Below are 72,089 nucleotides of genomic sequence, written 5' to 3'. Positions count from 1 at the left end.
TGAAAGCCATTGGAAACAATTTCTGGATGGACAGGAAAAACAAGAATAATCGTAAAAGTAAAAGGGGTTTGGTAAATTTTATGGGAAACTAAGAATCTGGTGTGTCTGAAAAAGTAAGTGTACAATTTCTGTGTCTTAGCCTTTATGAGTTGTGGCAGCAAGATGTAGACATCTAATGGAAGAATAATCCCAACCCTGAAGTCGCTCACAGAACAGTTGTAAAGTGTTTGTTGCCAATTAGTATGAGCGATAGGAAAACACTGAAATCGATCAGGGGACAGACTGGAGTGTAACACGTTTTTATGACCATAATTAAAAGAAAAGTAAGGTGGGTAGATCACATAGTCAGGCGAATGGATTGTAGATGCACCAAGGAAGTTCCTCAGTGGATTTTTAAATATAGGTAGAGGCCGAGAAGGAGATCTAATAGCAGGAGATTCTGTGACATTAGTAAACACTCAGAAGCAACCTGGAATGACGTGTAGGTGAAGGTCTGGATAATTCTCGAGAAGGACTTTATCCAGCTGCAAACGTCATAAAACTGATAATGATGATGATGGATATCTAATAATCCTTCGGAGAATCACACTGAATTTACACAAAAAACAGTTCCATGGGGATTTTAAAAATATTTGTATAGCCATCATCATTATTCCTTAAGGACAAGAAACAGTTTGCTGCATGCTCACTTGTCACATTTAGTCGAAATACAGAGCCTGAAAAAAAAAAAAGCGAAGCATCTGTAAGAAAAGGAGGAAATGAAATGAACTTCACCGATTGGGAGGCTGCATGATGTTATTGCAGTGATTACAGAATCGAGTCAAATTTACAAAGAACTTGGCAGTACGATTACACGTATCAGTATGGTGTCGCAGTCCCACTGACCAGGGCCGGCCGGAGTGGCCGTGCGGTTCTAGGCGCTACAGTCTGTAGCCGAGCGACCGTTACGGTCGCAGGTTCCAATCCTGCCTCGGGAATGGATGTGTGTGATGTCCTTATGTTAGTTAGGTTTAATTAGTTCTAAGTTCTAGGCGACTGATGACCTCAGAAGTTAAGTCGCACAGTGCTCAGAGCCATTTGAACCATTTGAACGACTGACCAGGAAGCAAACCCTCATTCGGTTGGGAAGGGTGTCACAGAGCACTTGTATCCTCCCCTGAGGCAAAATGACCTACAACTGTTGTAAGCGCTCCTTGAGGTCCTGGATATTACAGCTGGTTTGAAGTTCAGTCCCAGCTGGTACCACAGATGTTGCAATGGGGACAGTTCTGGAGAACTCGCTGGCAACAGGACTACTTCAACACGAAGCAGACAGTTCATACATACACGTGTCATTTGTGAACGAGCGTTGTCGTGTCATAAATGGCACCACGATGATACTGTCGATTAAGAGGTAGTATGTAAGGGTGCAGGATGTCTGTGACGTACCATTATGCCGTCAGAGATCCCTGAATCACTACCTGCATGACCTGAATTCGTACTCAATGGCTTCCCACATCATGACGCCATATGTAACATTGCTGTGCCTCTCCAAAACATTGGAAGAATGGGATTTCTCTCCAGGTTACCAATGATGGTCATGCTGGGTATTCAGGAACCGAACTACGATACAACTTGGAACACAGTGCGACACCATTCATCACAGTCCAAACTTCCCGATCACGGCACCATTCCAAACGCAGCCGACGCATAGGATGGCAATTCCCTAGTCTGGGTCTTCCTAGTCTTCGACCAATGGTGCGGAATGACACAAAATGTTACAGAGAACCCATTACTTGTTCTTAGGTGACAGGGACGGATGCGAATTGTTTATGGTGTGCTTGGTGTACAATGCGGCGATCCTTTCGAGGCGTTATGACACAGGGGCGACCAGAACCTTGACGACGAATATACCTGCCCTCAAGTTCCCATGTAGTCCAACATCGGGCCACTGTCACATCTGCATGCCCCACAAACTCGGATATTACACGATTCGGTCAGTCGGTCTAATGGAGACTTACGATGAGGCCCCTTTCAAACTCTGTCAGGTGCTGATAACGCTGTCTCACACGGGCACACGGCATCTCCACGTCCTTGATAGTGATCACGAGACATCTGATGTTGTTCACGCCTCTTATGCCCGTATACTCTACAACGTATGGTAAAAAAAAACAAGCAACATGAACAACACTAATGTACTCTGGTGGTTGTTTCAAATGTCATATAAAATTGCAATTTCATTCATTTACATACCCACCGCTGCTGCGTATGTATACAAAGTTACATCGACATCCGATCATTCTTTCTGTGTTCACTTATTTGTCTCGCAGTGTGCACTGATAGGTAAAAGTTCTCTTTAAAATAATTAAAAAATTTTATAGTGAAAGTTCTCTTTAAAAAATAGAAGTATGACTGAAGTACTGTTTCTGGGTGCAAGCTCTGAGCTGTAATAATAAATGAGATGTAATGAAACTTGTACTGTCGTAATGTGAAAGCAAAACTGCACTGTAATAATAATTAATTGTCACAATGAAAACGGAAGCATTTCATACTACAAAAACTATCAATCTGACTGCAAGAATTTTGAACAGTATGAACTGCCTGAATAATGAAGTTTGACATCAAACCTAGAGTAACTGGTTTTGCGAAATTTATCACAAAAACTGTCTCTGAATAAGATAAGTTGACCCTGATTCAATAAATAAAAAAAATTCAAAATATTTGGCCTTACCTCTATTCTTCACAAATCCCGATAATGCGTTGCAATACTGCTCTGTCTTGCGCGCCAGTATACTAAAGCTGCAAATTACTTTATCTACACAGAGTCACTCGTGAGGTGTGCAATGAGTTCTCTGTTAGTTGCAAATCGAACTGTTTTTCGAACACACCTGGTTCCATGGTCCATTAAAAATTGTAAGAGAAAGGTTGGTAAAAAATGAAATATGCGCATAAATGACAACACTAAGTGTTTTGTATACCGTAAAAAAGTGCTCAAGGTAAATTTTAACTTTAACGAACTTGTTAACATCCAAACAATACACGTTCCTATCTCTCAAATCTAGAAAGTCTCAGTACAATAACGAAGTTAGTCCGATGACGCAGCAATAGTGGAAAAGTAACCATTATAATATTTACCTTTGACATTCCATTAGATTTCGTCTTTCACAAAGAAGTTTCCGCTACAGTCTTGATACAATCGTGTTGACTGAACAAACTGATAAATTGAGACTTTAAAATTGAAATATAATATTGCCGTTCCTTCCTCACTCTAACACGGCGGAAAGTGTCTGTCCTCACTCTAACACAGCTATACATAGACTGCTCCATTGCGCCCTCGCGCACATCAGAGATACTAACTTAACTTCTCCGATACAGTTTTACAACATCGCTGCTCCCTCACAATCGATTCAGATACCAGAATGATACATGACACCTATCATACGTATTTACCTCTCGCATTCAGTGGAAACAATTTTTGCTGTTTTATGTTTGTGTACAGTCCTATTACTATCGAATAAGTTGAGTTTAATGTTTAATGAAGGCTTCTTCCACACGATTACCAGTTTATTCATTAATTTGTTGCCAAAAATCCTCTCCTGATGTTTCCTTTCTGGACTGAATCGTCTACTGGTTCTATATGTCTCGCTGAAGCATGTCTGCTATCTGAGAAAGAAGCAGCTGTGAAAGTGAATAATTATCTAAATACACGTAAATACAACAGAACGTTGTAGCAGCGACTCTGATTATCAGAAAACATATCCTAAAATCACAATAAAACTTAGCGTAACTACAGAAGCAAACCATACGTACACCAAGCAAGGGATGAAGACAAATGTTGGTTAGCAGTTAAGAGTTCTAACTAATGTGGTCTACGGAGCTGCAGACTAGCTTTGTGCTTACTACCACGAACTAACAAGAAGAGGGGTTATCCATTGTGACATTGTATAAGTCCTAACCAGAGGCAAGAAGGAGACTTACACTGAAATGACAAAAGTAACTGGATACCTTCTAAAATTGTATCTGACTTTCTTTTGCCCGGCGTTGTGCAGTAACCCGACGCGGCATGGACTCAACAAGTCGCTGCAAGTCCACTGCTGAAATATTGAGCCCTGCTGCATCTACAGCCGTCCATAATTGCGGAAGTGTCACCGCAGCACGAGTTTGTGCCCGAACCGACCTCTCGATTATTTCCCATAAGTGTTCGATGGGTTTCATTTCGGACGATCTGGGTGACCAAATCGTTCGCACAAATTGACCAGAATGTTCTTCTAACAAATCGCGAACATAACGATTTCCAGCCAGTTGTCGGTTCAAATGGACCCGAGAGCCCATGTAAGCACAGCCCACACCATTATGGAGCCACCAACAGCTTGCACAATGCTCTGTACATATCTTGAGCCCAAGGCTTCGTCGGATCTGCACCACCCTTGAATCGTACTATCACCTGTTGACAACTGTGATCGACACTCATCTGACCACGCAACGGTTTTTCAGTGGTTTAAGGTCCAGCTGATATCGTCACGAGCCCATGAGAGGCGCTGCAGGCGATGTCGTCCTGTTAGCAAACGCACTCGCGTCGGTCGTTTGCTTCCATAGCCGTTTAACACCAAATTTCGCCGAACAGCCCTAACGGATAAGTTCGGCGTGCGTCCCACGTTGATTTCTACTGTTACGTTACGCAGTATTGCTTGTCTGTTAGTACTGTCACGTCCACGCAAACGCCGCTGCTGTCGGTCGCTAAGTGAAGGCCGTCGGCCACTGCGTTGTGCGTAGTGAGAGGTTGTGTTGTTGTTGTGGTCTTCAGTCCTGAGACTGGTTTGATGCAGCTCTCCATGCTACTCTATCCTGTGCAAGCTTCTTCATCTCCCAGTACCTACTGCAACCTACATCCTTCTGAATCTGCTTAGTGTATTCATCTCTTGGTCTCCCTCTACGATTTTTACCCTCCACGCTGCCATCCAATGCTAAATTTGTGATCCCTTGATGCCTCAAAACATGTCCTACCAACCGATCCCTTCTTCTAGTCAAGTTGTGCCACAAACTTCTCTTCTTCCCAATCCTATTCAATACCTCCTCATTAGTTACGAGATCTACCCACCTTATCTTCAGCATTCTTCTGTAGCACCACATTTCGAAAGCTTCTATTCTCTTCTTGTCCAAATTGGTTATCGTCCATGTTTCACTTCCATACATGGCTACACTCCATACAAATACCTTCAGAAACGACTTCCTGACACTTAAATCTATACTCGATGTTAACAAATTTCTCTTCTTCAGAAACGATTTCCTTGCCATTCAAAAAATGGCTCTGAGCACTATGGGACTCAACTTCTGAGGTCATTAGTCCCCTAGAACTTAGAACTAGTTAAACCTAACTAACCTAAGGACATCACAAACATCCATGCCCGAGGCAGGATTCGAACCTGCGACCGTAGCGGTCTTGCGGTTCCAGACTGCAGCGCCTTTAACCGCACGGCCACTTCGGCCGGCTCCTTGCCATTGCCAGTCTACATTTTATATCCTCTCTACTTCGACCATCATCAATTATTTTACTCCCTAAATAGCAAAACTCCTTTACTACTTTAAGTGTCTCATTTCCTAATATAATCCCCTCAGCATCACCCGATTTAATTTGACTACATTCCATTATCCTCGTTTTGCTTTTGTTGATGTTCATCTTATACCCTCCTTTCAAGACACTGTCCATCCCGTTCAACCGCTCTTCCAAGTCCTTTGCTGTCTCTGACAGAATTACAATGTCATCGGCGAACCTCAAAGATTTTACTTCTTCTCCATGAATTTTAATACCTACTCCGAATTTTTCTTTTGTTTCCTTTACTGCTTGCTCAATATACAGATTGAATAACATCGGGGAGAGGCTACAACCCTGTCTCACTCCTTTCCCAACCACTGCTTCCCTTTCATGCCCCTCGACTCTTATAACTGCCATCTTGTTCCTCCTGCCACCGAACTTCACTAATTCCCACTATATCTAACTTTAAACTATCCATTTCCCTTTTTAAATTTTCTAACCTACCTGCCCAATTAAGGGATCTGACATTCCACGCTCCGATCCGTAGAATGCCAGTTTTCTTTCTCCAAATTTGGTATTCTCGGCACATTCATGACACTGCGATTTCGGAATATTGAACTCACCAACAATTTTCGAAATAAATTTGCCCGATGCGTCTAGCTCTAAATACCATTCCGCGTTCAAAGTCTAACTCCTGCCGTGCGGCCAAATCAAGTCGACGCCTTATCATGTAAATTACCTGACTACAAACCACAGCTCCGACAACGGACTGCCCTTTTATACCCTGTGTACGCGATTCTACCGCCATCTGTTTGTGTGCATATCGCTATTCAATGACGTTTGTCACCTCACTGTGTAGGGTCGTGGAGACACTTGCTGCGGATTTTGATAAACTAGATTGACTGTAGCGTTCTCATCCAAAACAATGTATTTTGAAATATGTGCCCTCATAGTGTCATGTTATTCTGTATGTCTTAAACTTAACCGATAACAAAAGTTGATACGAAATCTCAAAGTCTGCTCCAGACGAAAGAAAAGGCTTGATATAAATTAAAAGATGCACGAGGCTGCCTACGGGTTGGGAGCAAATGGCTCCCTTGATGTCAGCGAAGGAGAGTTGTGTAAACGGAATCCAGCAAAGAAGAGACGTAGAGGAGATGTCAAGTGATGTAGACCTATGCCTAGAATGAGAGAACAGAAGAAGACTGCGATCATTATTAGCGATAGCACATATTTTATCTTAGTCTGTGCTGCGAAAAGTAGTGGTTGTAAAACCTAATGGCATCTTACCGGGTAGTGTAAAGGAAGAAAGTCTTAGCAAGTATGATTTCGTGCTTTACTAGTGTCCTGCATTGTTCACTGACATTGAGTGCATCTGTGTACTTTTAGGTCGCACTTTATCAACTTTCACGGGCATGAAGTACAATAAGTCAAGACGGTCGTCATTACGTGATAGTGAGATGCTCGGTGGCCACAAAGCAGTTACAGAGATAAGTACTAGTGGCACAGTTCTACTTACAGAACAGATTCTCGAGAGGTAGTTAGCAGCGTACGTGTAATCCAAACTGAAGTGTTTGAGTTCTTTGTATAGGCAGTCACACCTCACTTTGCTTGCAAATCTTGTAATTGGTCTGGCTAGTAATTTTGGGTCCTTTTTAGTGCAATATTTAAAAATTCTAAAGCAATGGTTCAGCAGTAATAGACTATTGGCAGTTTTTCCTCTCGCACACGCTTTCATAGCGTACCTTTACAAAAAGCGTATTAGGGGAAGTTCTGCATGTACCGCAAGTCAAGAAAGCATCAACATGTAAGAAACCTGTGCAATTTCAAAATCGCGCCAGTGTTGTCAAAGAAAGTTACAATCTTGTATCTTAGAAATAAGGCGTTGTTTGATATAGTATGCACTTTGCTTTTCAAGTAGCTCAGTGACTGACATATCTTCTTATTAAAATTCAGTACATTAAGTGCTGCCACGTAATTTCAATATGTGCAATATGAAGTTCAATTCTTCTACATCTGCGTCCATACCCCGCAAGACATCGTACGGAGCATTATGGACGCCACTAGTCACTTCCTTTCCTGTTACACTCTTTAACAGAGCAAGGGAAAAACGGCTGTTTATAAGCCTCGATACGAGCCCTAATTTTTCTCAGCTTCTCAGTTCTTCAGAAAATGTATGTTGGTAGCAATAGAATAATTCTACACTCAAAATTTCCGCAACATCACCTTGCGAAAAGAACGTCATCTTCTTTCCATTAAAGCCCATTTGAGTTCACGAAGCATCTCCATAATACTTGAGTGCTGATCGAACCTACCGGTAACAAATCTAACAGCATGCTTCGAATTGCTTCGGTGTTTTCCGACCTCGTAGGGATCCCAAAAACGCTCGGGCAGTACTCAAGAATGGATCACATTAGCGTTCTATACGCCGTCTCCTTTATAGATGAGTTACACTTTCCCCAAAATTGTCCCAATAAAACAAAATCGATCATCCACCTTTCCTACTACCAACCTGAAACGTGCATTCCGTTTCATATTTCTCTGCAGCGTTACGTCTAGATATTTAATCAATGTGACTGTGTCAGGCATACGTTATTAATGCTGCATTCAAATATTACAGGACTTTTTTTCCCTACTCATACACAGTAACTTACATATTTTTCTACATTTAGATCAAGTTGTCGTTCACCATACGAACTACAAGTTCTGTTTAAGTGATCTTGTATCCTTTTACAGTCACTCAACGACGAATCCGTCCCATACACCACAGCGTCAACAGTAAACAGTTGTAAATTGCTGTTCACATTGTCTGTCAGGCCGTTTACGTACGGTGTGTCTAGTTTCTAAATGCCGTAGAAAGAGAACCACTGCACAGTATGAGGTCGACTTTGAACGGAACATTATTCACACAAGGGGAAACATCATCGAAGAACCCCCCCTACACACAAAAAAGGAAATTTGGCCAATAGATGGCGCTGCAACCATCATAATATACACACCAACAGATGTGCTTGTGGTGCACTGTTGTTTCTGAGTTTGTGTCCGAGACACCTACTACGACTGTCTCCATGAAGTATCGTGCTCTTGTTAAAGCTCTTTTACAATCTACATCTCTACATCTACGTCTACATCCATACTCCGCAAGCCACCTGACGGTGTGTGGCGGAGGGTACCTTGAGTACCTCTATCAGTTCTCCCTTCTATTCCAGTCTCGTATCGTTCGTGGAAAGAAGAATTCTCGGTATGCCTCTGATTTTATCGCCATGTTCTCTTCGCGAGATATACGTAGGAGGGAGCAATATACTGCTTGACTCCTCGGTGAAGGTATGTTCTCGAAACTTCAACAAAAGCCCGTACCGAGCTACTGAGCGTCTCTCCTGCAGAGTCTTCCACTGGAGTTTATCTATCATCTCCGTAACGCTTTCGCGATTATTAAATGATCCTGTAACGAAGCGCGCTGCTCCCCGTTGCAACTTCTCTATCTCTTCTATCAACCCTATCTGGTACGGATCCCACATTGCTGAGTAGTATTCAAGCATTACTGTCCGCTAGTAGCCTTGCAGAAGTTCCGGACACTAAAGAATATGAGAAAAAGGCATTAGTCCGATGTCTGCTAAGCGACTGGAGAAAATGATTGCAAAATTCGAAAAGACAGATTCTTTTGAAATGATGTGTGACAGAGGGAGGAAAACAGTTTATCCGACGTCCATCGAAGATAGGGGTTGTGATTTGGCGGAAGAGACGAAACAGCCAGGTCATCGGTCTCATCGGATTAGGGAAGGGTGGGATTGGAAGTCGGCCTTGCCCTGTCAAACGAACCATTCCGGCATTTGCCTGAAGCGATTTAGGGAAAATCACGGAAAACCTAAATCAGCATGGCAGAACGCGGGTTTGAGCCGTCGTCCTCCCGAATGCGAGTCCAGTGTGCTAACCACTGCGCCACCTCACTCGGTTCGGTGAAGATGTGGCCACAGCATTGCAGGAGGGGTCGGGCGGTGGTGTGTAGCCACACAGTGCGCGAGGAATTGGCCGAACTTTGGACATTCCTGCGAGCATGTTGTATACAATCGTACGAAACATCCTGCACTGCTTTCCACACAGAATCACCCATGTTCATGAGTTGCTTCCTGCTAGGACGACAAACGTCCGCTCTGGAATTTCTTGCTAAAATAGAAGTGAAAAACAGATGCCCACGGAAAGCTCTGTGGACAGGTGAAGCCCATTCCCATCTCCAAGGACATTTCAATACCCCTGTTTGCAGAATGTGAACAACGGGAAATGCGCACTTGCATAAACACATGCCCCTTCGTTCTACAAAGTCGGATGTGTGGTGCACTTTCATGATGTTGTTTACCACAGGGCCGTATTTTTTCGAGGATATGAGTCCTGAGAGTCCTATTACCTGTACCGTCACCGGTAAAGGCTATGAGAGTCATTTCTGCACCAACGTCATTCCAAGACTTCAACTGCGATGATGTGTGGGTAGGATCATTTTTATACAAGATGGGACACCCAGCACATTGCACAGCCACTGAAGCGGCTGCTGCAGAGGCATTTCGAAAACGCTAGAATTATCCGCCGTCATTTTCGTACACCCTGGCCGTCCAGGTCACCTGATCTTCATCCGTGTGATTTCTGGTCGTGGGATTATGTGAAAGATGTTGTATTCAGAGCTCCAATTACGAACGGAACTGATCTGAAGGCGAGCATTGCTCAATGCATTCTGAACGTGTCGCCCGAGACACTCCATCAGTTGTGGAACATACTGATTCTCGATGTCGACTTGTAGCAGAAAACGGTGGACACCATACTGAACACGTCTTGCGTCAGTCTCAAAACAATTAGAAACCGAAGTCATTTTGCGTTTTATGCAGTTTTTGGCCCCAGGACAATTAAACACCGATTGCATTTTGCTTTTTAATTTGTTTTTGGTTTCAGGACACTTAAAAACCGATTTTTACAATCCGGTGTGGTACTACCTTCCCGTGGTGGCTCGCTTACCCAACTAACAGTGCCACAGCTGTTGACTGCTGAACTTGCGCAGTCATACACATTGAACAGTACGGACGACGTAATTTCCGACCCAAAGCATTGCCGCCGTATTGCGATTCATCCCTCATTTGTAGTCGTCCCCGTTTACGTTTTGACGCTTAAAGGTCATCTATTGATAAAATTTTCGTTGAACTTTTTTGCTGCATAACGACCATCCTGAGGCAATGATATGCTGTTCAGTTTTGTCGTACTTCTGTGCAGTGGTTCTTTCTCCATGACGTTTTGAAACTAGAACTTTAATTACGGGCGCCCTGCATGTAAAGAATGACAGCTGTCATATAGCTGTTTTCTGGGGCACTCCTGACTATACCGCTCTTCTGGGTTCTATTTCATAAAACTCTTCCAGCCAGTCACTCGTCTGGGACTCTAGTCTGTATGTTTGGAACTTCGTCAACAGTCTGCAGTATGGCACCGTGTCAAACGCTTCTCATGTTTCTTGAATATCTTACACTGGGCATTTACGTTAAAGAGGGTAGTAATAATTATATTTGCTGTAATGCATATGTGTTGTGTTGGTCTGATATTTTCTGTAATGTCAGTTCGCTTTCCGGCGTTTGATGTATTCTGTATATGAATAAAGCTGATAAGGGTGCTATATTTTGCAGACAGAGTGACTGTGTTAAAAGCTGTATCCGTATTGTTAGTCAGAATTAGTAAAAGCAGTAATTTTGCAGGACGTATATTTGTCAATGTGTTTGGCATAGAAAGCCAATGATGCTCGAAACAGCATGTTTATTTAGGAGATAGTTGGCAGCTCCATTTAGGAGATAGTTGGCAGCTCCAAGTTAAGTGGGTTTGAAAACGAGAGTAGCTCCACAGGAAGGCTCACTTGCTGTGGTGGACGAGCAGAGCGATTTGGGATTCACACAACCGCTGTTTTCTGAACCAATTTTGATTTCTAGAGATTTTCAGTCTCCAGAAGTGTCATAATAATCGAGCATAAAAAATGATCAAAAATTCTGTAACAGACCATATGCTAGTGGCCCGTTGTAACGTCTAAACTTCCATAAATTCATGTATTTTAACTGAAACTGTGCGCAAGAGATTAAATTAATTATATAATGACGGACTTAATGAAATATGAGTCATGGATCAAACACATAGCAACATGTAATCATCTGATTGGTTGGTTGTTTTGGGGAAGGAGACCAGACAGCGAGGTCATCGGTCTCATCGGATTAGGGAAGGACAGGGAAGGAAGTCGGCCGTGCCCTTTGAAAGGAACCATCCCGGTATTTGCCTGGATCGATTTTAGGGAAATCACAGAAAACCTAAATCAGGATGACCGGATGCGGTATTGAACCGTCGTCCTCCCGAACGCGAGTCCAGTGTCTAACCACTGCGCCACCTCGCTCGGTGTAATCATCTGACTACGAAGTGAAATACGAGGGGCATTCAGTAAGCAGTGCAACATATTTCTTTCTCGACCAATTTCGTTTGAAAAAAGGTGGAATTTTTTGTGAGACATGGAATATTCCTGCTTCAGCTCCTATAGTTTCACGAAGTTCCGAAATGTGGCGGCGCTGTACATAGCCTTCCAAATGGCGTCTGTAGTGGTGGTGCCTTCCAAGCAGAGAGTTGTCATTGAGTTTCTTTTGGCGAAAAACCAGAGCATCGCAGATATTCATAGGCGCCTGCAGTATGTATACGGAGACCTGGCAGTGAACAAAAGCACGGTGAGTCGTTGGGCGAGGTATCTGTCATCATCGGAACAATGTAGCGCAAACCTGTCCGATCTCCCGCGTGCCGGCCGGCCTCACACCGCAGTGACTCCTGCAATATGGAACTCTATACGAGGTGATCGATGGGTCACAAACACCTCGTTGAAGAACTGACGTCTCCGTTGGTAGTGCTAACACACTCGTCCACCAGTTGCAGTATTCAAGGGAGCATTCCCGCTGAGTTCTTCGCTCCCTAACAGAAGACCGTAAAAAGTAAGGAAGCACCATCTGCGCGGAGGTGCTTGCGCGTTACTAAGCCGACCGTGAACATTTTTTGTCGAACATCACCACACCCGGTGGAACGTGCGTTCATCACTTCGAACCGGAAAAGAAAACGGCAATCCATGGAGTGGTGCCACACCACCTCTCCTCCGAAGAAGAAAGTCGCACCCTCTGCTGGTAAAGTCATGGCGACGGTCTTCCAAGACTCTGAATGGGTTATTCTGCGTCATGCCCTCCCTCATGTTTCAACGATCAGCTCTGAAGAGTATTGTGCTACCCTCACTAAACTGAAGAAATGTAAACATACTTCTGCATAACAAAGTAAGGCCTCACACAAGCCTGCGCACCCATTAGGAGCTCACAAAACTTATCCTGCCTCATCCACCCTACAGCCCAGAGATCACACCTTCCGACATCCATCTCTTTGTTTCAGTGAAGGCTGAACAACAGGGGAAGCAGTAGATGGATGCAGAATGAGATTTTCACTCTGCAGGGAGTGTGCGCTGATATGAAACTTCCTGGCACATTAGAGCTTTGTGCCGGGCCGAGACTCGAACTCGGGACCTTTACCTTTCACGGGCAAATGCTCTACCGACTGAGCTATCCAAGCACAACTGGCAGAATTGAAGCTGTGAGGAGGGGTCAAGAGTCGTGCTTGGGTAGCTCACTCGGTAGAGCATTTGCCCACGAAAGGCAAAGGTCTTGAGTTCGAGTCTCGGCCCGGCACACAGTTATAATCTGCCAGAAAGTTTCACTAGGTATATGATTGTGAGGTAATGGATTCTCCAAGACGTCGGCTGCGACGACGACCAGTAGACTGGTACCATGGGGGCATACAGGTGCTCCTAGTAAGGGCGCGTAAGGGATTTTGTAGACAAACGTTTGTGGAATAATATGATGTACTGCACTCCTGAGTAATACTAACCTACTTTCAGAAAAAAATTGTAGTATTACTTATTGAACACCCTTCGTGGCATTCCAGGTCAAACTGATTTATTACGATAATTCTGTTATTTATGCACGTGGACGTAAATCTGATCATAAAGTACAACTGAATTCCAGTAATGCCAACGACATAAAGTGAACAATGGTTTAACATGAGTGGTACGAATGTCTTGGCTCTTACTGGAAGGTAACGGGAAACATGTGAGGTCGTCGTCTGATAAATCTACTCTGTAAATGCAAACTGTCAGTGCCTTCTCAGTGATTGCGTGATGACACTGATATGGTGGTTAACTAAAACATTCACACACACTACGTCATAGGTTGAATCGTGAATGAACCCTCAGACTTTCCAAGAATTTGTAAGATTCGCGCAAAGTTACTCGTTCCTGTCATCACGCCTACAAATAGTCTCTGAGTCTAGTCATCCGTTTGCCAAAACTCGCATCATCTCACCAAATTCTGTCACTCGTAGAGCAGAAGGCTGCATGTGCCATGAGCTGCTGCTGATTGCTGTGACAGGGAAGAGATTCTCACTCGCTGATTGGCGAGAAAGAACTTCCTTGCTCGCCATGGGAGAAGTGAATCATGCTCAATCTCCAGACCAAGTCAAGTCTCTCAGCTTGCACGGAATTCTGTGCACCATTGATATGGCTTTTACAATATTCCAGCCAATGGTATGCTAGTAAATAAACTACAGTTACCGTGTTTTGGAATGTTAATATACAGGAGGACACAGCTCTTAACAATTGTGTCTGTCATCCCCTCTCTGCAATCGATTTTTCTTGGCAGCCAGTGCGCTGGGTTCAACGATGGAATATTCTAGGAGCTCCTTGCTGAACGAATGCTGTTAACCAATAAAAAGTCGTGTTACAGATTTGCCCAAATGGCCTGGCTTACCCAGCGGAGACGCAGGTTTTCCCGCTTCTCACAGTACTGCGAGGTTACTGCCATCCCACTTCACTCGCTTCTGGGAAGAACTTCCTTCCAGAAAAGAAAGTTCTTTCGCCAACAGTTATGGTGGAGTACAAGAGATTGCTATTTCTGTGAGTAAGCTCAAACTAAGGTGTCCCTTCTATGTGTCATCTAATTTTCTCAAGGAGGCGTCTGGACTAACATAGCGTGAGGTGTACTCCATGAATAGCTACGGCGTCAGCAAGAGGATGGATGCAAGGTCTCAGACAGTGGCACAGCGCGGTTGGGTTAGTACTTGGTTTCACAGAGTCGGCCCACGTCCCGGCTTCTAAAGCTGATAGGATGGTCATCCCTGCAGACGTTACGGGGCCTTGGGCTCGCCATTCACAAACAGAATTGCCGTGTGGGAAACACCAACTCGAAGACAGTGGGGAGGTGATTGATTATCCCACTGTTTCAATATCCACTGTGTGATGGATATCCCCACAAAGTTTTATAAATACTGGGCTGGGACTTCAGCGTGTAGCTATTCCCATTTCCACCAGCTTACGAGGTGTGTGAGAAAAGTAACGAGACTGGTTTTTATCTACTAAAGTTTTCATTTCTTTTTTTTTTCAAATAACAACGTTTTCCCCTTCAAAGTTGTTCCCTTGGGCATCTATACACCGGCGGAGTCGTTGTTCTGTTTTGGTAGGAACGCTTAAAGGCCTCAACTGGAAGGTTCTTTGATTGGTTGGTCGCATAATTTTGAACGTTCTCTATTGTCCCAAAACGACGTCCTTTAAGAGTTTTCCAATTTCTCAAGAACAGAAAAAGTCTCGGGGGCTCAGATCAGGAAAATGGGCGGGGGGTGGGAGGGGGGGGGGGGGGGAAGGAAGGGTTGTGGAACAGGAAAAGTTGCCCTCTGAGGTAAAAAATTCTGTTACAGAAGCAGCTGAGTGGCACGGGTCCTTTTCATGATGCAGCATCCACTTGTCTACAATGTCCAGTCTCATTCTATTTGCCATTTTCCTGTATCTTTCAGGGACATTTGTGTAAAAGATTGGTTGACAGTTTATGCTGGAGGATCAAAATCTTTATGCACGATACCCCTACTGTCAGAAAAGGAAATCAGCCGTATTTTGATCTTCGAGCTCTCTTCGGTCGAGGAGATGCCTAAGTTTGCCACTCCTCATTTTACTGCTATGCCTCAGGATCGTACTCAAAAATGCGGGATTTATCACTTGTGACCATTCGTGGTCATTCGTAATCATCTCAGGAAGATCAACACACACGTTTCTTCCATTGCTCATCTGCTCAACCGTGAGGTTTTTCGGTACTTTTTTGGCACAAACCTTTCCCATGAGCAAATCTTCAGTCAAAATTTGATACACAGTGAAAGTATTTAATTTTAACAGGTTATCCATCATCCTCATTGTTAAACGCCGAACAACCACGCACACGTTCGACATTTTCGTCGGTTTTTGAGGTTGAAAGCCTCCTTGAGTGAGGTTCATCTCCAACATGTTATCGGCCTTCCAAAAAGATTGTGCCAGCGAAAAACTTGTGTTATTGATAAAGAATGTTCCCCATAGACCTGTTTTAACTTTCCAAAGGTCATATTCGTGGATTCACCAGCTTTAATACGAAAATTGATGGTATAACGTTGCTCTAAATTCCACTGTTCCATTTTCGTAACACGAAACAAATACACAGTTTCACTGACGACGCTCTAAAAAATCACATGATGGCTGTACGTAGCTGAAAGTCGGACTAAGCATCTGGAAGGGATGAACACAACACTGTACTCAAGCAGAACAACATCGTGTTGCGATCGCTTACTTTTTCCACACACCTCGTACGTTCGTAAACGCCTATTGCGTACCGAGGCCAGTGAAACATTGTGCTTGATGTATGCGTTTCAGGTTGGCAGCATAACAGTTTAACAAGTGAAAAATGAGAAGTGCGAGGCGCCAGGCGTGTGGCACGAAGCAATCCCAGTGCAGTAATCGCTTCCGGTCGTGACGTCAAAGTTACTTCGTTGCCGGCTTTGTTTCATGTGTACATAAAAAACGTGTGTTGCGGTTGGTTTCTACCGTACGCTTGAGTTGTCCTATGCTTTAGAAACTTCTGACACCTAAAAAATGCCACGGCAATAGAGTTTGTTCGCTTAGTGGCAATCCGTTCCGTCGAGGTGTGCCGTTAAACAGCCGAACACTGGAGTTATCACGGAGAACTCGTGACTTTCACGAGCAGGAGGAAGAATACGTAAGTATTAACGTACAGCCGTCGGTTCTTGTCAATAAAGCAGTGGAACTCACATCAAAAACTCTTAAAGGAAGAACTGCAGAAGTTGAGAGATGTAGACGGAGTTGTAATGATTCCGAGGCATCTGGATCTGATAATGTATTTTTATTGACTCCTGGAAAGAAGAAAAAGCAGCCTCACCCCGTCATCGACTTAGATTCTTTCCAGACTGATGCTATTCGGAGGCGTATTTATGCATATTACAGCAGGGAAAAGTATCCTACCATGGCAAAGTTGCTAGTGTCGTTAGAAGAAAGTGAACTTTTCAGGGGTGGGAAAACTTCACTGAAAATTGTGCTAAAAAAGTATGGGTTTCCGCTACAAAGCGCTAGACTGGCGGAAAGTTCTGTTAGAAAGGGCACATATTGTAACGGCTCGAAGCATATTCTTGCTCAAAATTGTGGGCAAGGACATTCGCTTCAAAATATGGCTAGATGAAACGTGGGTTAATGCCGGGGAAGCTGTCAGTAAATGATGGACGGATGACACTCCAAACAGTAGTGGTCATCAACCGAGGGGGAAGAGGAGAAAGATTAATTGTCGTCCATGCAGGTTCCTCCAGTGATTTTGTTCCTGATGCATCTCTAGTTTTTCAGTCGAAAGAGACAGGTGATTATCATGAAGACATGGACCACAAACGATTTGTTGAGTGGTTCAGGAATCTTTTAAACAAACGATTTGTTGAGTGGTTCAGGAACCCTTAAAACAGTTTCCTGTCCCTACAACAATTTTAATGGACAATGCTCCATATCAGTATACTGAACAAAGCCCCAACAATAAACGACCGCTAAGAAGTTGTGGTGTAGTGGTTACAGGCATGACATTTTGGCGCGGAGATGTGCATGAGGACGTTTTTGCTATATTCGTTTATTAAAGAAAGCCTATGACGCCTACATATGTAGTAGCTCGCAAAGGAGCTGCATCATACTGTAATGACACTGCCGCCACGTCACTGTCATTTCAACCCAATCGAGTTAGTATAGAGTGAAGACGTACGTAAGGAATAATAGTCCTTTACGGTAACAGAGGTGGAAAGGCTGTTGTTTGAAGCTCTTGCGACTGTGGATTCAGGCACATGGAGGAGAAAAGTCGAGCATGTTGTTGAAAAACTTATTCGAGCAGCACAGACAGTGGAAGGTATCATTAGTGACCATGAACAGCTAATGATTTGTCTTGCTGATGACAACGCTGATGTTTTCTGCGCTGGTTCCGACAACAGTGACGATGGAGGGCTGGGTGGAATTGCGCCATTGTCGCCGTAAACTGGTGAGTGAAAAGCTACGAATAATCAGTTGCTTATTGCTTCTCTGTAACAATAAAACCTAGAGCGGTCCCGTATTTATTTGCACCGTTATCGAAAGCGTTTGCTTTGTTGTAAATACATCTATAGTCTGCCCCCGGTAGCTGAGTGGTAGATCTACGCTAGGATACTTGCAGCACGCTTTAAACGCTTAATACGCCAAGTGACTTCACTCGACCAAACCCAGCTAGGAGGAGATAGCAATATACAAACGGCACTCAGCGTGTTGTGTCTAGACAAGACAGCCTAGACACAATGAGAGGAAGCCGAAAGGCACGCGCTTAAACTCACGCAGGCTGGCGTGAGGTCTGAAACAGGATACGTAATGAATGCTATAAAGAAAAGTACGTAGCTTCTGGAATACTTAACTTTAATCCACATTTGTAGAACATCGCTCTTGATGATACATTAATAGACTCTCAATATCAACTGAATACGGCGCCTTGCTAGGTCGTAGCAAATGTAGCTGAAGGCTATGCTAATTATCGTCTCGGCAAATGAGAGCGTATTTGTAACTGAACCATTGCTATGAACGTCGGCTGTACAACTGGGGCGAGTGCTAGTACGTCTCTCTAGACCTGCCGTGTGGTGGCGCTCGGTCTGCTATCACTGACAGTGGCGACACGCGGGTCCGGCGTATACTAATGGACCGCGGCCGATTTAAAGGCTACCGCCTAGCAAGTGTGGTGTCTGGCGGTGACACCACACAGCGACTACCGCGATGTTATCGCACTTGCATCAACATGTCGTCTCCGGGGTGTATTGGTATCGATAGACTTCGATCGCGCATTTGACAGGCTGAGTCATGCTTATCTCACTGACGTGATGACGAAAATGAAGTTTCCGGAAAGTTTTGTCACCGTCGTCATGAGACTACTCCACGGAGCCGCATCCAAAGTGCTCATCAATGGACGCTTGGTGGGGCCCATCACAATCTTACGATCGATCAGACAAGGGTGCCCGCTGTCAACGATATTGTATGCCATCGCTGTTGAGCCGCTGCTCTGCGGGCTCCGGAATCGACTCCAAGGAATGACGATAAGGCACAACAAGTTTATATGCCGAACATACGCAGATGACCTAGTGTTTTTAGCACGGTCAGGCGACGAGGCAAGAGCGGCCTTGCATTGGATTAATTTGTATTGTGTGGCTACGGAAAGTCGCCTGAACATGGCAAAGTCGGGAGCGATGAGCATCGGGAGAGGACTCCCGACAGGAAGTGTAGCACCATTACAGCCGATCAACAAGATGAAATGCCTAGGAATTATCTTCACTACAGACGTTCGACGCACGGCGGCACTGAGTTACAGACATGTTCTGCAAACAATTCGTGCGAGTGTCCGAAGTCACAGGTTAAGGGCACTGGATATGATACAACGGGTCACCTTTGCCAACACTTATCTAGCCTCTCACATCCCCCACCTGGCACAAGTTCTTCCTATGCCGGTGGTGTTGGCCCGCCGAATCCTGGCGGCTCTAGGATATTTTGTGAGCACAGGTCTGCTTTTTAAGGTAGGATACGAAACCCTCACCCTTCCTCGAAGTCGTGGAGGTCTTGGACTAGTCCACGTACGCGACCGAGCAGTGGCTATTTATGTAACCACAATGATAAAGATGTGGACACGACACCAGACAAGTCTGACGGGCACCTTGATAGACGAACTCGCTCCACCTTCTCGTTCGGCTCCGGTAGCGGTGGCTCCCATCTCACCATCGCTTGCCCATATGCGAACCTTTTTTGTAGAACACAGTTATGTACATATGGAACTACCGACTACCAGGACGGCAACGGCACGTGATATATATCACATCTTGACTCGACGACGGCCGAATAATGCCGTAGAGCGCCGCCAACCAACTGTTACGTGGTCAGTGGTATGGCGTACAGTGCATCACCCAAACCTTGATACGGTAACGCGCGCACTGTGGTATCAGGTGGTAAATGGGAAATACGTGACTCGTTCCAGGTTGCATACAATTCATATGGCGGACGAGCCACTGTGTCCGCAGTGCAATGTTATAGACACAGAGGAGCATCGCCTGATATGCGGACCTTCGGCGGACGTATGGTGTTTGGTCAAAAAAATGATCGCCTTCCTCCTTCGGGTGGGGCCGCAAACAATAGAACCACGCACACTACTTCTTCCAGATAGGACATATTATCCCCGAACAAAGACGAACGCAGTGACTTGGATTCGAAGTTTGACTGTGCGTTATCTTTTCCGAGACGGCAGTAAGAATGTGCTCGACTTCTGTGACTTACTACAGGAACATCACTCACAGCTTATGAGACATCCGAGATATCGAACATATTACGCAAATTTTTTATGGAGTGCCTTGCTTGATCCCCCACCCAGTTGGGGTGTCCCGGGTAGGAGAATGTAATTATTGTCTGTATCAGAACAAGAAAGGACCAGGACAGTGGAGAGGATCCACAAACACACGTGAAGACGTACCCGACACCAACGCGAGGCATAACGGGACTAGCGCGGTACGCGCCTAAAAGAGGAACGTACACCGTTATTGTTTTGTACTGACAGAGGTAGGATATTTTTTTCACTATTATGTAAAAAAAAGTCCACCTATTAACGTTTCCCAGAAAAATTTTATTTTATAAAAGTCATCGTCTTATATATTTAAAAAAAAATGCTAGAAGCAGTTTATGTTTGTTATTGTTACACCATTCTGCAAAAAAAAAAAAGCTGTTAAAGGCGCTTCAGTCTGGAACGGCGCGAAAAAAAAAAGTGGTCAGCGCGAGAGAGTGTCAATCCAAAGGGCCCGGGTTCGATTCCCGGCTGGATCGGAGATTTTCTCCGTTCAGGGACTGGGTGTTGTGTTGTCCTGATTATCATCATTTCATCCCCATCGACGCGCAAGTCGCCGAAATGGCGTCAAATCGAAAGACTTGAAATCGGCGAACGGTCTACCCGACGGGAGGCCATAATCACACGACATTTTTTTATATCTACAGAATTATGCAGTTGGTTATTTGCTGTCATTGTGGTAGCAACTCAAAAACGAATTGTTATTCCTCATTAGCTTACATTTACGAGGTGGAACGGAAATCCGTATCGTCTGCTATGTGTATAGAGACTGTTGTTGCAACATCGCTATTGCAGTATGGCCAACCTACCTTGACATAACACGAATTGTCAAGAGATATGTTTCACACCCGCAAGTCTAGCTGGTGTTTCATTTAATTGCTGTCATTGGATTGAAGCGCGTGTTTTAATTAATTTTGTGTCTTTTAAAAATTTTCTGTAACGCAGAAAATAGTTTACCATTCAGGCTTAATGTAATGACACTGCTGTGCGTTGGTGCCAGTACGAGCCACCATTAACGCTCTGCTAACGGCGCTTCCACACGCGCAGTTTCTCTCGCGAGAGGCTCGGCAAGTGTTTGCCCAGGGCGCCAGCCACCTGTTGTCCACCCTGGCTCACCCTCCACTTGTTCTGCGGAGACCATAAAGCTTTCATCCGCCGATATTGTGACAGCCGTCCGGACCGCCAGCGCCCGCGGAAGGTTTCTTTGTGATCGTGTCCTAGAGGGGGCCTCTGCTGGAGCTCCCTTGTCTCCAGTGACAGGAGCACGGTCAGCTGGGGTGGCTCCTCTGTCTCCAGGTGGCATTTCTAGCAACGTCTGCGACCCAATCCCCAAATGGAAGAACAGACACCATGGAGTACATTGTTCGACACAGACACGCGTCAGCCTTGTACAGAGGCGGAGAAAAGTATTCAGACACAGGTCACATGGTTATCTCACGGTCAGTTGTGACTGATGCATACATGGAATGTGTATCTGCGTACGTGCCGCAATGCAGGAAATATTTCGAAAGACGTCGATTATGCGAATGTCACCATACCCTCTGTCCGCCCCGATAGCTGAAAGGTCAGCGCGACGGACTGCCATGCTAAGAGGACCGGGTTCGATTCCCGGCTGGGTCGGGCATTTTCTCCGCTCAGGAACTGGTTGTTTGGTTGTCTTCATCAATATTTCATCCCCATCCGTCGCGCAGGTCGCCCAATATGGCGTCGAATGTAATAAGACCTGCACCAAAGCGGCCGGGCCTGCCCCGTAAGGGGCCTCCCGGCCGATGACGCCAGACACTCATTTCCATTGCCATACCTCTACCTGGAACGATTAGTTCTGTGTTACCATCAAAGACGTGTGTTTCACACAGGACAAAAGTAATCAGACGCCGCCCCTCTCGACAAGGAAACCGCAGTCTGAAGGCACAACTTGGCGGGAGCAAGCAGTCAGTGTACACAAGGGAGCTGACTTGTACTACAGGAAAGCACAGGTCTCGTCAAAAAAGACCAACGTAGGGCTATGCTCCATAAATGTAGGGAAACGACAGTGGAAGAGCGAAGGTTTATTGTGTGGCTGCATAGTGAGGGAAAATCACATGCAGAAATAGGTAAGGTCATCAACTGAAGCCAAAAAACTACACTCCTGGAAATTGAAATAAGAACACCGTGAATTCATTGTCCCAGGAAGGGGAAACTTTATTGACACATTCCTGGGGTCAGATACATCACATGATCACACTGACAGAACCACAGGCACATAGACACAGGCAACAGAGCATGCACAATGTCGGCACTAGTACAGTGTATATCCACCTTTCGCAGCAATGCAGGCTGCTATTCTCCCATGGAGACGATCGTAGAGATGCTGGATGTAGTCCTGTGGAACGGCTTGCCATGCCATTTCCACCTGGCGCCTCAGTTGGACCAGCGTTCGTGCTGGACGTGCAGACCGCGTGAGACGACGCTTCATCCAGTCCCAAACATGCTCAATGGGGGACAGATCCGGAGATCTTGCTGGCCAGGGTAGTTGACTTACACCTTCTAGAGCACGTTGGGTGGCACGTGATACATGCGGACGTGCATTGTCCTGTTGGAACAGCAAGTTCCCTTGCCGGTCTAGGAATGGTAGAACGATGGGTTCGATGACGGTTTGGATGTACCGTGCACTATTCAGTGTCCCCTCGACGATCACCAGTGGTGTACGGCCAGTGTAGGAGATCGCTCCCCACACCATGATGCCGGGTGTTGGCCCTGTGTGCCTCGGTCGTATGCAGTCCTGATTGCGGCGCTCACCTGCACGGCGCCAAACACGCATACGACCATTATTGGCACCAAGGCAGAAGCGACTCTCATCGCTGAAGACGACACGTCTCCATTCGTCCCTCCATTCACGCCTGTCGCGACACCACTGGAGGCGGGCTGCACGATGTTGGGGCGTGAGCGGAAGACGGCCTAACGGTGTGCGGGACCGTAGCCCAGCTTCATGGAGACGGTTGCGAATGGTCCTCGCCGATACCCCAGGAGCAACAGTGTCCCTAATTTGCTGGGAAGTGGCGGTGCGGTCCCCTACGGCACTGCGTAGGATCCTACGGTCTTGGCGTGCATCCGTGCGTCGCTGCGGTCCGGTCCCAGGTCGACGGGCACGTGCACCTTCCGCCGACCACTGGCGACAACATCGATGTACTGTGGAGACCTCACGCCCCACGTGTTGAGCAATTCGGCGGTACGTCCACCCGGCCTCCCGCATGCCCACTATACGCCCTCGCTCAAAGTCCGTCAACTGCACATACGGTTCACGTCCACGCTGTCGCGGCATGCTACCAGTGTTAAAGACTGCGATGGAGCTCCGTATGCCACGGCAAACTGGCTGACACTGACGGCGGCGGTGCACAAATGCTGCGCGGCTAGCGCCATTCGACGGCCAACACCGCGGGTCCTGGTGTGTCCGCTGTGCCGTGCGTGTGATCATTGCTTGTACAGCCCTCTCGCAGTGTCCGGAGCAAGTATGGTGGGTCTGACACACCGGTGTCAATGTGTTCTTTTTTCCATTTCCAGGAGTGTATATTTAGTATCATCCATAAACGTAAAGAAGGAAATGCTCCAGGCAATCGTCCACGACACAGGCGTCCTCAGAAACTCACCGACAGAGACAAGAGTTCGAATGGTGAAAAACCACCCTCGGACAACGCCCCCTGCTACAGCAGAACTGGCAGAAGGCGTTGGTACCGAAGTTAGTGTTAGTATTAGTATGGGGCCCCTCCACGCCCACACCAACGTTGTGACCAAACCAAAAGTTCTACTGTCACCTCCGTGTAACATGTTAGTTTTCGAATCGTAAGTCACAGGATGCGGGCTGTAATGTTATTCATGCGTCTGGGAGGGATTACTCATTTACATGGTCCATCAGCAGACAGAAAGTGGACGAAATCGATCGAAGGGTAGCGGTTTGTAAGGGCAGAGGGAAAAAAGTGCCAAGGCAAGCGCCAAAGAAAAAAAAACCTCTGCGACAGTAGGACGGGTCGTAAGGGCGGTAGCGGCTTGCTAGCTGCGACAGTGCATGGAAGGTGTGGTTATGTTAGTGCGAGGTATCGTGCATCATTTGTCGTTGCGGAAGCTCGTTGTATGGCTTGCTGCAGCTGCTGCGTCCCTGTAACAGTTCAAGGTCGTCATACATTAGTGGGCGATCGGTCATAGATCAGCTCACAGTGTAGGGTGTGTGTGTAGCTGGTTTGCGTGCTGTGTACAGTACGGTTTCCCTGCGGTTACCTGTTTTTCGGCGGTTAGTTAGTGTTAGAATAGGCCGCAGATGCCTGAACAGTGCTGGGTACAATGCCAGAGTGACAGGGCGCAAACTGTTCGCCAGTAAGGGTAACGCAAAAAGCGGATGGTTTTTGCAGACGAATTTGTCAGCAAGGATGTGAGTTTTTTGGACAAGATTCTGTGGAGCGACGAAAGGAAATTTACTTTGAGCCATGCTCATGGCCGCAGTTTAGAATGGCGTCAAGCAAACAGAGAGTGGGAGCCCAAAAACATGCAAGCAACCATCAAATATGGAGGCAGCAGTGTTATGGTATGGGGATGCATGTCTCCCAGACGTGTTGGCGAGCCTGTCTTTATTGAAGACACCATGGACAAATTTGTCTACCTCGATATACTCAAACAAAATCTGACGAAAACTGCTGAGGAGTCGGATATTGAAAGTGACTTTTACTTCCAACAAGACAATGATCATAAGCATACAGCGGAAACTGTCAAACTGTGGATCCTATACAATACGGCTCATCGCCGCATTACCCCACCACAGTCTCCGGACCTCAATCCCATCGAAAACGTATGGAATAAACTGAAAACGAGACTACACAAACGACATATGAGCAGTTTGACATATTTGCGTGCGTTGATAGAAGGAGAACGGGTGAATATCGCTTCAAATATAACGAAAAAGATTGTTTACTCCATGCCACAGACAGACGGCAATAGTACAGGGAAAGGGGCACATTACCAAATACTGACTGCTGAGTGTCTGAATACTTTTGCCCATTGATATTTCGATTTTCTTTTCTTTTTTTAGATAAGGTGTGTTTTGTTACTTGTTGTTCTGTATATATTAAGACTGGAATATGTAGTAAACATTTGTAAAGAATAAAATACATGGTTCAATGGTTCAAATGGCTCTGAGCACTATGGGACTCAACAGCTGAGGTCATTAGTCCCCTAGAACTTAGAACTAGTTAAACCTAACTAACCTAAGGACATCACAAACATCCATGCCCGAGGCAGGATTCGAACCTGAGACCGTAGCGGTCTTGCGGTTCCAGACTGCAGCGCCTTTAACCGCACGGCCACTTCGGCCGGCTAAAATACATGTGTTGAGCTAAAAACACTTTTAAGGTTTACTTCTCTGATTATTCCCAGTGTCTGAATACTTTAGTCCGCCTCTGTATGTGGTTACATATTCCACAGCGTCATCATAATCTGCATAAGCGATCAGAACTGCTTACATGCTCCCAGAATAACTTCACACACGACTTCAGGGGAAAGTCAAGTGGAGTGTTCAAACAGTGGATCTCGGGGCTCGTCACAGAGATAACACAGACTAACGAAATAAGTTTTCGATTACTTTTCCGTAGGTTGTAACTTATTGTAGTGTTGTTTTTGGGCACAGCTTAATTATTTCCTGATATGTAAGGTTTTGTAAAAATACGACTTCGTTAAAAACTAGCCAAACATTTGTAACTGAAATGAAAATTAATTTAATCCCACAGTGTGAACGAAGGTAATATAAAAGTCAAGAAAACATACCTTTATGAAATAGGAATTAGACGTCCATTGTCTCATTCTTCATTTACCTGTTCTCCTTAAAACACCTAATACAGTTTTTTCCAGTTACAAACTGGTTGTTATATGTCTCTGAGAAGCGGCCAACAGTAGTCTCCCATCATACTGGTATTCCAGCAGCCTCTTACAATCATTCTGATATCTTGCAGAAAACAATCACCTTTTTTCTTCGTACGAGTATATCCATAGTTGAAATGGAGGACAGTGGGATGTCAGCTGGTATAAATTTAAAATGGTTAAAATGGCTCCGAGCACTATGCGACTTAACTTCTGAGGCCATCAGTCCCCTAGAACTTAGAACTCCTGCCACTTCGGCCGGTGGTATAAATTTATATTAAAAATGAAAAAATTCCTCCAGCTGTATTTAAGGTGTCGATTTTACTTTGGCAGCTGGTTTCAACGTTGTAACAACGTTATCTTTGTGGTATACACCACTTCTAACAACACCGAACAACGCGCTCCAGTACGCGGCCGCCTAATACATCGCTGGCCGCACTTCTCCGGGCGGCTCGCGGCTACCATCGCTGGCCGCCTTCGCGCGTGCGCGTTTGTCAGCACACATCAATTGGCTACGCCAGAAAACATTGCGATTGGTTTTCCCTGGAAAACAGCGACCCCAGCCGACGGCTCCATTAACTAGCAAGCCTTATAAAAAACCCGGCCGCCGCCGCAAACGACAGTTCTCATCGGGAAGTGCAGTACGCCGTGTTCCAGCTGCCTGTGGATGACTCGCCGCACCACTCGAGGTTACCTGGCCGCTCGGCGGAAAATTTTGCGACTTCACTTGGAGAGACTGAACTTCACTGGACTTGGGAATAATTACGGGATGTGCATCCCACCATGCACATTCGGACATTGGTATAACCAAACTTTAATTCTGCATTATTTCTGAGTGTGAGCCCGGGGTAGACGCTTGGCTAACATAATTGTTAAAAGGTGATTTGTGATATAATAAACCAGACTGAAGAGGTTATTGTGTTATTCCTGGTTATAACAATCTTCAGGCCCTATAAAAGATACCACATATACAACAGCCAATGTGACATCAGTAATCTATGAGTTATTATGTAAACAAATATATTATAGACGTATTACATGATGGACAAATTCAATAAAATGAATTACATTTTGCCCGTTTTCATTAAAGGCAATCATTCTGGAAATTAACAGTTTATGTAGTACCAATAAGTACAAATGAAATTATATATACATGACCATTGTATTACAGATCAGTGTCAAGCATTAAATGAAAGTATATATATATATATATATATATATATATATATATATATATATATAAAACCTAGGTGGCAAGCCGTTACGCTTGCGCATAATAAACAGTGCTAAAAAGAATATGCATTGCTAATCAGACATATATAGGTTAAGATCCATTATTAAAGAATAGTAAAGGGCGGGAAAGGTAGAAATACAGCTATTTTTATATAACACTGCATCATACTAAAGTGGCAATGAACCAAGTTACTGAAACGTCAATCATAACGTTGCAAAACGAATAATAAGAAACGGAAAACGAGTATGGAACCTAGTTGATGAAAGGTAGTCAGCGGTGTAAAATACATACTAATCAATCTAAAACCTACTCATTAGAATAAAAATCTAAGTTAACATGCCGCTGAAAAACCTTTTTTCGACGTCTTTGTCTCATCGACAGCAGTAACCTTGGTCACAAGTAGCGAAATTATAGTATGCTTACATGGTCAATAGAACGATCAAGTTCATAGCAATACTCCAAAAGAAGTAACTAGGTATTGACAGCCGATACAATTCGTCCCACCTGTAAAATATTTCCCGTTCCTCTAACAAACACCAGAATGAAGACATACAGTAATTTTCATTTAATGAAAACGGCCAAAATGTAATTAATTTTATTGCATTCGTCCATTAAGTAATATGTCTATAATATATATGTTTACATAATAACTCATAGATTACTGATGTCACATTGGTTATTGTATGTGTGGTATATTTTATAGGGCCTGAAAATGACGTTATTACAACGTTGGAACTAGTTGCCAAAATAAAATCGACACCTTAATTATAGCTGGAGGAATTTCTTCATTTTTAATATAGATCACCTTTTTCGTCACTGACTTCACACATTAGTTCCGGGGAAATTCAAGGCGACTGTTCGAAATGTAGATCTCGATGCTCATCAAGTGAATTATCTTCTTCAAATTTTCCAGAATGTTGGCTGCAACAGATATGTAGTGTGGGTCTTTTGACTTGCCTAAGAACTTCACAGCAATCTCCTTAAATGATACATAGACCTCGAATATCTTTTTTCATCAATATTATTTCCGATAAACAACTTTTCTTTCAGTTTCGATTCTGACAGAAGAGGTAACTTTTGCAGAGATACTACAAGTATTCTGCATCTTTGGATAAGCCTTTCATGAACTGCTTCATGAATTCTAACTCAATGAGTAGAGATGGTAATTGAATTCTTACTTAATGAGTAGAGATGGTAATTGAAATTTTTCGGGTAATGAGATTCTGTCACAAAAAGAAGAATCAATGAACTTGTCCTAGTACTTAGCACATACACTATACAGTGCAACCACTGCCACGGAAGCTTCTTATTTATCGAAACTGTGCGTCAAACATATTTCATTAAAACCGAAAAAAATGCATTTTTAAGTAGATAGTGTTCACCGTGGAAATGGATAGATTTTTTTGTTGTCATATTAGGATACAGCGCACTACAAATGTTAAGAATATTCATTGGGGTTTGTAACTAAATATAAGACACTATTCCGTAACGTACAAGACCATTACAGGACACTCATACAATTACAAGATACCCAGCCATAATCTACATAAGGAGCTCAGTATGGACAGCAAATCAAACCGTTATAATGCGTGAACACAGGCATCTGCTGGCTTGGAAAAGTTAATGTCCAGGATAAGAAAATATGTTCATTAGGATTAATCGAAATTAATAAATGAAAATGGTTCAGCAGAAGCTAGAACTGGTTACGAAGGCCAACATCAGTTATTATGAAAAGAAACCGATTATTCCCAGAGTGACGAAGATCGCCAGCAGAGGTACGCAGATGCCATAATGTAAAATATCTGTTGCTGCGCGATATAATTGCCAGTTATTGCTTAAATTCACTTTTACGCCCATTAATGAGGGTTCACTGTGGATGGTTGATGTGGTCGATTTGTGTCTCACTGTATATCTAACATTCCACCTAGAGGTACACCTATTAGATATACCAAAATGAGTTAATAAACAAATTAGTATGTCTAAAAATTTGAGGCGTCAGGTTGATGAGAATGTTAACTTAAATATCAGATCGTGGACGATCTAAAACAAATAACATTTCAGAATACGAGAGTCGGAAATCACCCTTGGTCACACTGTCCTTTCGTTTACATTTTTCCATTGTGATAATTAATGGAAGGTAGCATTCTATCAGTTATCCGATACGTTCATCACCAGTAAAAAGAAATAACAGTGAAAGAGACAGCTACATACGCCACTCTGCCACTAAAGGTTTGCGAAATAATGTTTACTGTTTTATGTTAATTATTTTGTATACGAAAAACTTTTATTCAGATATAAAAGCGTAGATCTCGCATATTTCGATTTTATAATCGGATTTACCGACGCTATTGTCATACGATACTCATCATTACATAATCGTCGCCATGACGGGAACACGCTTGAGGGTTAAAAATTATTGTTTAGTACCACATTCAGATACAAAAACTGAAGTCTATAGTAAATCTTCAAATCATATAGCTATTTATTTTATTGTAATTTAGCTAAAACGACACTGAAATAATTTATAGCGATAATAAATGACATGACATAATAAATATTTGAAAAATCACTAGTATTTTAGTAGTTTTGGAGGTACTTGCCTTAATAAATTTTACATATGAAAGAGAGGTATTAATAATGACAAAGTTCCTAGAATGAGATTTTCACTCTGCAGCGGAGTGTGCGCTGATATGAAACTTCCTGGCAGATTAAAACTGTTTGCCAGACCGAGACTCGAACGGGAATTTGCCTACCACGGGCAAGTGCTCTACCATCTGAGCTACCTAAGCAAAGTTCTATCTGAGCAACCCAAGCAAAGTTCCTGAGTTCGAGTCCCGGTGCGGTAAACAGTTTTAATCTGCCAGGAAGTTTCATATCAGTGCACACTCCGCTGCAGAGTGAAGATCTCATACTGGAAACATCCCCCAGGCTGTGGCTAAGCCATGTCTCCGCAATATCCTTTCTTCGAGGAGTGCTAGTTCTGCAGGGTTCGCAGGAGAGCTTCTGTGAAGTTTGGAAGGTAGGAGACGAGATACTGGCAGAAGTAAAGCTGTGAGGACGGGGCGTGAGTCGTACTTGGGTAGCTCAGATGGTGAGCACTATCCCGCAGTAGGCCAAGTTCTCGAGTTCGAGTCTCGGTCCGGCGAATAGTTTTAATCTGCCAGGAAGTTTCAATGACAAAGTTTCTTGAATAGTTATAAAATTATATATTTCCCTTTGCCAAAGTGAGGTATGCATAGAGTTGCTGTAGATTCTGTATAATTCCCAAAGAAAAACATAGTTTTATTGTGTGGAGACCCAGGGAATCATGGCATCTATATGTGCAGGTGTGTGGTCCAGTTTCACGCCCGAGGGCGTCAGGAAGACACTGTTGCCTGTGAGAACATTTATTCATACAGTGGAATATACTTGTAGCTTCTCTGTGGAATGGACCGATGATGGGCTGAGCAGTGTGAGTGGCTAGGAGTAGCTGACTCGGCCAGCTCAGCATGTGTCATCACTGTTTGGCATGGTCGGTGACCACGCATTCGGTGGTGACAGCTTCACACAGACTGTCGGCCTGGAGGTCTGCAGGCGTTGCCCATCCAGCCAGGATGCTAATAGCTTGACAGACAATCTCACCAAGGAGTTCGAGTGATCATCGTAGTTTATACTCTGGTCGGCAGCCAACAGTTCTGCAGAGGATGATGGTAGCCATGCAGGGGTACACTCTGGCCTCCCAGCAAGAGACAGCCAAGGCACCATTAACTGCTCACAGGCTCAGACAGGGGCCAGGAAGAACGCGCATCTCCTTGAAGGTGTGAGGACGGCTTCTCACAGGTCACCCTCGACTCACCCCAGAGGGTCGTTGGTCGAAGGTCCACAAGTCTTCACATCAGTGGCAGCAAGGATGGCAGTGGGGTGGATCAGGTTGGTTGGCTTGTGTGTTGCAGCTGAATTCATCAGATGGAGGTTAGGCAGCACGTCATGGAACAGCTTCAATGTGTATTCACTGTAATATACGGACTGTCATAATGACTGATCCGGTGCTTCAGAAGTCCAAGTATTTAGACTGGTTGGCTCATGCCTATGACGTTACAAAACTGTGGCGATGTTACGAAGGCGCTCTTGTGTGTGTGTTACGTGATCTTACCTAACTTTGCGATGGTGTCAGAATGATGTTTTAGTGTCGTCGTTCTGCTGCAGCTGCAGTCTGCGATTTCTGCTCGAGTGTTGTGTGACAGTGCCCCTGTGTTGTGCCTCGCTGTTTCCAGCTCTGGCTTTATTTCCTGGTTTACATTCCGGTTGAGACACAGGCTGTCGGCCAGTCTTAGCTTCACTCTGCGCTTTCCAGGTAAAAGCTTTGAAAATTCCAAGATGCTACTCCTGGCGGGTGTAAAACGAATGTGCGCAACGGAAAATACTGAACGCGAAAATAAAGATATGGCTCTGTCTGACTACCCTCTGAAGCAGATCTTAGGATCTCTTGGTGGTGAAACTATCTCCTCCTTCTTGTTCTTTGACATATAAATTCGCGAGTGTGACATTCAGTTCTGTAGTGATTTTTGCTGCTTCGTGCTCTTATTTTTAGTCACAATTCTCTTCAGTGATCGTTCGTCACGATCAGTCAACACACACTTTCGTCCATGTTGTGAATTAGCGGATGATATTTTCCAGATTTTCCAACTTGCCGTGTATGCGGTGTAAGTCTTCGATACGGTGTTTCTTGAAGTACCAAATACTTCTGTTACAGAAGCACCGACCATACGAGCACCTGAAATGATCCCACGTGCGGAGTCATTTAGCTCCGACATAACGCACTCGCTACTACACACAACACTGTTGTGACGATACTGACATTTGCAACGTCTCGAGGACACTGTACAGGTGCCGCTGGTGCTCGAATACAACAGCGCGACCTGCAGTCTTCTTCGCTAGCATGTTCAAGAGGTATAGGTGAACTTTTACAAAGTAAGATGTGGAGTACAGCTACACTTATGGCACGAACATTGAACATCGCTGCGTCCTCCCGCGAAAGAAAGAATCCATCCGTGAAGAGCCACTCAGAATGGGAATTCGAAGAATATTTAGGCGCATGCTTAAGGGGCGATTTGAAACAGAACGACAACATAAAGTTTACCGCGGCTAAGGCATATGCCAGACTGAGAGTCATTTCGGAGTACATATGCCGCTACGGTCACAGATTCGAATCCTGTCTCGGGTATGGATGTGTGTGATGTCCTTAGGTTAGTTAGGTTTAAGTAGTTCTAAGTTCTAGGGGACTGATGACCTTAAAAGCTAAGTCCCATAGTGCTCAGAGCCATTTTTAACCATTAGTACATATGCAGATGTCTTTGGCTGAAAAAAATTACGATGTTGCAACGGAAGTTGAGTTTGCCGATCACAGCTCTTTTTGTCACTCTTGTCGCTCACTTCCAACCGCCTTTCCTCCCACTGCCGCATGATCCTCTGATTCATTTAAGTGATCACTGTAAATAAGAGGGTTTCATATTGTGACGCTGCCTGCAGTGTTTCTACACCCGTCAGTTTATTTACCACAACCGTGATATTCCAAAGTATCCGGGATCGTATTCTATCGCCATTACATGTCTTTAGCTGAAAGAATTCTGGGGACCACATAGGTTTTTCTTCTGGGAGAATTTGTAGTGAATAGACTGAGAATCATATCCAGAATCACAGTAGATTGGTAATTCCGTAGCTAATAGGTTCGCAATGTCTTAATACCATATAACGCGATACCAATGAGTCCACTGATCTTGAAGAGAGGCAATAGAGTAACCAAGATCACTGTAGATTTTAGGTCCATCAGTGGCTGGCTGTTGACATGAAGTTGATATAGTCACATAAAGTGGTGCGAATTAATTTAGTTGAAACACAATTTGCAGTAGTGCCTTACGATAATTCTGGATATATTCAGCCCCTAAGATGGCAGATCAGTTCTGCATAAGGAGTTCATAATCCAACTAGGATCGGACAAAAGGTTCTTAAAACTAAGACGGACCCTCCCTCTCTGTCCTACGTTTCTCGGAATCTTTTTGTTTTTAAAGAGATGGTGCACGTTTACGTTGTGCTCGAAAGCTTCGGTCTACATGTTGCACGTCTCCCTGTCACCATACGCACACAGCTACACAATACTGCCACATTTTACTCGTCACCATTAAAAATAAACAGAAATAAAAATCTCCTACCTCAAACTATTACACTTTTGTCACAGTGACTTTCGAATGCTTTTCTGTGAGTTTTGCTGAGCAGTGCTCCGGCTCGCGTTGGTGCTGCTGTAGGTTTCCGTCCTCTGTTGGAGGCCAGACTGTACCGTTCAGTTGTCTTATTCTTGTATTGACTGGTGCCACTTTGTTTCGCAGGCGTTGCCTGTCCACTAGTGGCAGCAGCGGCGCTATCGATATGTAGTAACTGTGGCCCTATCATTGGGGTGACGTCGTTGTTCTTCCGTGTCATGAGAGTGAGCAGTTCGGTCGGGGGCGCACGAGGAGCTAGATCCGTGCAGAGCGAGAACACGCCAGCACTGCTGGTGGCGCGCATGGACTGCCCGGATCGAAGGGCTGTGGTCACGAGGGTGCACGACCTCGTCGAAACCGGATCCTGCAAGTTTTAAGTTGAGTGCATTTCAATTCGGGTAGACAAACCTCCACCATTGTGAAATCTCGCGATTATCCTGTGACTTGGATTCATGTTTCTCTTCGAAGTGTCGCTGAGGCAAAGAGCAGCGAGTGGACTGCCTGGGAAAGACAGATCTGATTAGCTTTCCTGGGTTTCTAATTATTATTTACTACCTTCAGCTTGTTACAATTGTTAAGTTCAACCAGCGGTGTTATCCTGTCTGGTGGCCGCTAACGCCGCAGTAAACTGACCTGGGGGTTAGTGTATATAACGTCTACATCTACATGACTACTCTGCAATTCACATTTAAGTGCTTGGCAGAGGGTTCGTCGAACCACAATCATACTATCTCTCTACAATTCCACTCCCGAACAGCGCGCGGGAAAAACGAACACCTAAACCTCTCTGTTCGAGCTCTAATTTCTCTTATTTTATTTTGATGATCATTCCTACCTATGTAGGTTGGGTACGTTTCCTCGCCTTGCCGCCGCTGTGCAGTGGGACGTGTAAGTTCCACAGCTTTCCTGATTGTAGGTTGGTTGGCGATTCTTCTACCTTGGTAATTCCTTCCAGGAACTCCTCTAAGCACAGTATTCTGTGGGCAGAGTCCAGACCGCCGGTTCCGGCTTTGGCGTGTTTTTACATCTTTGCATTTGGTTTATTAGACGTCGGGTAGCCTCACCAAGATTATCATTAGTCATCCGTTAGAATAGCACTAATCTGAGATACCATCTTGTGGTGTGAATGCAATTCTTGTCTGCCTTTCTCATCGCTCGCGAAAGTCTTTTTGGTCTGACCTACTCAGAGGCCGATTCCTGGAGCACCGTCTGTGACGCCCTTGCGTTCTTTATTTTGTTATTATTTTATTATTGTATTACCATGCTACCATCATTTGTCTCACCTGTTTGGTGATCAGTTGCTTGTTATTTTGAATTAAGCTTTGTTGTTATATATGCTATTTTATTGTATATTGTTAAATATTTTTAATAACTGCCATTCTTGGCGTTAAAAGGCTTCAGCCGTGAGTGTGGTTACTTGCCTCAAAATTCTAATTGCGAATACATTGGCTTGTTTTCAAAACATTATTTGCTGTGTCTGTATTTTATGTATGTTTGTTAACTTCTTTTAATAATTGCCATTCTTGGCGTTTAAGGCCTTCAGCCGTGAAACAATTGTTAAATTATTGCCATTATTTTAATATGTTTTTGATTTTAAATAAATTGTTTGTGATTAAAAGAAAACCCAACCAATAGTAACTGATTACGGCCCTGTCCACAATCGTAACCGAATCCTGCCTTCCTTGACTAAAAATGGTTCAAATGGCTCTGAGCACTAGGCGACTTAACTTCTGAGGTCATCAGTCGCCTAGAACTTAGAACTAATTAAACCTAACTAACCAAAGGACATCACACACATCCATGCCCGAGGCAGGATTCGAACCTGCGACCGTAGCGGTCGCTCGGTTCCAGACTGTAGCGCCTAGAACCGCACGGCCACTGCGGCTGGCCTGTCCTTGACTACCAGGTTTCATTTGCTCTTCCATGAGTAGTCAGTCGCCTGCAAGTTCTATAAGTACAGAGATTCTTTAGGCAACGTCTGCATTTCAGTTAGCCACAGAGCTGGTTTCCTCTTAGATTTAACAGTGCGAAATCGGGCATGGATATCGTAGAGCTCAATGTCTCTTTTTGTGAATTTCTGTATTTTTCTGCCTCTAAGAGAAGAGTTCGCAGCACATTTTTAAAATTCATCGGTTTTTTGACTGGATTGGCGGTGTCCTCCAGCTATTCCCATGTCGTGTTAATCTTTTCATCGCTATATAACTACTAAGCTTATCATCACTTATAACGTTTTCCGTATATTTAGGTTTTTGTCTGTCCTTACTGCTCCTTAAAAGTACATGTATGTCACCAAAAGTATATGGACTCCTATTAGTCGACGTTAATATAGAGTATGTCCACCCTTCGCGTTTAGGATGGCTTGAACTTGCTGGGGACACATTCAGTGAGATGTCTGAATGTCTGTGAAAGACTGGTAGACCATTTTCCCTCATTACCCGAAACCGGAGAAGGTAGTTCGCCTGACGCTGGAGTATGGAGCCAAGTTGTCGTCATAACTCAACCCAAATATGTTCCATTGGGATCAGGTCGGAATTCTGGACAGGCAAGTCGATTTGAGGATTGTTATTGTCCACAAGCCATTGCCTCACAGACGCTGGTCTATAACAGCCTGCACTGTCAGGCTGCAACAAACAACCACTGCCTCCAAACTGTCCCTCAAGCGTATGCAGTGCATAACGCTGTAGAACGTTTTCATATACTCCCGTGCGTAATGTTTTCTTTAACGTAGTAAGAGGACCACAACCATAAACACTAACTACACGTGCATCTACATCTACATCTACATGGTTACTCTGCAATTCACAATTAAGTGCCCGGCAGAGGGTTCATCGAACCATTCATACTACTTCTCTACCATTCCACTCTCGAATGGCGCATGGGAAAAAGGAACACCTAAATCTTTCCGTTCGAGCTCTGATTTCTGTTATTTTATCATGATGATCATTTCATCCTTCGTAGCTCGGTGTCAACAAAATATTTTCGCATTCGGAAGAGAAAGTTGGTGATGGAAATTTCGTATATAGATCTCCCCGCATAGAAAACCGCGTTTGTTTCAGTGACTGCCACACCAACTCGCATACCATATCAGTGACATTCTCACCCCTATTACTCCACAACGCGAAACGAGCTGTCCTTTTTCGATGTCCTCCGTCATTCCTAGCTGGTAAGGACCCCACACTGCGCAGCAATATTCCAGCAGAGGACGGACAGGTGTAATGTAGGCTGTCTCTTTAGTGCAGGACTTCACAACATACGTGCTCGCGGAGCAAGCTGTGAGCAGCAAGGCGCGAGCACGGAGCAGCGCGAGCACGCTACCCCCACTACCGGACCAGAGCGGAGAGTGGGGAGAGTCACGTGGTGCTCACAACAGCTGCCGCCAGTCAATGTAAATCTGCGGCCTCCTGCAGGGATATCACTCACGAATTATTACTGCGACAAATGAAACAAATAAAGGAGAATGTACACTTGCCACATAATTTTATTAGCTTAGTGTATGCCTCTATATTCGTATTAATTTGTGAGCTATTACACAGTAAAAGGTGTGACTCATGTGTGGGATTCTCGGTTATCTTGTACTTTTTGCCCTTTATAATTGCGTCTATGTTCGGAGTAATTGTTCTTGTGCATCGTAACGCAGCTTGCAGTTTAAATTTCGATCAGACAATGCGTTTCTCAGGCGCGTCTTGTTACATTTCATTGCAGAGAACAGCTGTTCACAAACATACGTGGAACCGAACATTGATATTATTGTAGCCGCCAGTTTGTGCAAACGAGGAAATCTATCCTGAGGGAAGTGTCTGTAGAATTCGAAAATGTTTTTCTTGTTCTGAAATTTATCTCTGTATTCTCTGTCACACTGCAGGTCAATAATTTCTAGTTGCAGCTCAGGACGAATCTCTTCAATATTCGCTGAATATGGAGAGGAGAACAGATCAAAATCACTGTCTAGTGCTGTCAGATCTTGAAAGCGTTGATCAAATTCTTCCTTAAGGGCAACTACACTATGCGAAAAACGTTCACAGTCTTTGTGAACATCTTGCATGGATGATAATTTAGGAAAATGAGCTAGATTTCCTGTTTCCAGCTGACTCACCCAAAGTGTCAATTTCATTTTAAAAGCTCGTACTCGATCTATGAAATGAGTAATTAGCAGATCTTTACCTTGTAGTGAAATGTTCAAAGCATTCAGATGGCTAGTTAAATCTGCTAAGAATGCGAGACCACATTTCCATGAAGGCTCTTTCAATTGAGTAACACATATTTATTTCCATGAACATATTTATCTCATCTAATAGGCAAAAAAATCGATTTAATAATTCGCCACGACTAAGCCAGCGGACCTCGCTGTAATAAGGCAGGCTACCACACTGACTTTCTACATCCTCAAGAAAGCTTTTAAATTGCCTGTGTTGTAGCCCATGCTTCCTTCTATAATTGGTTGTACGAACAACAACACTCATCACATTTTTTAGAGTGATACTCTTTGCACATAGGTTTTCCTGGTGGATCACACAGTAAACGCCCCATATTTCATTCGGCACGGTCAGTTTTTGCATTTTCTCCTTCAACAGCGCAACGAAACCTGACTTTTTCCCTGTCATCGCTGGTGCTCCGTCTGTAGACACTGAAACTAAAGAATTCCACGACAATCCTATATTTTCAACACTTTCTTCAATACTACTTAAAATATCACCTCCGGTTTTAGTGTTCTTCATGGCTACTACATCGAGGAGCTCCTACCTCACATGATGATCTCTTTTAACATCTCTAATAAATATGGCAAGCTGCGCTGTTCCAGTGATATCAACACTTTCGTCCAGAGCTAGAGAATAAGCCATAAAATCTTTACAGATATTTGCGAGCTGGCTCTGGACGTCGTCTGCCATGTCCTGTATGCAACGCATAACGGTCATGTTAGATAATGGCACAATCCGAAACTGTTCAACTTGAGATGGACACAAATGTTAGGCTGCAACTACCAAACATTATTTTATTAAATCGCCATCAGTGAAGGGGCGCAGGGATTTTGCTAAAAGCAAAGCAATTTTGTAACTCACTCTGAGAGGTGCCTCAGTTGATTTTTCTTCGTCGTCCAGATCTTCTTCGGATAGCTTTCTTTTAAGTTTAATAACTTCCTGTGCACGATCTGGCCCATCACATTTTCCACTTCCGTAGTCTTTCGCGTGGTACGACATATAATGTCGCTGCAAATTAAATTTCCTAAAAGAATACAGCGTTTTGTGACATACTAAACATTTTGCAACACCATCTTTTTCTGTAAACAGATACAATTCCTCCCAACTGCGAAAGCATGGTTGGGGTTACACAACGGCGACTTGACATGATTCTTAACCAGCGAAGTGACTGTTAGAGCTGATCGTAGTACTTTAAACGTTACACAGTCGGCGCGATTTCAATAGGCAAGCTGCGGCCCTATTCAAACGTGCGCGCGCATTTCCCCTCCCTCCCCTCCCTCCCTACTCCACGACCTTCCACCTGCTCGCGAGCACCTACCTGAGCAGACGCGAGTACTCGCGCTCAAAACCGGCCAGTTGTTAGCCCTGCTTTAGTGGGTTTATTGCATCTTCTAAGTGTTCTGCCAACAAAGCGCTGTCTTTGTTTCGCCTTTCCCACAATATTATCTATGTGATCTATCCAATTTAAGTTGATCGTAATTGTAATTCCTAGGTATTTAGTCGAACTGACGTCCCTTAGATTTGTGCGATTTATCGTATACCCAAAATTTATCGAATTTCTTTAGTACCCATGTGGATGACCTCGCACTTTTCTTTGTTTAGTGCCAATTGCCACTTTTAGCACCATGCAGAAATTCTCTCTAGATCATTTTGTAATTGTAATTGATCGTCTGATGATTTTACTAGACGGTAAATTACAGCATCATCTGCAAACAATCTAATGGGGCTAGCCAGATTATCACCTAGATCATTTATGTAAATCAGGAATTGGAGAGGGCCTATGACACTACCTTGCGGAACGCCAGATATCACTTCTACTCTGCCGGCCGGAGTGACCGTGCGCTAGGCGCTACAGTCTGGAGCCGAGCGACCGCTACGGCCGCAGGTTCGAATCCTGCCTCGGGCATGGATGTGTGTGCTGTCCTTAAGTTAGTCAGGTTTAATTAGTTCTAAATTCTAGGCGACTGATGACCTCAGAAGTTAAGTTGCATAGTGCTTAGAGCCATTTGAACCATTTTTGAACTTCTGTTCTACTAGATGATTTACCGTCTATCACTACGAACTGTGACCTCTCTGAGAGGAAATCATGAATCCAGTCACACAACTGAGACGATACTCCATATGCACCCAATTTGATTAATAGTTGCTTGTGAGGAACGGTATCAAAATCCTTCTGTAAATCTAGGAATATGGAATCGATCTGACATCCCTTGTCGACAGCACTAATTACTTCATGGGAATAAAGAGCTAGCTGTGTTCCACATGAACGATATTTTCTGAATCTGTGTTGGTTATGTATGAGCTAGTCATTTTCTTCAAGGTGAATCATAATGTTCGAGTACAGTATATGCTCCAAAATCCTACTGCAAATTGAGGTCAGTGATATGGGTCTGTAATTCAATGGGTTACTCCTATTTCCTTTCTTGAATATTGGTGTGACCTGTGCTACTTTCCAGTCTTTATGAACAGACCCTTCGTCAAGTGAGCGGTAGTATATGATTGCTAAAAAAAGGCGCTATTGTGTCTGCATACTGCGAAAGGAACATGATTGGCATACCATCTGGACCGGAAGACTTGCCTTTCTTAAGTGATTTGAGTTGTTTTGCAACGCCTAAGATACCTACTTTTATGCCACTCATGCTAACAGCTGTTCTGGTTTCGAATTCTGGAATATTTACTAAGTCTTCTTTCGTGAAGGAATTACGGAAAACTGTATATAGTAACTGTGCTTTAGTGGCACCATCATCGATAACATTTCGATCGCTATCTTTCAGGAGTGCTAGTTCTGCAAGTTTCGCAGGAGAGCTTCTGTAAAGTTTGGAAGGTAGGAGACGATGTACTGGCAGAAGTAAGGCTGTGAGGACGGGGCCTGAGTCGTGCTTGTGTAGCTCAGTTGGTAGAGCACTTGCCGGCGAAAGGCAAAGGTCCCGAGCTCGAGTCTCGGTCCGGCACACAGTTTTAATCTGCAAGGAAGTTTCATATCAGCGCACACTACGCTGCAGAGTGAAAATCTCATTCTGGCACGGTATCGACTGTTTTTTGCCACTGGTGCGCTTTATACGACCAGGATCTCTTTTGGTTTCCTACCATATTTTGAGTCAATGTTTCATTGTGGAAACTATTGAAAGCAGCTCGCATTGACCTCCGCACTAAATTTCGAGCTTCGGTGAAACTTAGCCAGTCTTGGGGATTTTGCGTTCTTCTGAATTTGGCATGCTTTTTTCGTTGTTTCTGCAACAGAGTTCTGTCATGTTTTGCGTACCATGGTGGATCAATCCCGTCTCTTATTGACTTATGTTGTATCTTTGACTTTGAACCATATCTGGTCTACACTTACATAATTAGGTTGGAAGGAATGGGACTCTCTCTTAAGAAGGCATCAAGCGAATTTTTATCTGCTGTTTTAAATAGATATATTTTGCGTTTATTTTTAGTGGTTTTGGTTGATATGGTTTTGAGCCTCGCTACAACGACCTTACGTTCACTAATTCGTGTATCCTCATGACGCTCTCTATTAGATCAGGATTATTTGTGGCTAAGAGGTCAATTGTATTTTCGCAACCATTTAGAAACCGTATGGGCTCATGAAGTAATTGCTCAAAGTAATTCTCAGAGAAAGCATTTAGTACAATTTCGGAATATGTTTTCTGTCTACCATCGGCTTTGATCATGTATTTTCGCCAACAAATCGAGGGTAGATTCAAATGGTTCAAATGGCTCTGAGCACTATGGGACTTAACAGCTATGGTCATCAGTCCCCTAGAACTTAGAACTACTTAAACCTAACTAACCTAAGGACAGCACATAACACCCAGCCATCACGAGGCAGAGAAAATCCCTGACCCCGCCGGGAATCGAACCCGGGAACCCGGGCGTGGGAAGCGAGAACGCTACCGCACGACCACGAGATGCGGGCAGGTAGATTCAAGTCTCCTAAATTATAACTATTTGAGTGGGGTAATGAGATTCAAGTTTTCTTTGAACCGTTCAGCTATTATATCATCTGAGTCGGGGGGTCTGTAGAAGGAGCCAGTTATTATTTTGGTACGGCATCTTACGCTCTCCTTATCCAGACATGTGCCAAATCCAAAACCTTCCATCGGATTGCCACAGCGTACACCGCGATCCATCACTCTGCATCACTGGTTTTCAGTCATCCAGTTTCTGTTGGTGTTGCTCTTTACATCACTTAAAGCGTCACTTACCACTCTGCAGAAATGAGTAGCTTATGAGGAGCTGCTCGACCATTATGCCCAATCCTTTGTAACTCCTTACGCACAGTCAGTGTGCTAGATGGACTGCTGGTAGCACATAGGATCTTACGAGTGAGTCCTTCCGCTGACTTCATGCGCTTTTTTACAAGCATCCTCCTCCATGACTGTCCCTGGTCCTGATATAGCCGTGATTGTTCCATCGCGTTTCCACTTTACAATCTCAACAGGATACGTCTGGTATTGCTTTCATTTTATCGCTTTTTCGGCGTCATACGCGAACACTGAGTGGGGTAGAACGACTGTCGTACGAGTGTAAATTCTCTGATTAACTCCCCGTGGTCATTCAGCGAGACGAATATGGGAGGAAGTACTATGTTGGCCGTTTCGTCTCGGAACTTACGCTCCTGGAATGTCAACAGTAAACTCCTCCCTGACACACAACACCTGTCTTGCAGCGTTCGCCACTGGAGTGTGTGGCCCATCTGGGTAACGCTCTCGCGCTGTACTTCGCTGGGTATAATCTGTCTCGTCTATCATTCCAGTCTTATAAGTATGCCAGATTGATGAGCAACACTCGAGAATCATTCGAACGTGTGTATTCTAAGCCACTTCTTTCGTGGACAAACTACATTTCTTCGATTCTTCCGATGAACCTGGTCTAGCATTAGCATTTCCTACTGGGGAATTGGATTTGGCGCATGTCTGGATAAGGAGAACGTAAGATGCCGTACCAAAATAATAACTGGCTCCTTCTACAGAGCCCCCGACTCAGATGATATAATAGCTGAACGGTTCAAAGAAAACTTGAATCTCATTACCCCACTCAAATAGTTATAATTTGGGAGACTTGAATCTACCCTCGATTTGTTGGCGAAAATACATGATCAGAGCCGATGGTAGACAGAAAACATCTTCCGAAATTGTACTAAATACTTTCTCTGAGAATTACTTTGAGCAATTACTTCATGAGCCCATACGGTTTCTAAATGGTTGCGAAAATACAATTGACCTCTTAGCCACAAATAATCCTGATCTAATAGAGAGCGTCATGAGGATACACGGATTAGTGAACGTAAGGTCGTTGTAGCGAGGTTCAAAACCATATCAACCAAAACCACTAAAAATAAACGCAAAATATATCTACACTCCTGGAAATTGAAATAAGAACACCGTGAATTCATTGTCCCAGGAAGGGGAAACTTTATTGACACATTCCTGGGGTCAGATACATCACATGATCACACTGACAGAACCACAGGCACATAGACACAGGCAACAGAGCATGCACAATGTCGGCACTAGTACAGTGTATATCCACCTTTCGCAGCAATGCAGGGTGCTATTCTCCCATGGAGACGATCGTAGAGATGCTGGATGTAGTCCTGTGGAACGGCTTGCCATGCCATTTCCACCTGGCGCCTCAGTTGAACCAGCGTTCGTGCTGGACGTGCAGACCGCGTGAGACGACGCTTCATCCAGTCCCAAACATGCTCAATGGGAGACAGATCCGGAGATCTTGCTGGCCAGGGTAGTTGACTTACACCTTCTAGAGCACGTTGGGTGGCACGGGAAACATGCGGACGTGCATTGTCCTGTTGGAACACCAAGTTCCCTTGCCGGTCTAGGAATGGTAAAACGATGGGTTCGATGACGGTTTGGATGTACCGTGCACTATTCAGTGTCCCCTCGACGATCACCAGTGGTGTACGGCCAGTGTAGGAGATCGCTCCCCACACCATGATGCCGGGTGTTGGCCCTGTGTGCCTCGGTCGTATGCAGTCCTGATTGTGGCGCTCACCTGCACGGCGCCAAACACGCATACGACCATCATTGGCACCAAGGCAGAAGCGACTCTCATCGCTGAAGACGACACGTCTCCATTCGTCCCTCCATTCACGCCTGTCGCGACACCACTGGAGGCGGGCTGCACGATGTTGGGGCGTGAGCGGAAGACGCCCTAACGGTGTGCGGGACCGTAGCCCAGCTTCATGGAGACGGTTGCGAATGGTCCTCGCCGATACCCCAGGAGCAACAGTGTCCCTAATTTGCTGGGAAGTGGCGGTGCGGTCCCCTACGGCACTGCGTAGGATCCTACGGTCTTGGCGTGCATCCGTGCGTCGCTGCGGTCCGGTCCCAGGTCGACGGGCACGTGCACCTTCCGCCGACCACTGGCGACAACATCGATGTACTGTGGAGACCTCACGCCCCACGTGTTGAGTAGTTCGGCGGTACGTCCACCCGGCCTCCCGCATGCCCACTATACGCCCTCGCTCAAAGTCCGTCAACTGCACATACGGTTCACGTCCTCGCTGTCGCGGCATGCTACGAGTGTTAAAGACTGCGATGGAGCTCCGTATGCCACGGCAAACTGGCTGACACTGACGGCGGCGGTGCACAAATGCTGCGCAGCTAGCGCCATTCGACGGCCAACATCGCGGTTCCTGGTGTGTCCGCTGTGCCGTGCGTGTGATCATTGCTTGTACAGCCCTCTCGCAGTGTCCGGAGCAAGTATGGTGGGTCTGACACACCGGTGTCAATGTGTTCTTTTTTCCATTTCCAGGAGTGTATTTAAAACAGCAGATAAAAATTCGCTTGATGCCTTCTTAAGAGAGAGTCCCATTCCTTCCAACCTAATTATGTAAGTGTAGACCAGATATGGCTCAAAGTCAAAGATACAACATAAGTCAATAAGAGACGGGATTGATCCACCATGGTACACAAAACATGACAGAACTCTGTTGCAGAAACAACGAAAAAAGCATGCCAAATTCAGAAGAACGCAAAATCCCCAAGACTGGCTAAGTTTCACCGAAGCTCGAAATTTAGTGCGGAGGTCAATGCGAGCTGCTTTTAATAGTTTCCACAATGAAACATTGACTCAAAATATGGTAGGACACCAAAAGGGATCCTGGTCGTATAAAGCGCACCAGTGGCAAAAAACAGTCGATACCGTGCCAGAATGAGATTTTCACTCTGCAGCGTAGTGTGCGCTGATATGAAATTTCCTTGCAGATTAAAACTGTGTGCCGGACCGAGACTCGAGCTCGGGAACTTTGCCTTTCACCGGCAAGTGCTCTACCAACTGAGCTACACAAGCACGACTCAGGCCCCGTTCTCACAGCCTTACTTCTGCCAGTACATCGTCTCCTACCTTCCAAACTTTACAGAAGCTCTCCTGCGAAACTTGCAGAACTAGCACTCCTGAAAGATAGCGATGGAAATGTTATCGATGATGGTGCCACTAAAGTACAGTGGTGTAAGTGGTCATTCTACTTTATGCCGCTTCCAACAGTTAATCCTACGAATTTCCGTTTATTTATTTATCGTAAGATGACAGGGGAAATGTTATTTACAACAAATATGAACATTTATATACACACACAATCTCAAGTTCGTAATGGGTATATAGCTCATAAGTCCAGGTATGAAAACCAGTCTGAAGCTTCTATGGACAAATTTCGAAGTTCTCCCGTTGCCTCTTTGTATGCCCTGAGCGCACATTAAAATGTTATTTGATGCACTGTTTGCTGTTCTTCGCCGCAGCCACATTCAGGGGAAGACTTTGGAAGGTACGCCTCCTGTTTAAGCCACATTTTATTTCCTTACTTTCCAGTTTTACGATCTTGTATCGCGTCTGCAGATATCACGTATCCTTCAGTGAGTAAAGTGGTACAGCAGAACGTACTCAGTCGGGAGTGAGATTTTCAGTTCGCACGCTGGCTGAAGGAGCCAGTGGACCATATGGCGTTGCCAGTGGATAGTGGTGTGAGGCTAGACATGTGAACTCCCGCTACGTCAGCAGCGTTATACGCAGCGGAAACATAGTTATTCTGGTGCGAAGCAAGTGATCTTGCCTAATAAACATTTGCTAGTAAAAGTGTTTTTTTTTTTTTTCAATACAGATACTACTAGGAGCCTCCAGTTCATACATACTTACATACAACGATGTTACAACGCTAGAAGTGGATCATCTAATAAATAAACAAATAATGTTTAAGATAACGAAAATTTACGAACGGTTACTAAATATCACGAGTGTAAGTACACAGTAAGGCTACGCGCCATCGTCGGCAGTCGCCCATAGGATCACGTCCGACTGAGTTCAGTCGTAAAACCATGCTCTCAGGAAATTGTTAGTTTTAAGTTAATCATTATTAATTGTGTCGATATTATCACTTTATGGTGTTTAGTAAATAAATACATCATAATGGCATCCCTTTGAGCGTTATTCGGAATAATTAGCTCCCCGCTTCATCACTTACAATTACAGGAACTACACTGCTGGCCACCGTAAATGCAACACCAAGAAAGACAAGAGGTAGCACAACAAAATTTATTTTGTAGATAACATGTTGACCAAGTATCAAATGATTACGTTTACAGACGTCTGTGACATCTGGTTCCTGCCAGAATCAGTAGCCAGAGTAGCCGCCATTGTTGGAGATCACCGCTGCCACACGTCTCGGCATTGAATCAAAGAGACGTTGGATGTGTTCCTGGGGTACAGCAGCCCAAGCAGCTTCCACACGTTGCCAAAGATCATCTGGTGTGGCAGCTGGGGATGTAATCTGGGTCACTCGTTGAGCAACCATGGACCACATGTTTTCTATCGGCGAAAGATCCGGAGAGCGAGCCGGCCAGGGAAGCAGTTCAATCTGGTTATTGACGAAGAACCTTTGGACAATGCGTGCCACGTGTGGTCGCGCATTATCCTGTTCAATATGGCTGTGGCCGAGCCCTGTAGGTAAGGAAGGACAACTGGCTCCAGCACCTCGGATATGTAGCACCGGCTATTTAAAGTACCGGCAATGCGTACTAGAGGCGTGCGAGAGTAATATCCAATACTGCCCCATACCATAATACCCGGTGCAAGACCAGTGTGGCGGTGCATAATGCAGCTGTTCAGCATCCTCTCTCCACGGTGTCTCCACACTCGAATCCGACCATCGTGGTGCTGCAGACAGAAGCGTGCCTCGTCAGTAAAGACAACGTCATTCCATTCTTCCGTCCACATCCGTCTGTCATCACACCATTGGCGACGGAGACGTCTGTGGTTCTGCGTCAATGGTAGACGAAGCAATGGACGTCTTGCGGACAGACCACTCTACTGTAAACGGCGTCGAATGGTACGCGCAGACACTGGATGATGCGTTACAGACGCAATGTGCTGTGCTATGGTTCGGGATGTCACTGAGCGATCCGTCACTGCCATGCGCACAATTTGCCTATCAGCACGTGCAGTGGTGCACCGAGGTGAATGCGATCGACCACGTCGGTCCGTCGTACCCTCCTGCATCCAACGGTCACATATCCGCATTACAGTTGTTTGGTTTCGTCCAACACGACTAGCGATTTCTCTGTATGATAATCCACAATCTCGGTAAGCCACTATCCTTCCTCTGTCGAACTCGGATACTTGATCAAAAGATGTTCGCTGTTGTCTACGAGGCATAACTGATCGTCTTGTGAAACAACCACAAGGTAAACACACGTGCCGAACGTACACTCGTCGAAATCGCCCAGCCTTAAATGGCGCTATGAGGTGGCGCCACAGGCGCGATGGTGTAAATTTCACTTGATTCGGATGCTTCCTTCAGGGTGTTGCATTTACGGTGGCCAGCAGTGTAAAAATGCTCTTTACAGAGAGCCCGAAAGCGGCTGATACTGCTTTTGCGAGGCACATGAACTTGGAGAGTTTCTTGGTAAAACAGGTATAAACACTATTCACTAAGACAGTCCTAGGATGGACTGTCTTAATTTCCGCAGATCTCGGGTGGAAAAGCACGGCCCGTCATACTCTTCGCCGCGTGGGGTAGCCGCGCGGCCCAAGGCGCCTTGATGCGATCCTCCCGTAGGAGGTTCGAGTCCTCCCTCGGGCGTGGGTGTGTGTCTTGTTCTTACCGTAAGTTACTTTGAGCTAGATTAAGTAGTGTGTAAGCCTAGGGACCGATGACGTCAGCAATTCGGTCCCATAGGAACTTATAGCCACCATCCTATTCGCCTCTTACACCATCCTCTACGTACTCCCTGTCTAAACTGAGACATTTTTGATTTTTGGACGTTTAGGACAAGGAGGGCGTGGCAGACAGGGGAAGGGGGAGTTCTTGCAGCTTCCTTCCTCATTGGTGCAGCAACGCTCCACGTCTGTCCTGGTCAGTTTGTAAGTAGGCTGTTTATGTTTTCTTATTGGCAATGTTACGTAGCGCTCTGTATGAAAATCACTGGTTGTGCTGTGTGCAGTCTGTGGCTAGTTTGCATTGTTGTCTGCCATTGTAGTGTTGGGCAGCGGCAGCTGGATGTTAACAGCGCGTAGCGTTGCGCAGTTGGAGGTGAGCCGCCAGCAGTGGTGGATGTGGGGAGAGAGGTGGCGGAGTTGGGAAATTTGTAAGACTGGATGTCATGATCTGTTATGTATATTATGATTTTTCAACACTATTAAGGTAAATACATTGTTTGTTCTCTACTAAAATCTTTCATTTCCTAACTATGACTATCAGTAGTTAGTGCCTTCCGTAGTATCTTTTATTTAGCTGGCAGTAGTGGCGCTCGCTGTTTTGCAGTAGTTCGAGTAACGAAGATTTTTGGTGAGGTAAATGATTTGTGAAAGGTATAGGTTAATGTTAGTCAGGGCCATTCTTTTGTAGGGATTTTTGAAAGTCAGATTGCGTTGCGCTAAAAATATTGTGTGTGTCAGGTTAAGCATAGTCCTGTATAATTGTTCAAAGGGGACGTTTCAAGTTCTGATCCGATTCAGTACGCACCAGTATCATTGGAGTAGATGAAAACCTGTTGGCCGAATTCAGATAGATAGGGCTAGTTGGTGACGTTTTATGGAAGGCAGAGTGTTCCAGGTTTCTTGTATGTTGAAGTTAGCGTTCTGCAGCCTCATTTCTGTGCGCCGCGATGGTTTTCTAGACGCCTGTCGCTCGGGTTTTGATAACGAAATTTCTGAACATGTTCAGCAATGAGTGTGGTCTCCTTCTAGATGGTGGTGGAATATTACTAAGTACCTGTAGCCAGGGCATGATTGGGGGGCGAATACACCTAGTGATGAGGTGCGTTGCTTCATTGAGTTGTGTGTCAATTATTCTAGTGTGAGCACTGCTCAGTCAGGTTGAACATCGGTATTCTGCGACTGAGCGTGAAAGACTGAAAGCTAATGATCTGAGGACTGTCGCGGTGGAAGTCCAGACGGTCCTTGTTGACATATGGAATACATTGTTCTGAGTTTTTCTTTTAGTTGCCACATTCCGGAGATACATTTTGTATTTAAAAGACCTGTATAATAGAGATTGGAGAAACCGACCGGTTGAAACCGATACCGTTACTTTAGCTGTGAATAACCGGTATTTGTTTGGTCTCCGTTGTAACAGTTTTTATATTTTTTTCCTAACAACCGGGTAAAAAACCGGCATATGTATTTGCCACAGCAGCAGTCTAAATTTTGGGATTTTAAATAATTTTTTTTAAAAATTAAGAGTGTTTATGTTGTGACTTAGCAAGACAGCCAAGTCACAACGAGAGGAAGCCGAAAGGCACGCGTTAAGCTCACGCAGATTGGCGTGAGGTCTGGAACAGTTAAAAGGAAATGAGAACTTAGAAAATGGACGCAGTTTCTGTAATACTTAACTTTAATCCACGTTTGTAGAACATCGCTCTTGATGATACATGCTTCACAATATTAATTATCAAAGCTATGGCGCCGTGCTAGGTCGTAGCCAATGACTTAGCTGAAGGCTATGCTAACTATCGTCTCGGCAAATGAGAGCGTATTTGTCAGTGTGGCTTCGCTAGCAAAGTCTGCTGTACAACTGGGGCGAGTGCCAGGACGTCTCTCTAGACCTGCCGTGTGGTGGCGCTCGGTCTGCAATCACTGACAGTGGCGACACGCGGGTCCGACGTATACTAATGGACCGCGGCCGATTTAAAAGGCTACCACCTAGCAAGTGTGGTGTCTGGCGGTGACACCACAGTTTATTCGCAGAATTTCGATCTCTCTGATATCTTGGATTATTATAGAAATTGAAGAAAGCGATCACCCCTATTTTAATAACAACGTTTACAGTTGGAAATTATCAATAAGCACGCGGTCTGAGAATCGGAGGAGCAGTGCAGTGACAGTAACATACCTATTATTGTGTAGTGTTGCCTATTAGACTTTACACGTGAACATGCAGTGTGCTACACTTGCCCTACCTTTCCTAGAGAGGTGACGTACTGGCTCGTGCGCTGGACTAGCATTCAGGAGGGCAATGGTTCAAATCCGCATCAGGCCATCCAGATTTAGATTTGCCGTGATTTCCGTAAATCGCACCAGGCGAAAACCGATATGTTACTTTGAAAGGGTGCGGCCGATTTCCTTCCCCATCCTTCAAACATTCAGAGCTTATGCTCTCTCTCTAGTGACCTCGATGTGGACGGAACGTTAAACCTTAATCTTTCTTCCTTTCTTCGTCTTGCCCTCACGTGGTCAATAAGTTGCCATCCGTAGGTTGCAAATATTTTAGGAAGGGTGGTGCCAGTGAAGGACATTGCTCCACTTTCTTTTCAAGATTAAAAAACAGGAGGAAGAACAACCAACTTTCGACTTCATACAAGAAAAAAACGTCCACAATATTCCTTGAAAGAATGTAAATATGGCTGATATAGCTTTAATTTTATTGGCGTCCTATAAACTCCAGACAATATTTGAACCCTTAATTTAGTGACGGCCTCGGGGTGAAAAATTCATACCACGGAAAAGTAATGATGCAGTCAGTTTGTGACCTTTCCCTCTCGCTGTCGCCCTATCTGCCTCGTTCACTTTCGATATCATTGCTGGAGACAATGAGACTGATTCTTTGTCTACCTCAACCCCACATCGACCGTGATTTCCTTCATCTTCCCTGTAATACTTCGGTCTTTGTTCGAAGTCGACTTTTATTACTGAAAATAATAACAATCGAAAACCAAAAATCGGTTATTTCAGAAACTGATTATTTTGAGAGGTTTTAACTGTCAGGTTAAACTGGGGACGAAAAGAACCGGTGGGACCGAAAACCGGTTGTCTCAGCGATAACCACTATCCCTGCTGTTTAGGATTGTTACTATGCTGTGATTTATCGCGAATAGTGTAATCGAATATTAATGGCTCGCTCTTACTGTTTATGGGCAATACTTTATAATTAATTACGTTCAGAATTAAGTACCAGTCCCTTCACAATAGCCGGTCGTGGTGGCCGAGCGGTTCTAGGCGCTTCAGTCCGGAACCGCGCGACTGCAACGGTCGCAGGTTCGAATCTTGCCTCGGGCATGGATGTGTGTGATGTCCTTAGGTTAGTTAGGTTTAAGTAGTTCTACGTTCTAGGGGACTGATGACCTCAGATGTTAAGCCCCATAGTGCTCAGAGCCTATTGAACCATTTTTGAACCTTCACAATATGTTGATGATCTTTAGGCCTTTCCCTATTTCAGTGGACAATACTGTGGCTTTGCAAACTTCCACTAATCACTTCTTTCATCTCTGACAATAGTTTTAATATAAAAAATACCGGGTTTCATCGTCATTCGAAGTCCACGTTGAATTGTACGTCACCAATGAACTATATGTAAGTCAGTTGGGAGATTGGAGAGAGGCAACGTGATCTCAATTGCAGTAACTAGTTAAGCACTGTGGTGTTCAAACGATATATACACAATTTGATGAAAAGTATCCGGATACTCCTATACAACGCTAAACTCACCACTAAAAGACACGAGAGGTTGACCTGCCAGTATTAAAGGAGGCGGTCACTACTGTGTTGCCAGTAGAGAAGCTCTAACACCAGAATGGGTGGGTCAGGGAAGCTCAGCGACTTCGAACGCGAAAGAACCATTAGATGTGTCCTGAGTAAGAGTTCCATCAGGGACATTTCAGTCCTTCTAAAAGTGTCAAATCAACTGTTGTGGATGTGACTGCGGAGTAGAAACCCGAAAAAACAACATAGTCAAAACAAGACCAGGAACCGTCGAACAATGCAGAAGGTGGTTGTCAAAAAAATCTCTAAAATTAGCGTAGGGAATCAGTCGTGAGTTCTAAATTGCTGCCTGCAGTGCAGGTAGCTCAGCGGCTGTTCATAGTGAGTGGTCCAGCAGTTCGTCATAAGCCACACATTTCTGCAGTGAATGCTAACTGGCGCTTGAAGTGATGTAAAGAACGACGCCACTGAAAACCAACGATTTGGAGTGATGAAGCAGGATATACCGTGTGGTTATACGATGGGGGTGTTTGGATCTGGCGAATGCCCGGAGAACGTTACCTATCATCTTGTGTAGTGCCAACAGAGAAATATGAAAGAGGTGATGTTTTGGCATGGGTCTGTTTTTTGCGGCACTACTTGTTTTTATTTTTGACACAATCAATTTTTTATTGTATAGTCATAAGGGATTGCGGTCTGCAATCGCTATTATCAGATGCTATGGGCGGCTTTTGCTGAATAAGTGTACATGCTCAACACATTTTACAGCATTTTGTGCTGTGTACAGTGGAGGAACAGTTCGAAGACAATGATTGCCTGTATCAGTATGAAAATGTATCCTGCCATAAAACAGCCACTGGCCTGCTCAGAGTACCAACCTAAACGCAATGGAACACTCTTTGGGGTGAGTCACAATGTCGATTTCGCTTCAGACCCCGGCGTCCAACATCACTACCTCCATTTCACTTTCATTTCATTTTTATTGCATATTCAGACATCTGTTGCATATTATATTAAAAACAGATCACACATATTACATTTTTCATCTTATAAATTGTTCAATATCGCGTGGACAATAAAACTAAAAAATACAATAATAATAATAATAATAAATAAATATATAAATATTTGAAGTGATGATTGTGGTGTCACCGCTAGACACCACACTTACTAGGTGGTAACTTAAATCGGCCGCGGTCCTGTAGTACATGTCGGACCCGCGTGTCGCCACTGTGGGATCGCAAACCTAGCGCCACCACAAGGCAGGTCTCGAGAGACTGAGGAGACCTCAGTCCCCAGTTGTACGGACAACATAGCTAGCGATTGGACGTGCTAAGCCTTGCTCTCATTTGCCGAGAGATAGACAGTAGAATAGCCCTCTGCTAAGTTAAATGGCGACCACCTAGCAAGGCGCCATTTGTATCAGTGCCTATAGCTTACTAATATTCAAGAGAGATGTATTCCAAGGACTAATTAAAAGTTAAGTAACAAGCATCTACGTACTTTTCTTCTTATTCATTTATAAGTTCTCATGTTCCAGACTTCACGCCCGTCTGCGTTAGCCTTGCGTGCCCTATCGGCTACAGCATTGTGTCTAGGCTGTATGGTCTAGACACAACATTGATAATGAACTAGAAAGAAAAATTTAATTAGTTAATGGTCGGAGAGAAGTAATATGGTTATCAATCTGTTGAAACTGAATTATGTTGAAAGATTATAGGAAAGATTAGGGATGAGTTGCAGATTCCAGCCACCAATGTCCAGCGGAGAGAAAATGGAAATAAAACGGAAAAAAAACAAGTTAATACTTTTTTGGGTTCGGCTCTTGAGGAAAAATGGGTTGCCATCGCTCAGGAGACATTCCGATACTCACTGCATGTGTCCTCAACAGAATTGAACACGTCACAAAGATGGATGCACTCATATTAATGGTCAGTAATAGCTGTCCAGATACTGTTGATTAGATAATAATGTTATCAATACCAGCAAACGTCATCATTGTGGCCACAGACAGGCCAGTCATCTGACTGTCGTGTCACCCATAGCCGATGGCCTCACCAGGACGAGGGAGGAGTGGGTTCGGGTCTTCACCTGCACTCCCGGCCGTTGGCGGTTGGCAGACATAGTGCAACCACTCAGACAAGTAGCTCCTCACCTGGCGTCAAGAGAATGAGTACACACCAATCCGGTACACCCCTAAGGAAAAGTCCCTGGAAGTAACGGCAATCGAACCCAGGTCTTGTGCATGGAGTCAGCCGCAGTGACCACTCAGCTACGGACGCAGACATTTTCTCAGATAGTGTAAGTACTTAACACCAACAGCCCTATAACACTCCCTTGGTAAGTCTCAAATTCATCTCTATAGCTTACATCAGGCCACAAATGGTCAATATACACTCCTGGAAATGGAAAAAAGAACACATTGACACCGGTGTGTCAGACCCACCATACTTGCTCCGGACACTGCGAGAGGGCTGTACAAGCAATGATCACACGCACGGCACAGCGGACACACCAGGATCCGCGGTGTTGGCCGTCGAATGGCGCTAGCTGCGCAGCATTTGTGCACCGCCGCCGTCAGTGCCAGCCAGTTTGCCGTGGCATACGGAGCTCCATCGCAGTCTTTAACACTGGTAGCATGCCGCGACAGCGTGGACGTGAACCGTATGTGCAGTTGACGGACTTTGAGCGAGGGCGTATAGTGGGCATGCGGGAGGCCGGGTGGATGTACCGCCGAATTGCTCAACACGTGGGGCGTGAGGTCTCCACAGTACATCGATGTTGTCGCCAGTGGTCGGTGGAAGGTGCACGTGCCCGTCGACCTGGGACCGGACCGCAGCGACGCACGGATGCACGCCAAGACCGTAGGATCCTACGCAGTGCCGTAGGGGACCGCACCGCCACTTCCCAGCAAATTAGGGACACTGTTGCTCCTGGGGTATCGGCGAGGACCATTCGCAACCGTCTCCACGAAGCTGGGCTACGGTCCCGCACACCGTTAGGCCGTCTTCCGCTCACGCCCCAACATCGTGCAGCCCGCCTCCAGTGGTGTCGCGACAGGCGTGAATGGAGGGACGAATGGAGACGTGTCGTCTTCAGCGATGAGAGTCGCTTCTGCCTTGGTGCCAATGATGGTCGTATGCGTGTTTGGCGCCGTGCAGGTGAGCGCCACAATCAGGACTGCATACGACCGAGGCACACAGGGCCAACACCCGGCATCATGGTGTGGGGAGCGATCTCCTACACTGGCCGTACACCACTGGTGATCGTCGAGGGGACACTGAATAGTGCACGGTACATCCAAACCGTCATCGAACCCATCGTTCTACCATTCCTAGACCGGCATGGGAACTTGCTGTTCCAACAGGACAATGCACGTCCGCATGTATCCCGTGCCACCCAACGTGCTCTAGAAGGTGTAAGTCAACTACCCTGGCCAGCAAGATCTCCGGATCTGTCCCCCATTGAGCATGTTTGGGACTGGATGAAGCGTCGTCTCACGCGGTCTGCACGTCCAGCACGAACGCTGGTCCAACTGAGGCGCCAGGTGGCATGGCAAGCCGTTCCACAGGACTACATCCAGCATCTCTACGATCGTCTCCATGGGAGAATAGCAGCCTGCATTGCTGCGAAAGGTGGATATACACTGTACTAGTGCCGACATTGTGCATGCTCTGTTGCCTGTGTCTATGTGCCTGTGGTTCTGTCAGTGTGATCATGTGATGTATCTGACCCCAGGAATGTGTCAATAAAGTTTCCCCTTCCTGGGACAATGAATTCACGGTGTTCTTATTTCAATTTCCAGGAGTGTATTTTAAGTACAAATACGGGGTGTTGCTAGTCTGGCTCTACAGACTTTGAGAATTTGCAGTGGAGACGAAGACGGTCAAATTTTGCATAAGAACTCTTGTGTGGGAACGTATCGTTTTCCCACTACACGCTGCACACCACAACACACGTTGCTTCCTGACTGCTGCTGCTTGTCGTCCGGGTCTACCAAGAAGGAGGGCTCGATGTGACGACCACCGACCTCAATACAGATATGATTCCTCCAAACCATGTTCCGCTACACACGATCAACAAACCCCGGTCCTCCAGCATCTGCCACAACCATAACTCGCACCAGTATGTCTTCCTCGGATGCCTCATGGGTCTCCTAAATCAAGGATTTCATGTGACGGGTGGTAGTCTAGTGGATTCATGCTGGGAGAAAGTGCAGGCCAGGCAATCTGACAACCACGACTTATCACTGTTGCCGAAGTCGTTGATCCAGTTGATTTATGACGGTACGTGAAAAATGAGGTAGTGCTGTACTGTGCTGTGCGAACATGTTCTAAAGCAAATGCAGTGGCACATCTTACAAGAAACCATCCAGTACACCGTCAACGAAACGCAAGTCTGCGGCAGCCATGATATGTGGTGGAAGAAGGTCGCACGCGCCCATCTGTCCAAAGATTCAGACCAATTCGTTCCTGAAACCCTTGGGGGTGGGGGGGCAGGGGGGCAGGGGGGGGACTCAGTATGTGCGTTTTCATCAGCCCACACACGACTGTTGAGGGAATGCATTACAATATTCCTGGTGAACTTAGCTCCTACATCCGTGGAAACAATCCACCGACGTATGTTGGTCTCGTCCACTCAACGCTGCAAAAGCCACCGGCGTAAATGGCCTCGTAGTGCAACATGCTGCGGCTACATTGCCTGTACCTTCTGAGGATGTGACGACAGTAGCTACTGTACATGCAGAACACGCCCGACAATTTGGTGGTCCGCATTATACACCTGCCATGTCCTCTTCTACTGTACGGAGTACAGCCGGTTGGGTTTTATTCGTCTCCGAGGCCCGCTGATACACCGTAGCCAAGAGAGAGTGCAAAGGTGTCTGGCGGTGCAGCGAAAGCTCCGTAAACAACTGACGAGCAGCCTTCCCATTGCACCGAGCTTCGCCGTACAGTAACATCATATCGGCGTAATCCGTAAATGTGAAGTTCACCGTGGTCCACAGCAACACACTAAAAATGAAATGTACGTACACTAGAGTAGTGAGTGATTACTACTGTACAGTACACTGAGGTGACAAAAGTTATGGGACTCCAGTTATTATCGTGTCGGACCTCTTTCGCCGGAACCGTGCGACTGCTACGGTCGTAGGTTCTAATCTTGCCTCAGGAATGGATGTGTGATGTCCCTAGGTTAGGTTTAAGTTGTTCTAGGGGACTGATGACCTCAGATGTTAAGTCCCATAGCGCTCAGAGCCATTGAACTATTTGAACCTCTTTCGCCCGGCGCATAGCAGGAACTCGGTTCAAGTCTCCTGCGGAAACAGTAACGTATGCTGTTCTATAGCCATCTATAAGTGCGGAAGTCTTGCCGGTGCAGGATTTTGTGCACGAACTGACCTTACGATTTCGTCCCATAAATGTTCGATGGAATTGGTGTCGGGCGATCTCGGTGACGAAATCATTCGTTCTAATTGTCCAGAACGCCCTTCAAACCAATCGCGAACAGTTACAGCCTGGTGTCGCGACGCATTGCTGTTTGGGAACATGAAGTACACGAATGGCTGGAAATGGTCTCCAAAGTGTCCGAACACAACCATTTCCCGTCACTGATCGTTTCAGTTTGACCAGGGGACCCAATCAGCTCAAAGTAAACACATCCCACACCATAATGGAACTACCAACTGCTTGCACAACGCCTTGTTGACAAGTTGAGTCCATTGCTTCGTGGGGTCTCGAACCCTACTGTCAACTTTTACCAAGTGACATCGGGACTCATCTGAACAAGCCACGGTTTTCCAGTCGCCTAGGGTCCAACCGATGTGATCAGCCCAGCAGAGATGCCGCAGGCGATGTTGTGCTGTTATCGAAGGCGCTCGCGTCGGTCGTCTACTGCCATAGCCTTTTAACGGCAAATTTCGCCGCACTGTCCTAACGGATACGTTCGTAGTGCGTCCCACATTGATTTCTGCCGTCATTTTAAGTAATTTTGCTCGTGTATTAGCGCTGCCAATTCTATGGAAACGCCGCTGCTCTCGGTCGTTAAGTGAAGGCTGTCGGCCACTGCGTTGTCCGAGGTGACAGGTAATGCCTGACATTTGGTATTCTCGGCACACTCTTGACTCGGTGGAACTCGGAATATTGAATTACCTAACTATTTCCGAAATGGACTGCCCACGCGTCTATCTCCAACTACCATTCCGCGTTCAAAGTCTGCTAATTCCCAACGTGCTGCCATAATCACTTCGGAAACTTTTACACACGAATCGCGTGAGAACAAATGACGGCTCCGCCAATGCACTGCCCTTTTATACCTTGACTACGCGATATTCTCGCCATCTGCATATCGGTGGTAAACTCTGTCTGCCTGTGAAAACCTCTTAATCCCAGTTAACAGTAAATCCATTATCAAAGAGAGATTTGAAAGTGCATGGTTTTCTCTAGTTCGTTATATACACATGTAACAAGATTATCTTTATCACTTTATACATTTTTAAAAACGATTTTTGGTTCTCCTATAAAATGGAGCTACGGGGTTTCATTGCCTACCGTCGATATGTGCATATCACTATCCCCGAACATTTTTTCGTCTCAGTGTAGCAGAGTACGAACAAAGACAACAGGCACAACAGCAGATATAAACCTCGGTGAGTAGATCACATACTCAACTGAATGGCATCCAAACAAATCTGTTGTGGGCATGAAATATCAGCTAGTCGGTGAATGAATCACGTAATACTTTAGTCAGCAATGCCGAAAATGTGGAAGATATGAACATGTGTTGTGGTTTTTTGTATATAGCGGGAAAACTGTTCGTTTCCGGACAGAGTTCCCGTGCTAAACATAGGGTCTGTAAAGGGAATTTACTTACTCTCTGTATAAAAAAGCCACTAGGAACTTGATACATGACGTGAAGTTAATTGAACGCATCAAAGAGGAGTGCGGCCGGCGGAGAAACCCGCTCCTCGGCTGGGAGGCTGGACCGGTAGTACCTGCCCCGCCAGAACCGCATGTGGGACGCGTGAAGGCAGCCGCTTGCCCCTTACTGGGCTGCCGGGTTTCTGGGACGCCTGGCTTTCCGGACCAGACAGCTGCTGCACCAGCTGCAGCCTCGCCACGCCGCAGTCCACGTGCTCGCCAGTTAGCCAGCTGTGCCACCTGGCCATAAGGCTCAGCAGCTGCAGCAGGTTGCTCTCCATTTCCTTAAAGGTGTAGTGCAAGAGACTTGGCCACGGAGCATGGCAAAGCACTAAGCAGTGGGGGGCTACGATAAGCTCCACTGAACTGAACTGAAAGAACTGAAAGAAAACAAGTCGCCAGGTCCTTATGGAAACCCAATTTGTTTTTACAAAGTATACTCTACAGCACTGGCCCCTTACTAAGCTTACATTTATCACGAATCTCTCGCCTTGCGCAAAGCCACAGGCGACTGGAAAAAAGCGCAGGTGACTCTTGTGTATACGAAGGGTAAAGAACGGACGTGGAAAACCACAGACAAGTGTCAGTAACATTGGTTTACAGCAGAATCCTTGAACATTTTCTCAGATCGAGTATAATAAATTTCCTTGAGTGGGAAATGCTTCTTTCGACAAATCATCACCGTTTTAGAAAGCATCGCTCTTGCGAAACTCAGTTTGCCCTCTTCTCACATGAGATCCTGCAGATTATGGATGAAGGACAATAGGCGGACTCCATAATCCGAGATTTCCGTAAAGCATTAAAAAAAAGGGTTTAAATGGCTCTAAGAACTGTGGGACTCAACATCTGAGGTCATCAGTCCCCTAGAACTACTTAAACCTAACTAGCCTAAGGACATCACGCACATCCATGGCAGAGGCAGGATTCGAACCTACGGCCGCAGCAGCAGCGCGGGTCCGGACTGAAGTGCCTAGAACCGTTCGGTGACAACGGCCGGCGTAAATCATTTGAGAAGGTGCCACACTACCGACTATTAACGAAGGTACAAAGATACTGAACAGGTTCCCAGATCTGTGAGTGCCTCGAAGACAAGCAACAGAAGCCAGTTTGTTGTCTTAGATGACGAGTGTTCAAAGACAAGTGTATCGTCGGGAGTACCCGAGGGAAGGACCGCTGTTATTTTCTACATAAATAAATGACCTGTCGGACAGGGTAAGCAGCAGTCTGCGGTTGTTTGCTGATGATGCTGTGGTCTGTGGAAAAATGTCATCGCTGAGTGACTGTAGGAGGATACAAGATGACTTGGACAAAATGACCGCTAGCTGCAAAATTTGAGGTTCATCCACAAAGGAGACCGCATATAAGACACTAGTGCGACCCACTGTTGAGTACTCTTCGAGTGTTTAAGACCCGCACCAGGTCGGATTAAAGGACGGCATCGAAGGAATTCACAGGCGTGCTGCTAGATTTGACACCAGTAGGTTCAAATAAGACGCAAGTATAACGAATATGCTTCGGGAACTCAAGTGGGTATTATTTGAGGAAAGGCGATGTACTTTTCGAGGAACACAATTGAGAAAATCTAAAGAACCGGTATTTGAAGTTGAATGTACAGCGATTCTACTGCTGCCAACGTACGTTTCGCGTAAGGACCACGGAGACAAGACTAGAGAGATTTGGGCTCGTACAGAGGAAGATAGATTGTCTTTTTCCCCTCACTTTGTTTCCGAGTGGAACAGAAAGTGAAATAACTAGTAGTGGTTCTGGGTACCCTCTGACAAGCGCTATATATGTGGCTAGCAGGCTATGTATGTACCAAAAAATGTTTTGCATCACCTCGCTTCCGAGAGTTTCGGAACCTGTACAGAAAACTGGAATAGAGATCAACATAAACATCATTTCCGCCCTTTTTATTGCTAATGTAAACCACACATTGCATGTTGTACCACCATACAGTGAGTCCTTCAGAGGTGGTGGTCCAGTAGCACGTCCTCTTGCATTCATGCATGCCTGTATTCGTCGTGGCATACTATCCAAAAATTCATCAAGGCACTGTTGGTCCAGATTGTCCCACTCGTCAAAGGCGATTCGGCGTAGATCCCTCAGAGTGGTTGGTGGGTCACGTAGTCCATGAACAGCCCTTTTCAATCTATCCTAGGTATGTCAGATAGGGTTCATGTCTGGAGAATATGCTGGCCACTCTAGTCGAGAGATGTCGTTGTCATGAAGGAAGTCATTCACAAGGTGTGCACGATGGGGGCGCGAATTGTCGTCCATGAAGACGAATACCTCGCCAACATGCTGCCGATATGGTTGCACTGTCGGTCGGAGGATGGCATTCACGTATCGTGCAGCCGTCAGGGTGCCTTCCATGACCACCAGCGGCCCCACATACGCCACCCCAAAACAGCAAGGAATCTCAATCTTACAACACTCGCTGGACTGTGTGTCTAAGGCGTTCAGCCTGACCGGGTTGCCATTAAATACGTCTCCGACGATTGTCTGGTCGAAGGCATAAGCGACACTCATCGGTGAAGAGTACGTGCTGCGAATCCTGAGCGGTCCATTAGGCATGTTGTTGGGCCCATTCGTGCCGCACTGCATGGTGTCATGGTTGCAACGACGGACCTCGCCATGGACGTCGGGACTGAGTTGCTCATCATGCAGCCTATTGCGCACAGTTTGAGTCGTAACACGTCTTGTGGCTGCAAGAAGAGCATTACTCAACATAGTGGCGTTGCTGTCAGGGTTCCTCCGAGCCATAATCCGTAGGCAGTGGTCAGCCACTGCAGTAGTAGCCCTTGGGCGGCCTGAGCGAGGAATGTCATCGACAGTTCCTGTCTCTCTGTATCTCCTCCATGTCCGAACAACATTGCTTTGGTTCACTCCGAGAGGCCTGGACACTTGTTGAGAGCCCTTCCTGACACAAAGTAACAACGCGGACGCGATCGAACCGCGGTATTGACCGTCTAGACATGGTGGAACTGCAGATAACAAGAACCTGTACCTCCTTCCTAGTGGAATGACTCGATTTGATCGGCTGTGGGACCCCCTCAGTCTAATGGTTGTTTACATCTTCTTGGTCGGGTTTAGTGACATCACTGAACAGTCAGTGATACAATATCCACAGTCAACGTCTGTGTTCAGGAGTTCGGGGAACTGGGGTGGTGCAAAACTGTTTTTGATGTGTGTAGATACCGATGGAACAGTGTGAAGCCGATTCACTCTTTCAAACTACAGGCTGATATGCTAAGGACGTAGCGTTGCGTGGGAACTAATACCCCCTGTAGGCGAGCCACCATCACTCCGTGACGGTTCCGACACGTTGTTCGGATGCTGACAAGTGGCAGGTGCGGGAGAGAGAGAGAGAGAGAGAGAGAGAGAGAGTGAATGGCAGAGAGATAGAGAGAGAGAGAGAGAGAGAAAGAGAGAGAGAAAGAGAATGAGTGTGTTACGAGCTACATTGAGAAAAAAGTCCAAAATATCGTTGCTCCGTCTAGCCCTTCATAATGCTGTGTCAGTAGCTTCTACTCACAGGGAGGTGCCTAAACTCAGACTGAAACCTCGCTAAGTATCGGTAGTGAAACGACTGACAAACTGAGACATTGCTGCCAGAGCACAGAATCGCAGCTGACTACTGCAGTTGGTCCGTGATGGAAAGTCGATCTTTTTTCTGATGAAGCGTGGCTAAATTTATCGTTATACTTCAACTCCCAGATAAAGAAGAAAAAAAAAGTTCGAGTTCTCAAAATCCTGACGAGTTTCATGAAGAAATGGTTCAAATGGCTCTGAGCACTATGCGACTTAACTCTGAGGTCATCAGTCGTCTAGAACTTAGAACTAAGGACATCATACACATCTATGCCCGAGGTAGGATTCGAACCTGCGACCGTAGCGATCGCTCTGTTCCAGACTGTAGCGCCTAGAACCGCACGGCCACTCCGGCCGGCTTTCATGAAGAGTAAGGGTCTCTGCATCACATTAGTGTGGTGCACAAATCATTGGATCGATCGTTAGCCACCAAACTGTAACTTCTCATTTGTGTAGGTACAATATACTGCGGTCTTTATTCCGAGAACTAACAACTAAAATACCCTGCTATCTCACGCAGGACAATGCAAGCCAGTGCGACTATGACAGAATTGCGAGATACGTTTAGTGATAGCGTTGCTTAGCCTCCTCGTTCCTCTAATCTAACACTACTTATTTTTAAATTTGAAAAAGCTAAACGTTAAAGTGTTCACAATCACCATATACAAGAACAGTTAGAAGACACTATTCGGCTTGTAATTTCATGAAATTCGGCAGACGAAATTCGAGGTGTGTCTGATATTGTGTTAGGAAGGTGTCAGGCTGCTTTTGTCTCTTCCTTCCGAGCACCTATTGTAACTAAATGTAAGCATAATTTGGTCGCATTCTGTCGCAGTTTACACCTCATCTCAGGGAAGACTCGCCGAACAGTAATGCCCTAGCTGCTCAAGGGACTACAATATGTGGCTCACACTAGCTGTGGGCATGTTCCTGGGTCGTACGTGAAACATCTACGAAGAGCGTTCAATAAGTAATGCAACACATTTTTTTCTCAGCCATTTTCGGTTCAAGAAATGCGGAATTTGTAGTGGGACGTCGTGAAATACTCTCCTTTCAGGGCCTATTGTTTCCAAAAGTTCCGATACGTAGCGGCGCTCTAAGTGTCCTTCTAACGGCGTCTGCAACAGAGGTGCGTTCAAACCGGAGAGCTGTCATTGAGCTTCTTTTGGCGGAAAACTATATCATCGTAGACGTTCATAAGGGCTTGCAGAATGTCTACGGAGACCTGACAGTGAACAAAAGCTCGTTGAGTCGTTGGGAGTAGCATCGGTCATCTTCGCGACAAGTTCGCGCAAACTGTTCTGGTTAAGTCATGGCGACCGTCTTCTGGGACTCTGAAAGGCTTATTCTGTTTGATGTCCTTCCTCACGGTTCAACTATCAACACTAAATTTCCTTTAATTTACGTCTATGGTCACAAACGTTTTGTTAACAGATTACCGGTTTCGGTCTGTAATGACGGAGCCGTGGTAGATTTGCTGTTTTGAAGAGCGCGCGGCAGCGCGTAGCGTGAAGTAGTCGACCTCCGTTTATGGCGGTGGCGCCGCTGTGGCAATCGCAGCTTTGGTGTCTCCCTCTGGTGGGAAAGAGGAAAGGTTGCATGTTCACGTGCATTTAAGGGGCGCTATATGCTCGCTAGGTGGGAGTCTGGTCAGTTGGTCAGATGGGTCAGTGTGGGGCAGTCAGTTTCTGTCTGTTGTCCGGAGTGCTAGTATGTGTTAGGCCGCCAGTCTGCTCGAGTTTGTTCAGGCAATGGGCGTTGGCGGTTGGATCGATCGGTTGGTCGGTCGCGCACTGAGACACAAGATGACTTGTCCGTCTTGAGCGTGGGCGCATGTGAGGTCGCCACGTCAGTCCAGTCGCCCGCACCGTATAGCGAGGGGTAGTGGCTTCACGGCCGACACGAGAGCAACAGGAGTCAACCCATGACATCAGTCTGGCCGGTGCGAGCTGCGACGCCGTGAGACGGGAGATCGGCGCGCCTTCATGCGTCTGTTAAAGCGGCTGGCAGCGGACGGTTCGGGAGAGTGTATTGGGGTGCTGCGCCAGGTCTTCGCCAGACATCGAAGTTTATTAGAAGTTAAGTGATTCGTGATATGCTGTTTCACTGACTTGTTAAATTCTACTTGTTTTTTTGATCAGTCTCTCGTCCCCAACTTGCTCGTCTGTCTCTCGTCCGCTTTGGTGAGGCAGTTAGGGTCCCAGTAATGAACCGTGAATTTATTTTCAAAACCTTTTCTTAAGAATTTACTTTATTTAGTAGCGATTCATGAAGAACAGTAACACATTTAATCACACTATGTGAGCGTGGAAGTAGTTGCCAGTGGGTAACTGATGAAAACAAATTAAATTTCTTTCCACAAATGAAAATTTTATTCCTAAAAGCCCTTTTTTTGAAACATTTAAAATTATAATCCGAAAACACTCTCTAAATATCAATATACAATTTATTCAGAGGCAGACCGAACAAATTTTGACAGTATGAGCATTCGGGCTGAGAACCTTGCCGCTCCCTTTTGACACAGCCGTAGTCACGACCGCTCACAACAACCTCTGAAAGACTACACTGGTACAAATCTGCAACACACCAGATTACTTTAAACTAAAAATTTCAAGAACTCAAACAAGCACAGAAACTATGCACCCCGTAGGAGGAATGGAAATGGCACAAAACAATAAAATTAAAAAAAATTAACTTGTCACCGAAGGTGCAACTTGATTTTGAAGAAAAACTCTTAAGGTGGAAGGGTCGCAACTTTATATACTAAAATGACCATTTAAATAAAAAACCCATGAAATGCAGTCTTACATAAAATATACAAACATGCTCTACATTACACATATATCGCCTCTCAAGATGATAGGCAAGATAAAAACATATTTCAGGAACTCGGCCGTTACACTTCAAGCAATAAATTCGTTAACACCGAATCCGACGAACATGACAGAGGCAGTTATTAACGTACGGCAGACCGACAGACAGACAAGACAGACACTAACTGCCTAACAAATGCGGACGGGAGACAGACGAGCAAGTTGGGGACGAGAGACTGATAGAAAAAAAAAAAAAAACAAGTAGAATTTAACAAGTCATTGAAACAGCATATCACGAATCACTTAACTTCTAATACACTGCGATGTCTGGCGAAGACCTGGCGCAGCACCCCCAAAACGCTCTCCCCAACCGTGCGCTGCCAGCCGCTTCAACCGATGCAGGAAGGCGCGCCGATCTCCCGTCTCACGGCGTCACAACTCGCACCGGTCAGACCGATGTCGTGAGCTGACTCCTGTTGCTCTCGTGTCGGCAGCGAAGCCACTACCCCTCTCTGTAAGGCGCGGGCCACTGAACTGACGTGGCGACCTCATAAGCGCCGACGCTCAAGACGGACAAGACATCTTGTGTCCCAGTGCGCGACCGACCAACCGATCGATCCAACCGCTAATGACCATTCCTGAACAAACTCGAGGAGACTGGCGGCCTAACACATACTAGCACTCCGGACGACAGACAGACACTGACTGCCCCACACTGACCCATCTGACCAACTGACCATACTCCCGCCTAACGAGCACATAGCGCCCCTTAAATGCACGTGAGCAGGCAACCTTTCCCCTTTCCCACCAGAGGGAGACACCAAAGATGCGATTGCCACAGCGGCGCCACCGCCAGAAAAGGACTACGCGCTGCGGCGCGCTCTTCAAAACAGCAAATTTACCACGGCTCAATGTCCGCAGTTCGTGGTCGTGCGGTAGCGTTCTTGCTTCCCGCGCCCGGGTTCCCGGGTTCGATTCCCGGCGGGGTCAGGGATTTTCTCTGCCTCGTGATGACTGGGTGTTGTGTGCTGTCCTTAGGTTAGTTAGGTTTAAGTAGTTCTAAGTTCTAGGGGACTGATGACCATAACTGTTAAGTCCCATAGTGCTCAGAACCATTTGAACCACGGCTCAATGACCATCATCGGATCTGTTTTATATAAACAAAGTCCTATAAATCAGATCTCATGGTGGACATTATAGACCGAAACCGGTAATCTGTTAACATAAGATTTGTGACGATAGACGTAAATTAAAGTAAACTTATTGTATATACAGTTCACTGTTTTATTCGCGACAATCTCGCAGCTTGTGTATCAACTCTGAATTGTAGCCTCAGTAAACTGAAGAAACGATTTCAGCATGTTCATCGCCATGGAAATGCTAACGAACTTCTCCATCTCCACGACAATACAAGGCCTCGCATAAGCCTGCACACCGGAGAGCAGCTGACAAAACTTAATTGGACTGTTCTTCCTCATGCACCCTGCAGCCTGAATCTCGTACCTTCCGACAGCAATCTGATTGGCGCAACGGATGGTACACTCGGAAGGAAACCGTACGTGCATGATGGGGTGGGTAGCAAAGCAGCAAGACGTTGAGTGCGACGTCGGACAATAGAGTGTTACCATGTGTGTGTACAACCACTCCCAGTAACGTGGCGTAAGGTAGTCGCACGTTGAATAACAGGCTTCTGTACCCAAAAGTGTAAGGAATAATATGGTGTACTGGGATCCCAATACCACCCTCTTTCAGAAACAAATGTGTTGCATTATTTCTTGAGCGCCTCTTGTACTTTATTTCGTATCAGAATCCACCTTTCAAAACTCGTAGCAGTTCTTATGTTACTTCCTTTATGCAACAAGAATGGGGAAGCACGCTCTTCCGTAACTTATTTACTCCGAACATAGTTACTTACAATCGACCATTGCAGCACAAAAACTATTCGCTGCTTTGATCTTAAAAAGTCGTATACTGCTGTATACGCACTTACGGACGTCTCTTATGCTCCTGCAAAGAGACTGCAGTACGCTGCGGTTGTTCAGTCTAGCTCGCCGTTTCAGTGTTTCCATCCGTTAATTAGGAGACGAGAAGTGTCTCGCTGTCATTAAGCTTCTTAAATGTAAAGAGGTATTACACATCGCATCGCTAGCTCATTTTCTTCTCGCCACACATGGCATTCCCGACACAAAGCGAATGTGCGAGTTGTTATTGAACTTGTGGTACTTTCCAGCTAGATGGCTTTGCAATAGTAGTAGTTCGGCGTGAAACATTTGGATTGATGCACGATTCTCACGCTTCCCTCAGCACAATTTGACACCCCATGGAAATGGTACTCTAATCTGGGAGCCGGGAACTGGGTACTTCAGCCTGTTTTCACAGATTTCCTGAGACAGTACTGTGTCCTCTGGAAATGTCAAGTGTGTGAGCGTATCTATCTGTATTTTTACGCGTCTAAAAGTGAAAAGCGTTGTCTACTCCGGTATTTGCTAAGCAGTACATATCACAATGCATGACTGCCATATCCCAGTTATCTTCACAACAAAAAGAGACGCAATGTGGAGAGGACAAACCGCAACTGACAAAACGAAACTTAAAAATGTACCATGTTTAATACGAATATGTTGAATGCTACTACATTTAAGTAACATTCCAGCTCAAAAAAACAGATACCCAGAAAAGGAGTGGTCTAAAGGGAAACGCAAGTGGGTCAACTTTAAGCGCATCTTGATAACAGATCGTCTCATATAGCATTATATGGTAACGCACCTACATATATATAACGGAAATGAGCGTTTGGCGTCATTGGCCGGGAGGCCCCTTACGGGGCAGGTCCGGCCGCCTTGGTGCAGGTCTTACTACATTCGACGCCACATTGGGCGACCTGTGCGCCGGATGGGGATGAAATGATGATGAAGACAACACAATACCCAGTCCATGAGCCGAGAAAATCCCCGACCCAGCCAGGAATCGAATCCGGGTCCATAGGACGGCAATCCGTCACGCTCGCCACTCAGCTGTCGGAGCGGACTACACACATATATATATAGGATTATTGGAAGTCAGAAATACCAGAAATGTACAATATTTTCCCAAAACATTGGACTTCCTGCTTCCTGAACCAATAGCTACGTATTAAAAATATTATTACGGGGGACAGGAAAACAAATAAATGGATCCGGGAACTACTTGAATGGAAGATGTTGTTATGACCGTAATAATAGTGAAATGAACGATACATATAGCGAGGCAAATGTTAGGTAGGTGTAACGGATGTACTTTATGGATTGCAAAAGCTAAGAAAAGACCAAGTTGACGACCTAATGGAAGGTGAATAGATGACATTCGCAATCAAGCATGAAACTTGCGAAATACACTCACAAACAAGTATGAACATCACCCAACAATATTTACAATCAATAATGAATATTGATCAATAACATCCACAAGGAAGCATGAACAATGCGCGACTACATTCTCTAACAAGTACGAACATGGTGGAACTACATTAGGAAACAAAAATAAAAACGGTCCAACAATTTTTATCGACAACCACGAACAATGCTCAACACATTATACTCAAGTGTTGTTTGTTTTCACGTAATAAGGGTTATTACTATACAAAATCAACAAATAATTTAACTAACTTCCGACATGAGTCCTGACAAAATCCCTTATACCTATAACAATTTACCAGATATGGATAGTCTGCTTGCAAAGTGCTCTCCACAGTCAACTGAAGAGATTCCCGCTGAGTAAGCTGTATGTAGACAAAGGGAGTATCCTCTCGGAAAGCACGAAAGGACGCGCCAAAGTTAATAAACCTATCCAACGAGTAAAACTGCTGTACGAATCACTGTGTATGGTTTGTTATTGCACTGATTCTAGCAGACATAATCGACATTAGCAGTTTTTGCCACATCGTCAGGCCAATAGAAATAACCAAACAAGAACGTAGACTTACACAGCCCTTGTTAATTACAATAAAATCATTTTCGTCATTAAACATATCATTCGGTAGTATGAAAAACAACTACAAACCAAAACCGACTTCTAGGCTATCTTTACAGTTGTTCTCTTCAAGTTGACGAAGTTGCTATAGTCACATAACCATAAGACAGAAATCAAGTATGTATGAAACTAGCGAAGCGGCGTAGTCGTGAGGTACTGGTCTCATGTTCGGATGGACGGCGATTCAAATGTCCGCCTGACCATCCACAAGTAGGTCTTTGTCGGTTTCCCCTAAATCGCTTAAGGTAAATGCCGGAATGGTTCCATAGAACCTCTTTCCTTCCCCAAGCTTCCTCAGTTCCATCTTGTGCCCCATCTCTAATGATGTCTTCGTTGACTGAAGTCAACCACTAATTTTCCTTCCTCCCCCTTATGTTTGCATATTGATGATAAGGTAGATGGCCGATCGGTTCTAGGCGCTTCAGTCAAAAACCGCGCGACCGCTACGGTCGCAGGTTCGAATCCTGCCTCGGGCATGGCTGTGTGTGAAGTCCTTAGGTTAATTAGGTTTAAGTAGTTCTAAGTTCTAGGGGACTGATGACCTCAGATGTTAAGTCCCATAGTGCTCAGAGCCATTTTTGATATGGTAGGTTAGTAAGTAGAAGGACGCACCTTTCCAGGCAGCATGTGACCTCAGGAGACTGAGGAGCTCCATTAAACCATTAATGCAAATTAAATGTAGTAAGTACACATGTTCCTAAAGGAATCATTTACTAAAAGTGAACATGGTAACAATTGTCTGAAAATTTAGTGGTTCTTGCACGCTACGTTCCCAGGTTCCCTTCCCTCACCGGGACGACTCAAGTTAGTAGAATACTCCTTGAGAACGCTGACGTTGAATACACGAATGTTCATGCGTTCATCCTGCCTCAATATGTAGATAATGTTTACTTCAAAGACATTTTGTTTATGTATGTAAAATACCTTCATTTCTCTTCCACAAACTTTTCTCATGATATATGTGACATATCCATTTCGTACAGTGAATTTTGTAGTTGTGCAACAGTGCACACATTTTTATGGATGCCCCTTGACCGCTTTTCTGAAAATAAATGAATAGCTGAAGCTAGAATTTGTTACGTACGCTGTACATGATGCTAATGCTACAAGAGCGAATATTACTGCTAGTCGAAACTTTAATATGTTTTACAGGTGCCTCAGCTACAAAGAAGGAAATTAGATTGAACATTTTAGTAATTTTGTCTACATTATTCATCAGTCTCTTCAGTGAAATCTTCCATCCTTGTAAACGAAAAATCGCTCTCCTATTTGTTACCTACTATGTCTGTGACGTATTATAAAATAGTTCAAATGGCTCTGAGCACTATGGGACTCAACTGCTGAGGTCATTAGTCCCCTAGAACTTAGAACTAGTTAAACCTAACTAACCTAAGGACATCACAAACATCCATGCCCGAGGCAGGATTCGAACCTGCGACCGTAGCGGTCTTGCGGTTCCAGACTGCAGCGCCTTTAACCGCACGGCCACTTCGGCCGGCGTGACGTATTATACATAAGTAAAACATAGGACTCGGGCATCACAAGCCCGACAGCAGATGGTGCTTCCACACTAGTCTTGGTAAAAACGTTGTAAAATCAAGCTCGCATAAATATTTCTTTATTTACAAACAGCCGCTTTCGACAGACTTCTCTGTCATCATTCGGGCTTCAAAAATTTTTGCTATAAAATGTGTTCTTATTGAGTTGTACATCACGCCAAGATGTCATGTATATAAAATGTAGGACATTATATAACGGCTTGTCATAAACAAAACATTTATAATCAAAAAGCACCTTCTACACATGGACATGTCCACAGGGTATCCCATTTATCTTGCTCAACCAAAATAACTTGTTTCTGGTGCATTAAATGTAAAATTGTTTCAGCCAATGTTTCTTAAATCGTTGGGTAGTTCTTGCTAAGGATATACCCTTTATTTATCCCCGCAGATGTAGGAGATTCGGGGTAGAGGTAAAGCTTTTTAAATGAAATGCAGCGCCGGATCTATGATATTTCCGAACCGGGGCAAGAACTTGGCCCTCGAACGTTTCAGATAGGACGTCAAAAACTTTTTTTAAATCGATTTTTCAGGAATATGTTCATTTTCTAGCGCACACCTTTCTAAAGAGTTTGATATATGAAACTTACATGTTCGAGGAAATGTAAGACATGCTATTTTGTCTTAAGTATGCCAAAGTGCAGTGCCATGCCTCTTTACACAGCATTCTTCTATCCCACATCACTGCGTCTGGCTCTGCGAAATTAAAAACGTGTATATTCTGTAATGGAAGCCATCAAGCCTATAAATAGTACAGCTGAAATTAAAATGTCTTGTGGTGCCTCTCCTGCTCCCAATCGAACGTTTTGACATCCAACTCCCCTTTAAAAAAACTCACAATCAATACTAGATGGGATTGTTTGTGATGGGGAGAGTAAGAACTCTTCAGAAAATTTCCTCACCTTTTTGCCTATTAGCTAGTAACTTTCTCTTTTGTGTGACATAAAATGAAATATAAGAAACATAAAAGCAGTAAAGACAAAAAAGCAAGATAGTACACATTTCTTCATTCCTTAGGTTCCATCATTTTTTCCTCTCTAATCTTGCTACAGCTTTACACGCTGTTCTTTCCTTTCTGCGAAAGAATCTATTACACCAAAGTTCGTCAAACGTTTTGCTACGTGAAAAATCAAAATGTCGCTGTCTAATACTGAAAAAGTTGTTAATACGAATAGTGCCCAAGACTGGTATGGTTTCGCGATTTGATTACGTCTACTTTGTCACTGTGTGCTAGATAAAAAGAAATAGACCTTTCTAATATTGCAGCGACACTATTTTGGCACAAATGGTCGTTTTTATGTACGTCATTTACATAGGTGACACGACAGGATATAATTCACGAAGTACCAACACCAAATGCCTATTAGGCCTACTACAAGCAAAAAGTTTTACGTTAGGAAATAGTTTTACGTTTCATGTATATGCTCGAGTTTCTCAAGCACGAGATCGAAA

Source organism: Schistocerca nitens, chromosome 6 (genome assembly GCF_023898315.1).
Source record: "Schistocerca nitens isolate TAMUIC-IGC-003100 chromosome 6, iqSchNite1.1, whole genome shotgun sequence".
Taxonomy (NCBI): Eukaryota; Metazoa; Arthropoda; class Insecta; order Orthoptera; family Acrididae; genus Schistocerca; species Schistocerca nitens.
The sequence above is the reverse complement of the archived record's forward strand: the minus strand, read 5'-3'. Positions refer to the sequence as shown.